We start from the raw sequence: 60,948 nt of genomic DNA on the forward strand, positions 1-60,948 counted from the left end.
GCCATAAATGGTTGTTTGAAGAGTGATTTTCAAAGGAAGACCTGGATAAAGCTGCTTACATATTGGGCATCAAGATCTATAGAGATAGATCAAGACGCCTAATGATACTTTCAAAGAACGCACACCTTGACATGATTTTGAAGGAGTTCAAAATAGATCAGTCAAAGAAGGGATTCTTACCTGAGTTGTAAGGTGTGAAGTTGAGTAAGACTCAAAGCTTGACCACGGCAGAAGAAAGAGGAAGGACGAAGGTCGTCCCCTATGCTTTTGTCATAGGCTCTATACGGTATGCCATGCTGAGTACCACACCTGATTTGTGCCTTGCCACATGTCTTGAAAGAGGGTACAAAGGTGATCCAGGAGTGGATAACTGGACAGTGGTCAAAATTATCCTTAGAGGAATAAGGAAATATTTCTCGGTTATGGAGGTGATAAAGAGTTCGATGGTAAGAGTTACGTCGATGCAAGCTTTAACACCTATCCGGATGACTATGAGTAGAAAAACCGGATATGTATAATGGAGCAACCATTTGGAATAGCTCCAAGTGGAACGTGGTAGCAGCATCTACGATATGACATAAAGTTTTGCGAAGTACATGCGGATCTGATTGTTGTAGACCCATTGACTATAACATCTCTCACAAGCATAACATGATCAAACCCAGAACTCATTGAGTGTTAATCACATGGTAATGTGAACTAGATTATTGACTCTAGTAAACTCTTTGGGTGTTAGTCACATGGGGATGTGACCTTGAGTGTTAATCACATAGCGATGTGAACTGGATTATTGACTCTAGTGCAAGTGGGAGACTGTTGGAAATATTTCCTAGAGACAATAATAAATTAGTTATTATTATTATATTTCCTTGTTCATGATAAACGTTTATTATCCATGCTAGAATTGTATTGATAGGAAACTCAGATACATGTGTGGATACATAGACAACACCATGTCCCTAGTAAGTCTCTAGTTGACTAGCTCGTTGATCAATAGATGGTTACGGTTTCCTGAACATGGACATTGGATGTCGTTGATAACGGGATCACATCATTAGGAGAATGATGTGATGGACAAGACCCAATCCTAAGCCTAGCACAAGATCGTGTAGTTCGTATGCTAAAGCTTTTCTAATGTCAAGTATCATTTCCTTAGACCATGAGATTGTGCAACTCCCGGATACCGTAGGAATGCTTTGGGTGTACCAAACGTCACAACATAACTGGGTGGCTATAAAGGTGCACTACGGGTATCTCCGAAAGTGTCCGTTGGGTTGGCACGAATCGAGACAGGGATTTCTCACTCCGTGTAACGGAGAGGTATCTCTGGGCCCACTCGGTAGGACATCATCATAATGTGCACAATGTGACCAAGGAGTTGATCACGGAATGATGTGTTACAGAACGAGTAAAGAGACTTGCTGGTAACGAGATTGAACAAGGTATCGGGATACCGACGATCGAATCTCGGGCAAGTATCATACCAGTAGACAAAGGGAATTGTATACGGGATTGATTGAATCCTTGACATCATGGTTCATCCGATGAGGGGGAGCCAACATGGGTATCCAGATCCCGCTGTTGGTTATTGACCAGAGAGATGTCTCGGTCATGTCTGCATGATTCCCGAGCCTGTAGGGTCTACACACTTAAGGTTCGATGACGCTAGGGTTATAGGGAAGGTATGTACGCGGTTACCGAATGTTGTTCGGAGTCCCGGATGAGATCCCGGACATCACGAGGAGTTCCGGATTGGTCCGGAGGTGAAGATTGATATATTGAACGAAGGGTTTTGGAGTCCGGAAGTGTTCCGGAGGTACCGGGTGATGACCAGCATGACCGAAAGGTATTTCGGGAGCCCAGGCAAGTGTTGGGGGGCTTCATGGGCCAAGGGAAGGGGGCAAACCAGCCCACTAAGGGGCTGTGCCCCCCCCCCTCACCTATTCCCACGTGACCAGGGGTTTTGGGCGCCCCATCTAGGGTTCCCACCACCTGGCTTGGGGGCCAAGTCACCCAAGGGGGAGATCCCATCTGCCCTGCCCTGGCCGCCGCCCCCCTAGGGGAAACCCTAGGGCGCCTCCCCTCCCCTTTGCCCCTATATATAGTGGAGGTTTTGGGGCTGCCCAACACACGAGTCTCTCTCTCCCAAGGTGCATCCCTAGCTACCTCTCTCCCTCCTCGTCTCTCGTAGTGCTTGGCGAAGCCCTGCTGGAGTACCGCGCTCCTCCACCACCACCACGCCGTCGTGCTGCTGCTGGATGGAGTCTTCCCAACCTCTCCCTCTCTCCTTGCTGGATCAAGGCATGGGAGACGTCACCGGTCTTCACGTGTGTTGAACGCGGAGGCGCCGTTGTTTGGCACTTAGATCGGAATCGACCGCGAACGGAATCGCCACAAGTACGACTACCTCATCTACGTTCTTGCAACGCTTCCTCTTAGATATCTACAAGGGTATGTAGATGCACTCCCCTTCCCCTCGTTGCTATGTTACTCCATAGATTGATCTTGGTGATGCGTAGAAAATTTTAAATTTCTTCTACGATCCCCAACACGGGTGTGATAAGCTCAACGTTCATCTACAATGGGTGCAAGCCAGTTTTGCACACGCAGAAATACTCGGCTTAAACTTGACGAGCCTAGCACATGCAGATATGGCCTCGAAACACTGGAGACTGAAAGGTCGAGCGTGAATCATATAGAACATATGATCAACATAGTGATGTTCACCATTAAAAACTACATCTCACATGATGATCGGATATGGTTTAGTTGATATGGATCACGTATCACTTAGATGATTAGAGGGATGTCTATCTAAGTGGGAGTTCTTAAGTAATATGATTAATTGAACTTTAATTTATCATGAACCTAGTCCTGGTAGTATTAGCATATCTATGTTGTAGATCAATAGCTCGCGTTTAGCTCCCCTATTTTATTTTTGATATGTTCCTAGAGAAAACTAAGTTGAAAGATGTTAGTAGCAATAATGAGGATTGGATCCGTGATCTGAGGATTATCCTCATTGCTGCATAGTATAATTATGTCCTTGATGCACCGCTAGGTGACAGACCGATTGTAGGAGCAAATGCAGACGTTATGAACGTTTGGCAAGCTCGATATGCGACTACTTGATAGTTTAGTGCACCATGCTTTACGGCTTAGAATTGGGGCTTCAAAGACGTTTTTGAAATGCCACGGAGCATATGATATGTTCCAAGAGTTGAAATTAGTATTCCAGACTCATGCTCATGTCGAAAGGTATGAGACCTTTGACAAGTACTTTGCCTACAAGATGGAGGAGAATAGCTCAGCTAATGAGCATCTGCTCAGAATTTCTGAGTACTACAATCACTTGAATCAAGTGGGAGTTAATCTTCCAGATAAGATAGTGATTGACAGAGTTCTCTAGTCACTATCACCAAGTTACTAGAACTTCGTGATGAACTATAATATGCAAGGCATAACAGAAACGATTCCCAAGCTCTTCGTGATGCTGAAATCAACGAAGGTAGAAATCAAGAAAAACATCAAGTGTTGATGGTGGACAAGACCACTAGTTTCAAGAAAAAGGGCAAAGGGAAGTAGGGGAACTTCAAGAAGAACGGCAAGCAAGTTGCTGCTCAAGTGAAGAAGCCCATGTCTGGACCTAAGCCTGAGACTAAGTGCTTCTACTGCAAAGGGACTGGTCACTGGAAGCGGAACTACCCCAAGTATTTGGCGGATAAGAAGGATGGCATAGTGAACAAAAGTATATTGGATATACATGTTATTGATGTGTACTTTACTAGTGTTTATAGCAACCCCTCGGTATTTGATACTAGTTCAGTTGCTAAGAGTAGTAACTTGAAACGGGAGTTGCAGAATGAACAGAGACTAGTTAAGGGTGAAGTGACGATGTGTGTTGGAAGTGGTTCCAAGAATGATATGATCATCATCGCACACTCCCTATACTTTTGGGATTAGTGTTGAACCTAAATAAATGTTATTTGGTGTTTGCGTTGAGCATGAATATGATTTGATCATGTTTATTGGAATACAGTTATTCATTTAAGTTATAGAATAATTGTTGTTCTGTTTACATGAATAAAACCTTCTATGGTTATACTCATATTGAAGCCAAAAAGATGAAAAGTTAATAATGATAGTGCAACTTATTTGTGGCACTACCATTTAGGTCATATTGATGTAAAGCGCATGAAGAAACTCCATGCTGATGGGCTTTTGGAATCACTTGATTATGAATCACTTGATGCATGCGAACCATGCTTCATGGGCAAGATGACTAAGACTCCGTTCTCCAGAACAATGGAGTGAGCAATAGATTTTTTGGAAATCATACATACTGATGTATGTGGTCCGATAAATATTGAGGCTCACGGCAGGTATCGTTATCTTCTCACCTTCACAGATGATTTGAGCAGAAATGGGTATATCTGCTTGATGAAACATAAGTCTGAAACATTTGAAAAGTTCATATAATTTCAGAGTGAAGTGGAAAATCATTGTAACAAGAAAATAAAGTTTCTACGATCTGCCCGCGGAGACGAATATTTGAGTTACGAGTTTGGTATTCAATTAAAAAATGTGGAATAGTTTCACAAAATCATGCCACCTGGAACACCACAGCATAATGGTGTGTCTGAACATCGTAACCGTACTTTATTAGATATGGTGCAATCTATGATGTCTCTTACCGATTTACCACTATCGTTTTGGGATTATGCATTAGAGACAGCTGCATTCATGTTAAATAGGGCACCATGAACTGTGGTTTGGCAAGAAACCAAAGGTGTTGTGTCTTAAAGTTTGGGGTTGCGATGCTTATGTGAAAAAGTTTCATCCTGATAAGCTCAAACCCAAATCAGAGAAATGTGTCTTCATAGGATACCCAAAGGAGACAGTTGGGTACACCTTCTATCACAGGTCCGAAAGCAAGACATTCGTTGCTAAGAATAGATCCTTTCTAGAGAAGGAATTTCTCTCGAAAGAAGTGAGTGAGAGGAAAATAGAACTTGATGAGGTAACTGTACCTGCTCCCTTATTAGAAAGTAGTTCATCACAGAAATTTGTTCATGTGACTCCTACACCAACTAGTGAGGAAGCTAATGATGATGATCATGTAACTTTAGATCAAGTTACTACCGAACCTCGTAGGTAAACCAGAGTGAGATCCGCAGTAGAGTGGTATGGTAATCCTATTCTGGAGGTCATGTTACTTGACCATGATGAACCTACGAACTATGAGGAAGCGATGATGAGCCCAGATTCCGCAAAATGGCTTAAGGCCATGAAATCTGAGATGGGATCCATGTATGAGACCAAAGTGTGGACTTTGGTTGACTTGCCCGATGATCGGCAAGCCACAGAAAATAAATGGATCTTCAAGAGGAAGACGGACGCTGATAGTAGTGTTACTATCTACAAAGCTAGACTTGTCGAAAAAAGTTTTTTTTACAAAGTTCAAGGTGTTGACTACGATGAGATTTTCTCACTCGTAGCGATGCTTAAGTCTGTCTGAATCATGTTAGCAAATTGCCACATTTTATGAAATCTGGCAAATGGATATCGAAACTACATTCCTTAATGGATTTCTTAAAGAAGAGTTGTATATGATGCAACCAGAAGGTTTTGTCGATCCTAAAAGTGCTAACAAAATGTGCAAGCTCCAGCGATCCATCTATGGACTGGTGCAAGCATCTCGGAGTTGGAATATACGCTTTGATGAGTTGATCAAAGCATATAGTTTTATACAGACTTGCGGTGAAGCCTTTATTTACAAGAAAGTGAGTGGGAGCACTACAGCATTTCTGGTAAATATATGTGAATGACCTATTGTTGATCGAAAATAATGTAGAATTTTCTGGAAAGCATAAAGGAGTTTTTCAAAGAAAGACCTCGGTGAAGCTGCTTACATATTGAGCATCAAGATCTATAGAGATAGATCAAGACGCTTGATAAGTTTTTTCAATTAGTACATACCTTGACAAGATTTTGCCTGTGTTAAAAATAGAACAGTCAAAGAAAGAGTTCTTGCCTGTGTTACAAGGTGTGAAATTGAGTAAGACTCAAAGCCCGACCACGGCAGAAGATAGAAAGAGAATGAAAGTCATTCCGTATGCCTCAGCCATAGGTTCTATAAAGTATGTCATGTTGTGTACCAGATCTATTGTATACCCTAAACTGAGTTTGGCAAGGGAGTACAATAGTGATCTAGGAGTAGATCACTGAACAACGGTCAAAATTATCCTTAGTGGAATAAAGATATGTTTCTCGGTTATGGAGGTGACAAAAAGTTCGTCGTAAAGGGTTACGTCGATGCAAGTTTTGACACTGATCTAGATGACTCTAAGTCTCAATCTGAATACATATTGAAAGTGGGAGCAATTAGCTAAAGTAGCTCCGTGCAGAGCATTGTAGACATAGAAATTTGCAAAATACATACGGATCTGAATGTGGCAGACCCGTTGACTAAATTTCTCTCACAAGAAAAACATAGTACTCTTTGGGTGTTAATCACATAAGCGATGTGAACTAGATTATTGTATCTAGTAAACCCTTTGGGTGTTGGTTACATGACGATGTGAACTATGGGTGTTAATCACATGGTGATGTGAACTATCGATGTTAAATCAGATGGCGATGTGATCTCGATTATTGTCTCTAGTGCAAGTGGGAGACTGAAGGAAATATGCCCTAGAGGCAATAATAAAGTTATTATTTATTTCCTTATTTCATGATAAATGTTTATTCATGCTACAATTGTATTAACCGGAAACTTAGTACATGTGTGAATACATAGACAAACAGAGTGTCACTAGTATGCCTCTACTTGACTAGCTCGTTGAATCAAAGATGGTTAAGTTTCCTAGCCATAGACATGAGTTGTCATTTGATTAACGGGTTCACATCACTAGAAAATGATGTGATTCACTTGACCCATTCCGCTAGCTTAGCACTTAATCTTTAGTATGTTGCTATTGCTTTCTTCATGGCTTATACATGTTCCTATGACTATGAGATCATGCAACTCTCGAATACCGGAGGAACACTTTGTCTGCTACCAAATGTCACAACGTAACTGGGTGATTATAAAGGTGCTCTACAAGTGTCTCCGATGGTACTTGTTGAGTTGGCATAGATCGAGATTAGATTTGTCACTCCGATTGTCAGAGAGGTATCTTTCGACCCTCTCGGTAATGCACATCACTATAAGACTTGCAAGCAATGTGACTAATGAGTTAGTTGCGGGATGATGCGTTACGGAACGAGTAAAGAGACTTGCCGGTAACGAGATTGAACTAGGTATTGAGATACCGACGATCGAATCTCGGGCAAGTAACATACCGATGACAAGGGGAACAACGTATGTTGTTATGCGGTTTGACCGATAAAGATCTTCGTAGAATATGTAGGAACCAATATGAGCATCCAGGTTCCGCTATTGGTTATTGACCGGAGACGTGTCTCGGTCATGTCTACATAGTTCTCGAACCCTTAGGGTCCGGACGCTTAACGTTCGGTGACGATCGGTATTATGAGTTTATGTGTTTTGATGAACCGAAGGTAGTTCGGAGTCCCGGATGAGATCGGGGACATGACGACGAGTCTTGAAATGGTCGATACATAAAGATTGATATTTTGGACGACAATATTCGGACATCGGAAAGGTTCCGAGTGGTTCGGGTATTTATCGGAGTACCAGAGAGTTACGGGAATTCGTCGGGGAGTATATGGGCCTTATTGGGCTTTAAGGGAAAGAGAGAAGGGAGGCTGCGCGCCCCCCCAAGGCCTAGTCCGAATTGGACTAGGGGGAGGGGCGGCGCCCCCTCCTTCCTTCTCTTCTCTTTTCCCTTTCCTTCTCTCCTACTCCTACTACATATCTAGGACTCCTACTCCCGATGGGAGTAGGACTCCTCTAGGGCACGTCATAGCTAGGCCGGCCCTCCCCCCTCCTCCACTCCTTTTTATACGTGGCCAGGGGGCACCCCATAGACAACAATTGATCATTGATCTTTTAGCCGTGTGCGGTGCACCCCTCCACCATAATCCACCTCGGTCATATCGTAGCGGTGCTTAGGCGAAGCCTTGCGTCGGTAGCATCATCATCATCGTCATCACGTCGTCGTGCTGACGGAACTCTCTCTCGAAGCTCTACTGGATCGGAGTTCGTGGGACGTCATCGAGTTGAACGTGTGCTGAACTCGGAGGTGCCGTACGTTCGGTACTTTGATCGGTCGGATCGTGAAGACGTACGACTACATCAACCGCGTTGTTCTAACGCTTCCGCTTTCGGTCTACGAGGGTACGTGGATACACTCTTCCCTCTCGTTGCTATGCATCACCATGATCTTGCGTGTTCGTAGGAATTTTTTTGAAATTACTACGTTCCCCAACAAGCCGAGCCCCGACCGGCGCCCTAGCCACTCGAATTGGGACTAATGCTCACATTAGTTTCGGTTCGTAATGCAACCAGGACTAATGTGTAGATCGAGCTTGGACCAAAGCCCTGTTTTCTATTAGTGATGGCGACCAATGACTAGTGAGGAGGGTCGATGAGGCGATCGACCGGGCCAATGCGGTGGGAGGAGGAAGACGAGCAGGATCGATTCGATCGCCAAGGCGTTGAATGGGATGTGCACTGTTGGCTCTACATTTGTATTGATGTATATGTTTCATGAGCGAGTGCAACGTGTCCTGGCAATATGCTCCCTTTTAGATTTATCTTGCGTTCGTAAGAGGAATATTTTGTCAAGTGGTGTGAACTTTGTCTTGTGAAAGTATTGTACATTTGGTAAAATGTTCAAGCAGAATAGACAATTACCTGCAAATAATCATTACATTTAAACATTATACTGTCAGTGTATATGAATATGTGCTTTTGAGTAAATGGCTATTTAAGGTACTAACTGGGACCGAGTGTGGCAGTGTACCAGCATTTCTTTAACATCTCTTGATATATAAGGTATACCCACCTCCGTATGTGGCATACCAGTTGCATAGACGTACACAGCCGATCCATCCGCCTGTCACACCCTTGCAATATTTTGAACATTTTTCAAATCCATAAATTGTTTAGATCCAGAAACATTTTCAAAATATGCCAACAATTTTTCAAGTTCATGAGCATTTTTTTAATCTATGAACATTTTCCAAATATGTGAAAAAAAAACTCGTATTCCTTTTATCGTAAACTCTTGAATTTAACAAAAAAAATGACTATCATGTCAAAAAAATCTATAAAAAATAGCAAAAGTCATTCTCCTCATGAACCTATAGCTAATGGTTCTTTTTACTAGCAAACGAGCAAGCGATAGAATGGTGAATGGGCTAGCGAGTGAAGTAGCCGAGGGGAGCAAACGCGCTAATGGGCCATGGCTCACCGTGCCTTCCTCACAAGCGATGTAGTTCTTCACGACGCCCGAAGCGCCAGATAGGAGCTCCTGTGATCCTGTCCTTATCTTTCATGAATTCTCTTTTCATGGGCCCAGGATTACTGGGTCTTCGCGAGAAGGTTGGACGCATGTAATGGGAGGGCGACTAACTAGGGGTATAAATTGATGGAGCCCTTCAAAGGTCTTTTTTGGTGTGCTGAGAGCATGTCACTTGACATGCTCTCAGCCACCGCCACATTTCAAACCTATTAACATATCTAGTTTCAAAGATCTTGACGCGGGGATACAACGATGAAAACAGTTCAGAATTTGGATGCAGGGTTCAAAAGATAAAATGTTTTGACAAACGAATGTATGGCATGGTGTGGGCAAGCTGGGCTGGGCTGGTCTGGTCTAATGATTCGGGTCCCTCAGCAAATAGAGGCGTGTGACACTTATTATGTTCGGCTTACTCGCTCTAAACTGCAATCAGTATTCATTCATGTTTTTTCTCTTAATATAAAAGAAAAAATCATGTTTTTTTACATATTACACACTGGAGCTTCCTTTTCCTTACCAATGCCCCTCCTTACCAAAATTAAGTATTCGGTGCTTAAGGCGAGCGAGTGAAGTACGGCCGGCCCAAAACCACTTTCGTGTGGAAATATGCTTTTGTAAGTTTATACAAGCTTTCTGTTGGGGGTTTTCTGGTTCAGTGTCTGTTTTTAATTTTTTTTGAATTCATGCAACATTTGTGGACATTTTAAAATATTTTGAACACTTTTCAAACCTGTATTTTTTTTAGATCATAGACATTCTCAATATATGCCGGCACCTTTTCAAGTTCATGAGCATTTTTTAAATTTGTGAACAAACTCATAATCTTTTTAAAATTCGTAAACTCTTTTGAATGTAACAAAAATTAAGCTATCATGGCAAACAAAAAATCATAAGTCATTTTCTTCAGGAACCTGTAGCTACTAGTTCTTTTTACTAGCCAACGAGCAAGCAATAGAACAAGAAAACGAGCTAGGGAGAGAAGCAACTGAGGGGAGCAAGCACGCTAATGCATCGTGGCTCACCGTGCCTTCCGCGCAAGCCATGTAGATCTTCGCGACACCCAAAGTGCAAATAGGAGCTGTTGTCCTTATCTTTCACGAATTCCCTTTTCATGGGCCCAGGATTACCGGGCCATCTCGAGAAGGTTGAATGCATTTAATGGGATAACTTACTAGGGGTACTAGTAGAGTGCCCCGCGCGTTGCCACGGGCCTTAAAAAAGTTGAGAACGTTTTTTTGTCAATATTATTATCAGTATTCGATGTTGGGTTATTCATTACATTACTATGCCTTCCTATTTATTGCAGGTTGGTTGTTACTGATTGCATTTCAAATTTTACATGCATAGAAAAGATAGCCAATAACATAAAAAATATTGAGATCCACTTCACTTACAATGTAATTTGGTAACATATAGGATCAGATCTAATGCACAAAACACAATAACATAGAACTCTTTATTGTGCATTACAAATGATAGGTGGCACTTGGATGCCCTTCTATGCTTAAGATTAATCATCTCATGAAAGCATGTCTATTGTTATTATCCATTAATTAAATATGACACATATTGGATTTCGTTCCCTTATTCCAAGATTCTACAATCAGAATTCCCTAGCAAATTTTTACACATGAAATTAGGCACTTGAAACCGTACAGATTACTACATGTACCTCCTACCATTTAGAAACCATGGAAACACAAAATATTTCAACACTTTCCCATCTACTATTCATAGCTTGGACAAGCCCCATCTACTTTTCTTGGCTCAAAAGGACTGAGGCCCCTCCAACTGCACTCAACTTCTAGGATATCTCTTCTTTGAAAGCCATGAAAACAATCATTCGGTAAGATCATTTGTGATTATAAATGGCATTTATAATTACTTGATATTATCATATACAGTATCTAAATAGTAAAATTTATAAATGCAATACATTAAAAGAACTAATGCTACTGGTATCCATAGCTAGAATACATAAATACAAATAATTAGAGGCATGAAACTCTAACATTAGATAGACCCATGTAAATTGCATACATGTAACCCTTATAAACTTGGCGTCTAATTTTTTTTGCAGTAGGCTTTTAACCTATTCAACAAGTCAAACACTCGGAATGAAATTATGTCTTGAGTCTCGCTTCACCTATTCAGCAAGCTACCATCGACCTTATTGCAGTCCATATGAAGAAGAGACGAACATCATATTCTGCTGAAAAACAACAATGTGAAGTTTATGGATATCATTGCCATTAATGTCACTAAATTTATTGATCCATAAAAACCATGAGTAAGTGCAAAAGAAAACGAATTTGGGTTGAGGGGAATAAGGAAGGATCAAACGAAAGAATGAATGGATCACGCACATACTGTTCATAAGTTCTTCTCTGGATGGAAATGGAACCCAATACATGCTGCTGCAGCATCCTTCTTGTCCGCTCCGAGGAACCCCATTTGACCATTTCCTCCGGTACCGCCCACGACATCTTCTATAACATGTCCTCTTCCACCACTGACATCTTCTCCGCCATCTCATTCACGAAGCCCTGTCCACCATGTTTCACTTCATATTACATTACTCTCATGTATCACACATATTACAACTCAACCATGCATATAAGTGAAATATAGGAATGGATCTCTAGTACAACAATATATGCACACTTTTTCCAGAGTGACTTCTATGCTTGCTACTACTATCTTCTACACATAGACCAAGGTACTCTAAAGTGAATAAGTGATATTTCCAGATTAAAAGTTTGGCGTTGCTAATTTCAGTATCTACATAAAACAAACTTTAATAGAAAAACATCAAGTCTGTTTAGATATCTCTACCTAATATTAAAAGGATGATTGTTTCTAAAAGACATGCATGGCCATTGCTAAATATGGCTTTACTAGGTATTACTACCATTCTAGCATCTGTCTAGGATAATTATTACAAAGTCCAAACTACCATGGACAAGGAGTTATAGCACTGTCTCAAGATTCTAACTTCTGCCCCTGTCGCAAGATTCCGCCATACTGTTTTACCTATGTTTATTCAGATTGCATATTCAAAAAATAACTATACCAGTGAGCCTCATAGGTTAAACCGAGCTTGCACACGCACGCAGAAAATCAACCTAACTTCTCCCTTCTAACCCCGAACTGTCAATAAGAAGCACAGCTACAATGGTTAGTTGAATGTTTGTGTGTTGCCAATGGACTAACGGAAAATAGTGATTAAACAATCGTTTAAATTCAGAAATGTCGATCATGTTGACATATGGTTTGCATTCATATAGAGACAAACTAATATTCTCTCCTCTCCTCCTTGACAGCTGTCATGTCGCCTTAACCACCATCTCAAGCAACAAGGCCTAATTGGGGCTTTATATACGGATGAAATAACCACTTTGGGTGCTCCAGTAATGAAATAACCAGCAATTAAAATATAAACCTAACATCCCTAGGACAGTCTTCTGAAATATAAAAATCGAAGACCAAGTAAACTTTGCAGCAGTCACTACTTATTACACGTTTATATAAAAATCGATTGACTATCAATATTCATCAAACAAATAAATCTGATATATCATACGACAAATGACCTACTAAGTACAAGTTTCTAAAAGGGAGATGTATGAAGTGGTTAGACTCTCCAGGAACCTTAGAAACTTGAAGGCACATATTACCATATCCAAATTTCGAGCTAGTTGTCTAAGAAATTAAGTAGACAATGTAAGAAGATAGAGAAAATGTTATACCACACCAAAAGCTACATGCAGCATAGTGCAACAATGTTTGGAATAATTTGGCTTGATGCATACTTGAGATCTAGCCGGTGTACTCTAATTAGAACAAGCAGAAAAAAGGGATCAGCACAAGGTCCATTAACAAAAAACAGTTAGCAGAGAAACAACTCGGTGAATCATTAACTTACAATCTTGCTTTTTGAATGTGCAACCCATAACCAGAGAAGCCTCTCGGCATTTGAGGGCTTGGGTATTCTCACAACATAGAGCAACTATAGCTGCGCCTCACTCCAAAAGGGGCCATCTTCACTACAAATAGAGCAATAAGTATCTCACTCCAGTTGATGAGTTAGTCTCTTTAATTACACCCTTGTATGTGGTAGTGTTGTTACTCTGCAACTAATAAAGTCTCTCTACGTGAACTATTTTTTTGCCTGGTATCCAAACAAAGCATTTTTATTTCGCCACTGTATTGGGCTACTATTCACTCATAGGATTCTGCGATAGGATGCCTTATTCTTCATTTTATTATTGCTCGCTAGATTATTTTTAGTTCAATAGTTGTCATACGACAAACCATTAAATTTGAAGAAACCCGGGTAAGTCTAATCGACATCAACTCTATATTGCTTCTACTAATAAAAAGCACTCTATCTCTATGTACTCCCGAATAGTTGTTTTCTTGTAAACAATTCAACAACACACAAGGATCTTTTCCTAAAACATCACCTAATGACAAAAGGATGCATTCAGAGAACTATAATTTATTCGATCATCATCATGCTTGTGCAAAGAACACTATGCTTGCACATAATAAGCATAAAGAAAATCATAGTCATCCACACTCCCAAGAGTAAGCAGGTAGTACATTAGTGCAAACAATTTACTAATCATAAAATAGCTAGATTGGCCAAGAATACCAACATAGGAGCCATGCTTTAGGTAGAGCAAATAATTTCTCCAGAGAGTAGCAAGAGTGCAAAAATGAAGCACATGAACAATTTCAAAATGCATTAGAATCTGCAAAGGGAGAAGGATGCGACCTAAATAGTCAGATCATATTGCAGAAGCAAAAACTTTGGACGAAGAGTGGACATGTAGTTACTCATGATTCAAATATATCTATATTTATGTGAAACATAATGCCTACAATAACTAAGTAGATGGACAACCGCTACACACAATTCAGATTTATTCTAGTGCCTGATAAATGTCAGGGCCACGCCATGCAGAAACCCGAAGGATATTAATCCAAACCAGCTCTTTCATGGAATCCCCTACCCAGACAAAGCTCCAACACACACGTGAAAATGCCTATATATAAGTAGGGGTTCACGCACCTGTACCCTTGAGCCTGTGTGTCTTCCATGACCTTGGCTCAATAAATTGATATAAAATAATGCCTTGATATCCAATCTTGAGTATCAAAATATTTTATTTGTGAAAGAGGAAAAAGGTATTGTCTACCTCCCAGCTGGCTGCCCAATTGGATGAGCATGTGTGTTGCAAAAAGTGAGTTCGTATTGGCATTCCTTGGAGAACCCAATCTGCTTGATACTCATCAGGCCTGAAACTATTATGCCAAAAAAAAAGCAAGTATGAGATTTAGGATTCAGAGTACAGATCTTTAGAAACATAACTTTCTTTCACAAAAAAAGCTACCTGAACCAAGTTTGATGCCTACTAAAAAAAGTAGTATGTTAAATACATGCATCCAGTGAAACTTATATGAAGATAAATGAAGCAACATGATGATAGAAATCGGAGATGGTACCAATTGATCTGCTGGTTGTCATATGTAGACACTAGTAGAAAACAGGGCTATGGTCCAGGCCGGCTCAGCCCATTAGTCCCGGTTCAGTGTAGAACCGGGACCAATGTGGGCATTGGTCCCGGTTCGTGAGCCTAGGGGGCCGGCCGGGCCACGTGGGCCATTGGTCCCGGTTCGTCTGGACCTTTTGGTCCCGGTTGGTGGGACGAACCGGGACCAATGGGCCTCGCTCCTGGCCCACCACCATTGGTCCCGGTTGGTGGCTTGAACCGGGACCAAAGGCTCCCCTTTAGTCCCGGTTCATGCCACCAACCGGGACCAATGAGGTGCCTATATATACCCCCTCGCATAAGAGCAGAGCACACTGCTCTATTTTTTTCTGGCCGAGGGGGAGAGGGCTTGGTGGTGCTCTAGCTCACCTCCTATGCACACAAGGTGTTCGATGGAATGCCTGAGCCACACTACTTAAGCTTTCTCCTCTCGAAGCTCGACCTCCAAGCTCCATTTTCCTCGAGATTTGTCTATATTTAGCGGTCCGTCATGCCCCGTCCCCGTCTTCAGCGCCGTCGATCACCCGCGCCGATCTCATCACCGACACCACCGTGGTGAGCCTCTTGTTCTTATCTTCTTTCTGAAAGGAAAAATATTCTTACTTGTATGTTTAGATAGATACGTGTATCATTTTTTTTACATTTATTATTGCATCTTATATAGTGCGATGGTTTTGGTATCCGCCCCCGTCGGCCCTCGTCCTGTCTATGATTCGGATTTGGTATGTATATTATCTTTATAACTATTGGTTCATTTATTGTTTATGAAAATTATGCCGACCAACGTGACATAGATTTTATTTATCTAGGATGTATGTCAATCGGAAATGCCAACCGACCCTATTGTCGAGAGGTTAAATTTAGTTGAAGAAGAAAACAATTTATTGAAGGAAAAAATAAAAAAAATTGAGGAGGAGAAGATGATATTGGAGTTGCATGTTGCGGATATCGTCGATGATCACAAGATCAAGATGGATGCAATGCGCTTGAAGATTAGAAAGATTAGAAAATATGCCATTCATACCGAGGCTTGGTATCATTATGCCGTTGGATCAATTGTTACCTTGGTTGCGATTATGATCGCATTTGTTTTTGCATTGAAATGTTTTACATAGTTTCAATGTATGGTTTAATTAATTAGATGCTCTGGAGAGCTATATGTTGTTAGATGAGAACTATGTATGCACTTTGGTTTTAATGTGATGATGAACTTCTATTAATTTGGACACTTAATTATATATAATGCACGTAGATGAACCGGCAATGGATGTACGGTGACAGACACACCCGCGAGTACATTAAGGGCGTGCATGAGTTTCTCGATGCGACTGAGGCAAACAAGCAGAATGGTTTTATGTGTTGTCCATGCACTGAATGTGGGAATACGAGGTCTTACTCTAACCGGAAAATCCTTCACTCCCACCTGCTTTACAAGGGTTTCATGCCACACTATAATGTTTGGATGAGGCACGGAGAAATAGGGGTTATGATGGAAGACGGCGAAGAAGAAGAGTACGATGACAACTATGTGCCCCCTGAATACGGTGATGCTGCAACGGGGGGAGCTGGTGAAGATCAAGAGGAACCAGATGATGTGCCCAATGTTGACGGCGAGCCCCTCAGGAAGAGGGTTCCTGCGAAGGTGATGTGGTATGCTCCTATAATACCACGGTTGAAACGTCTGTTCAGAAACGAAGAGCATGCCAAGTTGATGCGATGGCACAGTGAGAACCGAAAGAAAGATGGGAAGTTGAGAGCACCCGCTGACGGGTCGCAGTGGAGAAAAATCGAGAGAAAGTACTGGGATGAGTTTGCAAAGGACCCAAGGAATGTATGGTTTGCTTTAAGCGCGGATGGCATTAATCCTTTCGGGGAGCAGAGCAGCAATCACAGCACCTGGCCCGTGACTCTATGTATGTATAACCTTCCTCCTTGGATGTGCATGAAGCGGAAGTTCATTATGATGCCAGTTCTCATCCAAGGCCCTAAGCAACCCGGCAATGAAATTGATGTGTACCTAAGGCCATTAGTTGAAGAACTTTTACAGCTGTGAATGGAAACGGTGTACGTACGTGGGATGAGCGCAGACAGGAGGAATTTAACCTTAAGGCGTTGCTGTTCGTGACCATCAACGATTGGCCCGCTCTCAGTAACCTTTCAGGACAGACAAACAAAGGATACCACGCATGCACGCACTATTTAGATGATACTGAAAGTATATACCTGGACAAATGCAGGAAGAATGTGTACCTGGGCCATCGTCGATTTCTTCCGACGAACCATCAATGTCGAAAGAAAGGCAAGCATTTCAAAGGCGAGGCAGATCACCGGAAGAAGCCCGCCATGCGCACCGGTGATCACGTGCTTGCTATGGTCAATGATTTACACTACGTAATCTTTGGAAAGGATCCCGGTGGACTAGCTGTTCCGAATGACACTGAGGGACACGCACCCATGTGGAAGAAGAAATCTATATTTTGGGACCTACCCTACTGGAAAGACCTAGAGGTCCGCTCCTCAATCAACGTGATGCACGTGACGAAGAACCTTTGCGTGAACCTGCTAGGCTTCTTGGGCGTGTATGGGAAGACAATAGATACACCTGAGGCACGAGAGGACCTGCAACGTTTGCACGAAAAAGACGGCATGCCTCCGAAGCAGTATAAAGGTCCTGCCAGCTACGCTCTTACGAAAGAAGAGAAAGAAATCTTCTTTGAATGCCTGCTCAGTATGAAGGTCACGACTGGCTTCTCGTCGAATATAAAGGGAATAATAAATATGCCAGAGAAAAAGTTTCAGAACCTGAAGTCTCATGACTGCCACGTGATTATGACGCAACTGCTTCCGGTTGCATTGAGGGGGCTTCTACCGGAAAACGTCCGATTAGCCATTGTGAAGCTATGTGCATTCCTCAATGCAATCTCTCATAAGGTGATCGATCCAGAAATCGTACCAAGGCTAAGGAGTGATGTGGCGCATTGTCTTGTCAGCTTCGAGCTGGTGTTCCCACCATCCTTCTTCAATATCATGACGCACATCCTAGTTCATCTAGTCGATGAGATTGTCATCCTGGGGCCCGTATTTCTACACAATATGTTCCCCTTTGAGAGGTTCATGGGAGTCCTAAAGAAATATGTCCGTAACCGCGCTAGGCCAGAAGGAAGCATCTCCATGGGCCATCAAACAGAGGATGTTATCGGGTTTTGTGTTGACTTCATTCCTGGCCTTAACAAGATAGGTCTCCCTAAATCGCGGTATGAGGGGAGACTGACTGGAAAAGGCACTCTTGGAAGAGACTCAATAATATGCGGGGACAGATATTTTTGGTCTCAAGCACACTACACAGTTCTACAGAACTCTACGTTGGTGACCCCGTATGTCGATGAACACAAGAACAGTCTGCGCTCCAAACACCCGAAGCAGTGCGACGACTGGATTACATGTGAACACATCAGGACTTTCAGCAGTTGGTTGGAAACACGTCTCAGAGGTGACAACACTGTTTGTGATGAGTTGTACTTGTTGTCCAGGGGACCATCTTTGACTGTATTGACTTACAAAGGATACGAGATAAATGGGAATACATTTTACACGATCGCCCAAGATCAAAAAAGCACCAACCAAAACAGCGGTGTCCGCTTTGATGCATTAACCGAGAACGGAAAGGACACATATTATGGTTACATACTGGACATATGGGAACTTGACTACGGACCTGATTTTAAGGTCCCTTTGTTTAAGTGCAAATGGGTCAATCTGTTAGGCGGCGGGGTACAGGTAGACCCACAGTACGGAATGACAACAGTGGATCTGAAAAATCTTGGGTACACTGACGAACCGTTCATCCTAGCCAATGATGTGGCACAGGTTATCTATGTGAAGGACATGTCTACCAAACCGAGAAAAAGAAAAGATAAGGAAGCGAATACATCATACGATGAGCCAAAGCGCCACATAGTTCTTTCAGGAAAAAGGGGCATCCTGGGAGTGGACGGCAAGACAGACATGTCTGAAGATTATGAAAAGTTTCATGAAATTCCTCCCTTCAATGTCAAGGCTGACCCAAGCATCCTGATAAACAATGAAGATTATCCATGGTTACGGCGCAATAAGCAAATGACACAAGCGAAGAAAAAGTGAATACTTTCTCCCGCAACTATTATGATGATACCATGCCAAATTTGTAACAGACGAACATGCTACCATTGTCCGTTTTGTACATGCGCATGCTATGTGGGTGAAATTATGATACCATCCCAACTTTCAACTTTTTCAGAGTTCATTTGAAATGCTTTCATGTCTTATGGTTTGAAACTTTGATACTTCGAAAGTGATTGTCCATTTTGTACACGAAGTGCATCAAGTTTTTGTCGTAACCCTCTCTACTTTCTGGAATATGCTATGTGGGTGAAATGATGATACCATGCCAACTTTCAACCTTTTCAGAGTTCATTTTGAAATGCTTTCCAATTTCAGAGTCATTTAGCTCAAAGAATGAATTAATAGCAAACAGAATAAACTACAAAACTTTTATGAAAATAAAAACAATCAATTAAAATATTATGTTATGATCAACTAAAATAAAACTATAATATTCTTCAATAGCAAAAAGAATATAATTTTTGTGACCTAAAATCAAACTATAAGTATTTAATTGTAAGTATAAATAAAAAATAAATAGCAAAGAAGAAAAAAATTCTAATTTTATAGTAAAGTTATTCATAAACTAGTGATTCACACAAATTTTTAAAAATTCAAATTTAAACTATTTAAAATTTAAAACTAATGGCACTAACAGAAAGTTTATAATTTTTGTGACCTAAAAGCAAAAAGAAATCACTAAAAAACTGTAAGTATTTAGTTTTAAGTAGAAATAAAAAAATAAAAAACCAAAAAAATATAGAAATAAAAAAGAAAAAACCAAAAAAAATGCCTCCTACTGGGCCTCCACGGCCTGAATACGACTAGAAACCCTACATGGGCCAGGATTCAGGCCCGCAGAAGGCCCAATAGGCCCACAGGCAGTAGCAAGTTTAGGCCCGAAAGCCTGCATTAGAGAGGAGCTCGAATGGGTGGGCACACCAACGCTTATAAACCAGTGCCGGCGCCCTTCAACTAGCGATGTGGGACTAAACTTTTGGGCTCGGGGCAGCAAAGGCCATTGGTCCCGGTTGGTGGCACCAACCGGGACTAAAGGGGGCATTGGTCCCGGTTCGTGGCACCAACCGTGACCAATGCCCCCCTTTAGTCCCGGTTGGTTCCACCAACCGGGACCAAAGGCCGCCGCTTCCCGCCCTTTGGGCTGCTGAAAATTGGCCTTTGGTCCCGGTTCGTGGCACCAACCGGGACTAAAGGGGGCATTAGTCCCGGTTTGTGCCACCAACCGGGACCAATGCTCCGTCTATATAAGCCACACTTGTGAAAAATTTGGTTCAGTTTCTTCGATCCCGCCCCGACGTCGCCGCCAGGCTGCCCCTCTACTCGCCTCGCCGTCGCCGCCGTTGCCCCTGCCCCTCCCCCGAGCGCGCCCTGCCTCGCCGTCGTAGCCGGCCGCCCGTCCACCGCCCCCGAGCACCCCCTGCGCCGCCGAGCCCATCCGCCGCCCCGAGCACCCCCTGCGCCCCCGAGCCCGTCCGCCGCCGCCGAGCGCGCCCCACCCTCGCCCTCGCCCTCGCCGACCCCGAGCCTGTCCTCGTCGCCGTCGCCCCCGACGCCGGCCGCCCGCGTCTCCTCCCCGATCCCTCCGGGAGAGGTAGCAACCGCCCCATCCTCCCCTCTTCCTTCCTTCCCTGCTCCATAATTTGCAAAATATTGATATGATGTAGATGTATGTATGTATGTATGTATGAGTTGGGGAGAAAGTTTATAATTTTTGTTCATATATACTGTACATGTATGTATGATGAATTTTGATATTTTTTTGTTCATATATAATGTAGATGTATATGTATGTATGGAATGATATCGATGGATGTATTGATATATTTTTTTGTTCATATATACTGTACATGTATATGTATTCATGAGAGAGGCGAGGAAGAAGGGGAAGAAGAGGGAGAAGAAGAGGAGAGGAAGAAGAGGAAGTCTTCTCCTCTATTCTTTCCTCTCCGAAAAGAAGAGGAGAAATAAATAATAAGAAGAAAAAAGAAGAAAAAGAAGAGGAGAAGAAGAAAGGAATAGAGGAGAAGAAGAGAAAAATAGAATATATATTCTATTTTCTCTTTTCTCCTCTATTCCTTTCTTCTTCTCCTCTTTTTTTCTTCTTTTTTTTCTTCGACACGTGGGGGGGGTCGAGAACGCCGGACATTCATGAGAGAGGCGAGGAAGAAGGGGAAGAAGAGGGAGAAGAAGAGGAGAGGAAGAAGAGGAAGTCTTCTCCTCTATTCTTTCTTCTCTTCTTTTTTCTTCTTCTTCTTCCTCTTTATTTTATCGGGAACGAGGGTCGTCGAGAGGTCGAGGAGCGGTAGAGGAGAAACCCTAAATAGAAAGTATCGTCGGTGTGAGAAACATGTACCGTCGGTGTCGGGAACTACACCCACATCCCACAAGTGGCACGGGCTTCGACGCCCACGTCACTTGTGGGACGTGGATGTAGTGTCCGACACTGAAGGCCACATGTATCTCACACCCACGATACTTGCTAGCTATTTAGGGTTTCCTCTACCGAAAAGAAGAGGAGAAATAAATAAGAAGAAGAAAGAAGAAGAAAAAGAAGAGGAGAAGAAGAAAGGAATAGTGGAGAAGAAGAGAAAATAGAATATATTCTATTTTCTCTTCTTCTCCACTATTCCTTGGAGAAGAAGAGAAAATAGAATATATTCTATTTTCTCTTCTTCTCCACTATTCCTTTCTTCTTCTCCTCTTTTTTTTCTTCTTTTCTTCTTTTCTTCTTCTTCTTCTTATTATTATTATTATTATTAGCCAGAAGTAGAGAGAGGTTTCCTAGTGTCAAAGTATTGAAGAAATCCATGCCTTCATCATTAGCCGGAAGTAACCAGGTCATGTTGGTACGAAGTTCTGCAAAGTTGTTCTGGAATGGAGTCCCGGATAGCATAATCCGCCTTTTTGTACGAATTCAGCAAAGGCCTTCCAAATAGTGATATTCGGAAGGCTCTTGCTGAACTTTGTACCAAAAAGCGAATTATCCTATCTGGGACTCCGTTCCAGAACAACTTTGAAGAGCTTCATACCATCATGCACATGTTACTTTCGCCTAATGATGAAGAAATGGTTTTGTTTAATCCCTTGACACTAGGCAACCTCCCGGCCCCTCGGCGATCCTATCGAACATGAGAGGAAGAAGAGGATAAAAAAAGAAGAGGAAGAAGAAAAAAAAAGGAGAAGAAAGAATAGAGGAGATCTTCTCCTCTATTCTTTCTTCTCCTCTTTTTTTCTTCTTCTTCCTCTTTTTTTTATCGGGAACAAGGGTCGTCGAGGGACATAGATGTAGTGTCGTCGTTGTCGATATATACCCCCTCCCGATAGCTTACTATGATTAGGTAGCTAGTTCTACGTTTGGCACTAATATATCCATCTGTCATGTTTGCATAATAATTGCCATGTTGTAAATATTTGTAGAAACTATGGACACCGCCCTAGACGAAGCAACAAAAGAAGCGTTGTTGAGGGACATAATCGCAGAAGGAAGTGATGCCATCTCGTTGTTTCTCAACGAAACCAATGGTCTGGAAGGAGAGGGTGAACAAGCTGGCTACGGTGACCTAATGCCAGTGCAAGAAGAAGAACATGAGGACGGCTCCGGTGACCCAATGCCGGTGCAAGAAGGAGACCGTGATGACGGCTCCGGTGACCGAACCGAGTCCGGCCAGGTATATATATTAGTTAAGCCTATGCTGACTAGCTGATTGATGCATTCATTGTTTTGGTATGTACACATATTAATTAAGTCTTTGTTCTTTTTTCTAGCCCTCCGAATCGAGCACAACTTCGGTAAAGAGACGAGGCCCGAAGAAAAAGTTGAGCTCGGATGAAAAGTTTGAGATCATAGTAATCGCGCCCGACGGCCAACCTATTGAACCCCTCCGGACAAAGAGCGCATTTGTTGCTCAGTGCGGGGTTCTGGTTAGGGACAAGATCCCGATAAGCATCCAGCAATGGTTTAAGCCGGCTACAGAAGACCCTGAGGTGTCTTATGTCAATGATATGCAGAAAAATGATCTTTGGACTGAGCTGAAGTCAAATTTCACCCTACCGCCTGAGGATAATCCAGAGAACCCAGTTAAAGAGAAATTAATCAAGTCTTTTGCTCTGAAGAGGATGGCAGAACTATTCAGGAGGTGGAAGAAAGAGCTGAATAAGTTTGTCGAAAATAATGAGACACCAGAATTCAAGGGCAGATATGAGAAGATCAGAGATCACTGGCCCGCATTTGTGGCCCACAAGACATCAGAAAAGAGTAAGAAGATGTCGGCGACAAACAAGCAAAATGCTGCGAAGAAGAAGCTTCACCATCGCACGGGGTCAGGTGGCTACCTCGTAGCCCGGCCTAAGTGGTCCAAGACTGAGAATGATCTGGTTCATAAAGGGATCGAACCAGAGACAATTAACTGGCCAGACCGTTGCCGGACTTGGTTCTTCGGGGCTGGCGGAACACTGGACCCTGTAACAGGGAAGTGCATTTGTACGAACGATCAAATGGACATCCCAGTCAGTAAGCTTAAGCAGTATATCAAAGCAGCGCAGGAAGGGACGTTCTTTCCAGACAGAGAGAACGACGAGATCACAATGGCCCTCGGAAATCCTGAGCACCCTGGACGGACACGAGGCACGCCAGGCTCCATTCCGTGGAAGGTTGGGTTTCCGGACGCAGGCGGTTACAAATCCCATGAGAGGAGGAAAAAAGTGCAGCAGACCCAAATACAGGCGCTGCAAGCAAGGGTAGACGCGATAGAGGAACGAGAAGCAAATCGCAGCAAACGTACTGCTGAAGCCTCCCCGAAGCTAGCCCGCCATCTCAGCGCAGAAGCAGCGTGGCTTCCACCGAGCTGCTTCAGCTGGAGCATGCCTTGACGGCTCCTGCCAGCTATCCCGTGGATGCTATAACGGAGTCTCAAAATTGCCACCTTATGACGCAATGGATGAATTTGAAGGTCAAGGCGGCTGTTGGCTCTGTTTATCCTACTGAACCCGGCGCAACTTTTCATTGCCGGCCGATTCCAGAAGGATATGCTAGGGTGATGGTGGATGAGATAACGGAGGGATTTGAGGACCTCCAGCTTGACCACCCTACCGGTGAAGGGGAGACTCGGCTGGGGTCTGCTCTGAAGACTCCATGCCTATGGCGGAAGGAGCTCATCAACCTTCCGAACTGGACGCCACCGCCTCCTCCTCCTCCTCCGGCGAGTCAGGGCACTCCGCCTCCACCGCCTCCTCCTCCGGCGAGTGACGATCAGGGCCCTCGGCCGGCTCCTTCTCCGGCGCGTGGCGGCACTCCGCCTCCTTCTCCGCCTGCGCCGACGCGCCCGAGCAGCCAGCCTCCTCCTTCTCCACCTTGTCAGCAAGGACGGAAGAGACCTGCCGCCGCTCTAGCTGCTCCGGAGCGTCGTAGTCCTTCTCCTCCGCCTTTTAAGCAAGTAAAGAAGACAACCGCTCCGTCTGCTCGGTCGGCGTCTAGCAGTACAACCAGAGGCGGGAGGACATACAGATTCGGTCCTTCTCTGAAGACTCCAGAGAAGTTACCATATGAGAGGACCCTGGAGGAGAACGCCGAGATCGCGTGAGAAGAAGTGAGGAACTTCTTTGAAGGGGTGAAAGCAAAGAAACATCCACCTCCGGAGGAGAAGGTAGATCGGGTGAAAGTGAAGCGCACTCTGGCTGCCCTGACAAAACCACCGAAGTCTGATCCGCCGAAAGGAAACTATGACCGCATTATTGAAAAGGAATTTGCCAGAGCGGAGCGGTCGGGAAGTACTGTCAGTGATCAAAGGCTGAAAGAACGACGAGCTGGGAAACAAATTGCCCAGCTCGGCGAACAAGCGAAGCAATCGTGCCCCCCGCTCAAGGTGCCTAGCCACAACGTCGCTAATGATCCGAGGATGGTGCCCGGTTATAGCAATCTTGCAGATTACCTGCCCGACAAAGTACATTATGAACCCATGGACGTGCAGATACAAAGATACGAGTACGGGAAGCCTCTCGTCAAAGATGAAAGATCTCTATCAACGATGATGCGAAGATTGCATGATTGGTACTTGAAAATCTGCAGAGACTCTGGGGGAGGAGTACTTTGTATGTGAAAGTTAAAAAGGAGCATGACCTCGTTGGAATTGATCTGTTGCCTGTTCCATTTGAGGAGTTCTATCAGTTTTTCAATCAATTGGCCCTCGATAAAACAACGGTCGCCTGCTACTGTCTGTAAGTAGTACTACTTCTGTCATTAAGTTTCTCTATATAGCTTAGCTCTTTCATTGCATGTATTTATAATCATCCTCACTATATTATGCAGATTGAAGATCGCCAAATTGAAGAAAAGACAAGTCGGTGATATTGGGTTCATTAACACATATCTCATAGATGCAACTCAGGTTAAACTTCATGCCGCAGCTACCGAGACCAACTTGCTACGATCGTTCGTAATAAATCAAAACAAAGATATAATACTCTTTCCTTACAACTTCAGGTGAGTGTTACTGTCTTGTGCGTATTCGATTTCCCTTATATATTAGTCAAGGTTATAGTAATGTAATTCATGAGTTATGCATGTGTGTGCAGTTTCCACTATATTCTCCTAGAGATTAAGCTTGAGCAGGGAGTAGTAACCGTCTTGGACTCTAAACGAAAAGATCCCAAGGAGTATGCGGACATGACTGAAATCCTCAAGAAGTAAGTTAAATCGATCATTATCCACCATATCAGCAACTTTGTTCATTTCCTGATATCAAGTAATTGTTTTCTTTGTCCGGCAGGGTTTGGAGAAAATTCACCAAAACAGTTCCGGGACTGCCGAAGGAGCTGGAATTTAGACACCCGAAAGTAAGTACTATAGTAGCATGTTCCGCGCATCTCCTAGTGATTCAAGCGCTAGTTTCATCAATACCATTTAGCATTCTTGCTTATCAGTTTGATTGACCTCTATTTCTTGTAAAGTGGTTGTGGCAGGAACAAGGGAATGATTTCTGTGGATACTACATCTGCGAGTCCATCCGCCACACGACCTGTGAGCGGGGCGGGTACTCTAACGAACAATATGAAGTACGTAAATAACAACATTCACAATTTTATTTTATTACCATCATTTGTGTTGAGTTTCATTCATTCATATATATATGTATTGACCCCCTTCTTCAAATTAGATGTTTCGGAAGCGGGATGAACTCCTAGCACCAGCTCGCATGCGAGCAATTCAAGAGGAATTGGCGGCATTCTTTCTTGACCACGTGATCCCTGAAGACGGAGAATTCTATGTGGACCCTGAGTCCGTATGATTATATTTGTAAGAGATAATTATTGTATATATGTAGCCGGTAGTGTCAGATAGATATACGAGAACTTGTTGTTCGACCAATCTCTCAGAAAAGGAGAGGTGGTCGATATCACTTCTCTCTGTATGCATATATGTTCATGACGATCTTCTGTTTCCTTCGTTTGCTTACTAGCTAGCTAGCGTGTCTAGTCCTCTCTATACGTATGTATAGTACGTAGCGTCGACCAAGCACGGACATAACGGAGGACACTTCTCTCTATTAATTATAGCTAGCTAACACAATATATGAAACACCTAAATTAACCCCCCAAAACCCCCAACCCCCCCCCCCTTTCAAAAAAAACAAAAACCCCAGCCACAGAAATGCTGACGCGTGGATGCCTATTGGTCCCGGTTGGTGCTACCAACCGGGACCAAAGGGTCTCCTGACTGGGCTCTGCGCACTGCCCACGTGGAGGGCCTTAGTCCCGGTTCTGGATTGAACCGGGACTAAAGGGGGGAGGTATTAGTACCGACACTTTAGTCCCGGTTCCGGAATCAGGACTAAAGGCCCTTACGAACCGGGACTATAGGCCCTTTTTCTACCAGTGAGAGTTCGTACCTAAAGAAGCACGAACCATGTGGACTTGAGGTCCTCGTCGGTTTGTACAAATACTCATATCGTCAATCCATGCAGCTGTACCACTCATATAACAACATGTGGAATTTAGATCCCGTCAAAAAAACATGTGGAATTTAGATGGGCGGAAGAACATCAGTAGATACAAGGTGCTTGCAATAGAGAACCACGGACGGTTGCAGTCGAGGTAGAGGCCTCCTGGTCGATGACAAGCTGCTGGATGAGCTCGAGCACCCACCTTCTGTCGGGCTGCTGCTGCGCCGCCGAGGTGTCGGCTCTATGGCGGCTCCCCCGGCCGGATCTGGCCACAGCGACGATCTGAGTGCAAGGCTTGTGATGTGCAACAAAATGGAACTGATGGCAACCATCTCCATTACAATTTCCGTTTATATCCTACTGTAAACACAAGAGCTAGGATGAAAATAATAATTTAAACCAATCATGCATAAAGATCACTAATCTGATGGTAAATTTGAGATAGCCTAGATGTTGTCGTCAATGTTATAAACCACAGATCATTAGGAATCAACACTAACCATGGAAAATTTGGTAGTCACTGCATGCTGTATACCTAAACTCTCTGCTATGGAGCATTAACATCTGCTTCCAGGCTCCAGCTGCTGGCCCATGGGATCTTCCATATGAACCGCCAGCTCAGGCTTGGCAATATTAATCTGATGCTACGCCATAGAAACCTAAAACACCAACACCATAATGCAATTTTAAGAAGGCTGTCATTTGCCTGAACAAAAAATCCACAGGAACTCTGAATATATAGTAGTACCTGCGGACAATAAACTAAGTTAACTGTAAATCAGGAAGTTTTAAAATAATATTGTTTGAATAGTGGATATAAGCACACAACCAATTGCTGTAGGTCAAATATATATAATGTGAAGACTGACTTAAATCAACGCACACATGAGACTTGACTGGAGCGCAGAGGCGCCCATAGGCCAGGTCATAACCAAAAACTCATCTCGAGTTTGAGCTCTTTATTGAGAATCAGACAAAGAAACATAGAAAATTTAAGAGAAGAGCAAAAATTTACTGGGTGGATAGACTGCCGATCCAGCCGGAGAGGAAGCTATCAGGCACCATGGTCCCAGTTGCGGAAGGCCTCGATGGCAAATAAGAACCCCAGCCGGCAGGGCGGTGCTGACCAATGGCAAGACGGAGACGTCAACGTGCTCCACGCGCAGCCCCGGGACAGACTACTCGAACACCTCCGCCGCTGGTCAACGACAGGTCAGCTGCGTTGGTGCATGCATGAGCGAAGAGAAGAAGGTTCAGATCAGAGAACGTACTGGCGTAGAGGATGCCTTGCGGAGAGAGCCCCTCCTCGAGATGCTCAAGCCATACCATACTGCATCCCGCGCAGCCACCGTTGACCACCGAACCACATCGTCCCACTTCGACCCGCTTTGGTAATTATACTCCAGTTCAAAGCAATAGTTGGTTGCTTTCCAGTTAAATTATACTCCCTGCTTGGCAAACTGAAACTATGATTATCCTAAATCATACTTCAAGAGTTGCTGCAGATCAACAGCTGCTCTGAGTACAAGAACTCTCCCCCTATCTGCAAGATCAGCAGTACAAACAATACATTTTTTGAGTATATTTTCAAAGTACTTCAAGCAGGATAATTGAAGTTACTGAAATTTTACTAAAACTGTGCCTACGACTACATCTCCTACTCATAATCTGTACCCATACACATACAAATAAACTGAACCCTACTCCTAATCTGTACCCAAGCAGTACTCCAAATTTAAAGGGAGGAGACAGGGGAAGCTCACCATGCAATGGAGATGCTAGCGAAGAGGAGCACCGTCGAGCAGGGTGTCCTCGAGCAGATGTTCGTCGTCGAGCATCACCTGTTCGCCTCCCGGTCCTGGGTGTAGTAGGTTTAGGCGGGGACGCCGGCGTGGGCGCGCGCGAAGGGCTTGGCGCTGGTTGGGTCGCGCACGGCCTTGTGGAGCCGCGGCCACCGTCGGTTGCGTGATCGGAGAAGACGCTGCGGGAGGCGAGCAGGCGATGGACGGGCCCGGGTGGCTGAGCAGGAGCAGCGCGTTGACGCCGCCCGCCCACACCGCGGTTGTCGCTCGATCTGCGACGAGGGGAGGGGAAGAGAGGGGGCCACGGCGGGAGGCGAAGTCGCCGGTTCTGGGAGGAGGTGGGGAGGGCTCTGGGGATGCGTCGGTGCGTGGGGGGCAGCCGCCGCCGAAGAGATCCAGATCGAGCGGGGTTAATTTTTGTAGGTTAACGATCATAGATTTTTTTAGGTCGATTTTCTGTCGCTGAACCGTAGTGTTTTACAACGGGCCAGTTGTAGCATGTCGTTTTTTTTGGTCGGTCTGGAGGGAGGAAGTGGGGGATCGCTGGGTAGCAGGAGGTGGGAGGAGGTACCAAAAAAACCCAAAAAAAATGGGACTAAAAAAACCTGGAAGCGAGACTACCAACTGCTCCCTTAGGAGTAGAGACAACTTGCAGGAGCCCCTTAAGGGTCACTTTTTGTGCGCTGCGAGCGCGCCACTTGACACGCTCTCAGCCACACCGTCACGTGAGTATCTCAACTTATACAAATTTGGGGAATGATAATATACCCACATTACTTTTTTTCCGTTTTCATGCGGTATTAATTCGACATGCTTTTGTCCTATAAAAATTATCTGAACAAGATAGTTTGAAGCAAACACATTTTCCCTTTCCATGTGGTATTAATTCGTCCTGTTTTCCTCCTATAAAAATAGTCTGAACAAGATAATTTGAAGCAATTGCAATTTTATTTTCCACCATCATAAGGACAAACATTCCACACACCAAATGGAACAAGTGTATTTCAGACATCGATGACATACTTATAACTAATAACATGATTAATTCAGTCTATCATGCTAGTTATCGAAAAAGGCTTTCGCCCCGCTTTATAATTAATAAAGCAAACCACCACAACCACAAAGTATTCAAGAGTGTACCACAGACACACACACACAGTCACACAACATAGAGTACAATAGGGTTCTGCTGAGGGCACAGCTCAAACAAGCCCTGAAAACGAAAAAAAAAAAGGCGTAGACACCGCGGCTAAGAAGCTAATCCGGGTCAGGTGGTGGAGGAGGAGGCAGCGGAGCCAAGCGGAGAGCCATCGCGTGAAGGTCGGCAATGATGGTGTTGATGGCTTCCTGGTCATGGAAGCGGCTAAGCGGCCGCCAGAGCTGCAAATAACCACACATTTTGAATACTGCGTCAGTGGCCCGTCGAAGAGGCATACGCTGAATGACAAGCTTATTACGCACGGTCCAGAGCGTCCAGGCGCGGACCCCAATGAGCAGCCACCTAATGTGGCAGCCTGACGGGGGAGAGGCCTGGACCTCGGCGAGGAGGTCTGGGAAATTGGTGTGGCACCAACTAGCCCGGACCACCTCATGGAGGCAACTCCAGAGGAACTGGGTGGAAACACACGAGAAGAAGATGTGATTCGAGGTTTCCTCCATCCCACATAGGGGACACATCCCATCGCCCGGGCCATTCCGTTTTAACACCTCAACGCCGGAGGGAAGCCGGCCGCGGATCCATTGTCACATGAAGATCCTGATCTTGAGGGGCACACAGATCGCCCAGATCATCTCAAGGGCCGCCGGTCCAGGGGAGGGGGCGATGGCCTGGTATAGGGACTTCATGGAGAACCGACCCGAGGGCTCGAGGCGCCAGGATAGACGGTCGTGAGGCTACGACAAATCAGGCTCGTGCAGGGCAATGGCCTCCAAGAGCTCATGCCAGGAGGTGGTTTCCGGGGGCCCAAATGGCCGCCGGAACGCGAGACGCCCTAAGTCAATAAGGGCCGACTCGACGGATATCCTAGGCTCCACCGCAATGGAGAACATATCCGGGAACCTGGCGGCAAAGGGGGAGTCCCCAGCCCACCGGTCGAACCAAAACAAGGTGGAGGTCCGAGAGCCAACCGAAATGGAGGTCCCGATGCGGAGAACCGGGAGAAGCTGGATGACATTATCGACATGCATGCAATGTGATCTACTCTGCAGAAGATGATGCCGAAACAGACTAGAAAAAGTTGTTAAACAGCAGCTGACAATGCTGGTGCTTCAGGTCAATTAATTGAACAAACAGGTCACAACCTAACATTAAGTAGCTGCAAGTACAAGCATATAAAGCAGAGAAACGTGGCTCTCCTCTCGGGTGGCCGTCTCAGGCGGCAGCTTCCCACAACGATGGCGATGGCTACTTTGTGGAAGTGGAGCACTACAAACAACACAATACTATAAGGCCACAAGTAATCAAACCATAAATCTCAATCACACCGAGTCTGATGTAACTTAGCCGCTAGTTCAGGCATAGCAGAGAAACAGGGAGAATAGAAGCAGAGCACTGCAGGAGGTTGTTCTAAAAAATAAACATAAGAAAAACACTAGTAACTAAATCCTTGAGAAGAAGAGCACTGCTGCTTATATCTCACACGTAAATCATCGGCTGAAGCCGGATTGTGAATGCAGCAAACCGTCACTCACGGAAGCCGGACTCTGAACCTAGCACGGAGTTCGCTTGTCCAGAAGTGTAACCAAACTTAAATAACATGATTGATTTCAGACATTGATTGATGACAAACTAATTGATAACATGATCAATTCAAAATTAGCAAAGGGAATATTAATCTAGCCTGGTCATGCAAGGTCGTGCAGCAGCTTCAACGCACATCATGTGCCAAGCTAAGCTAGCCAATGCACATGCATGAGAGCATGCTGAAATAGAAGTACTAGCATACATAGCACTGTATCGATAAAGGGCATACATAGCACTGAGACATGATCTAAAATGAATGTTCTAGGTTGAAAAAGAAGAAAACGACTAACTAAATTCGTACTTGAGAAGTTAATTCCGCAAACCCAAGCATGTGTATACAGAGAGACAAGTCCTGTAATAGCTTGTACGCTTCATGGGCATATGATTGAGATTTGCCTACTATAAGAGTAGGAGCATACATAACTTAATTAGGACATGCACTTAGAAGAGCAGCATGGTTAAAGAACCAATCAAATTTGAAACCTCTCATATAACACTCACTTTTGCTGCTAGCTAAGGCAAGCCACGTGATCGAGTGCATATATGCCTGAATTATATATACTGTAGGTCTTGTTAGGATCTTTTTACACCAGGTACGCACGTTCATGAGCCGTTATCATTTCTTTATCATGTGAGTACAGAACAAAACTGCGTGACATAGTAGAGCTACTTGCATACAAGAGTGACCATATGGTTTAATGGAAAACATATCATGAATAGCTTTGTAGTTGGGCAACGACTGCATGACAAAGAGTAGACACAGTCCGACATAATCATGACCCATTCAGGTCTGACACTAGCACTAGTAGAAAACAGGGCTTTGGTCCAGGCCTGGCCAGCCCATTAGTCCTGGTTCAGTCACGGACCGGGACCCATGGGGGCATAGGTCCCGGGTCGTGAGCCCAGGGGGCCGGCCGGGCCTCATGTGGCATTGGTCCCGGTTCGTCTGGCCCCTTTGGTCCCGGTTTCAGACACGAACCAGGACCAATGGGCCTTGCTCCTGGCCCACAACCATTGGTCTCGGTTCGTGGCTGGAACCGGGACCAAAGGGGGGTCGGCCAGGCTCCGTTGCGTGGAAGGTTGGATTTCCCGGCGTAGGCGGTGACAAAACCCGGGAGAGGAGGAGGAAACTGGAGCAGAGCGAACTGTAGAAGTTGAATGCAAGAATACGAAAGCTAGAGGAACAAGTTGAGAGCCAGTGAGGTGCCGGAGCTACCTCGGAAGCTATCGTGCCATCTCAGCGGAGAAGCAGCGTGGCTTCCACCGAGCTCGTTCAGCAGCCTGACTTCACGGCTCCTAGCTACCCCGTGGATGCTATCACGGAGGCTCAATGTCGGTGTCAAAACCGGCGGATCTCGGGTAGGGGGTCCCGAACTGTGCGACTAGGCGGATGGTAACAGGAGACAAGGGACACAATATTTTTACCCAGGTTCGGGCCCTCTTGATGGAGGTAAAACCCTACGTCATGCTTGATTAATATTGATGATATGGGTAGTACAAGAGTAGATCTACCACGAGATCAAGGAGGCTAAACCCTAGAAGCTAGCCTATGGTATGATTGTTGTATGTTGGAGTTGTCCTACGGACTAAAACCCTCCGGTTTATATAGACACCGGAGAGGGTTAGCGTTACACAAAGTCGGTTACAATGGTAGGAGATCTAAATATCCGCATCGCCAAGCTTGCCTTCCACGCCAAGGAAAGTCCCATCCTGACATGGGACGAAGTCTTCAATCTTGTATCTTCATAGTCCAGGAGTCCGGTCAAAGGTCATAGTCCGGCTACCCGGACACCCCCCAATCCAGGACTCCCTCAGTAGCCCCTGAACCAGGCTTCAATGACGACAAGTCCGGCGCGCAGATTGTCTTCGGCATTGCAAGGCGGGTTCCTCCTCCAAGTTCTTCATAAAAGATTGTAAACACTAAGGATAGTGTCCGGCTCTGCAAAATAAGTTTCCACATATTGCCATAGAGAGAATAATATGAACACAAATCTAATCTGCTGACGTATCCCGCAGCGTGATATCACACCGCGGCCAAGCCTTTATCTGAATCGCTTTTACTTCCCCACCTCAGCGCGTTTTGCGAGGCGGTTTCCTTGGCACATCTTGTCAAAGCAGAGATCGTGTCCCCCATTTACGGGATTCTCATCAATACGGACGTGGGTAACCCAATCGTGCCCGTTAGCATGTGTTCTCGATTAAAGGCGAGTCCCAAACGGTTACGGGGAGGGCTCTTGGTATTCGACCTCTTATAAAGAGACCAAGGCCTTACTCCTTTCGTTCAATCTCAAACGAGTTCGCTCGTCGCCTCGAGTTCCAACACCCTAGGCTCTAGATTTCAGGCGCTTCGGACCTTCGACAATGTCCGGTTCCGACCTTCAAGGCCGATGGATGCCCTCCTCCGTCACGGAGGAGGACATGCTAAAGCTGAGAGAGGCTAAGTTCTTTGACCGGTGAAATTTCGCATAGGTTGCCTGCTCAAGGGCAGGCTATTCCTAGTCCCTTGCCCGGTGAGAGCGTGGTGTTCATGTCTCACTTCCTTCGGGGGTTAGGCTTCCCAATGGATCCCTTTGTGAGGGGGCTGATGTTCTATTATGGACTGGAATTTCACGACCTAGCTCCGGAGTCCATCCTCCATATTTCCTCATTCATCGTGGTGTGTGAAGCATTCCTCCATGTCACTCCTCACTTCGGATTATGGCTCAAGACCTTCAAAGTGAGCCGAAGATAATCGAGGGACGGCACGCGGAGTGCGGAGGTGCTGTTATAAGCAAGAATGCTGATGCTCCATGGCCCGAGGGCTCTTTTCAAGAGGAGCTTGGCTTATGGCAACGGGAGTGGTTCTATATCACCGCTCCCCGGGGCACCAAGTGGGTGGCGCCGCCTGCCTTTCGCTCGGGTCCCCCACCACAGCTAGCGTCATGGGCCAATAAAGGACTAGACTGGGGGCCATCTAAGGACGTGTCCTTGCTGTAGGGCCGCATCAGGGATCTCTTAGAAAGAGACCTCAGCTTGGTCAAGGTGACACAAGTCATACTGATCCGCTGAACCCTGCCCGGCAAACGTCGCTCCCTTCGTCTGTGGGAGTTTAATCCGGAGGGACCACGAGCTCTCCAGCATTTCATGGGCGCTACGCCCGTGGAGATGTATAAACTGTTCTTCGGATCACAAGCAATGTTTCCGGATTTGACCGAGGACGCAGGACTGAGCTGCAACCGCCCGGATACTCAAGTAAGTAGTCTTATGCCTGGACTAGCCATCCGTATTATTTGTCATAAACTTGCCCCTAAAAGAGCTGTCCTTTTAAACAGGAGTGGATAGCGAAAGCGAAGCTGATCAGGTGTCCGGCTCCCCTCCCCGAGACCATGCCGGATCCCGTGCTGGTCAGGATGTTGAAGATTGTGCCTTTGGAGAAAAACAAGGGAGGGGACAAGGAGACTACGGCCTCCTCAAAGGAGGCTGTTCCGAAGGGAGGAACCGACAATTCCTCTCCTAAGGGAAAGAAGAGGGTCGCCTCTGACGACTTGGAGACCATGGCCTCAAAGCGGGGGAAGAAATCCTCATCAGAGGGTCCTGCGCCGGGGGGTACCTCGGCCGAATTATGCCCTCAAGGGGATTAGCCCTCCAGCGAGCCGTAAGTAGAGAAAGATTTTCTTCTTGAAAGACGGGAGAAATCCTTGCTTTATATCTGAGAAAAGTAACAGAAAATTTACCTTGTAGTTCGGATCTCAACCCTTCTCAGCAGAGCTCGTCTTCGAGGGACCTTCTTCCGGAGATGATGGAGAGTGGAACACCTCCCCCTGCCGTGCCGCCTAGCGAGGCGGGCGACCCTGAGGTGTCGTCGCGGAGGGTTTCTCCGAATCCGGCAGGGGCGGAAGGTAGCCATGTGGCCCCCCAAGGTTCTCCGCGTCCGGCCTTCGAAAGAGGCCATAGGACGAGTCCAGCACCGTCCGGTGCTCGGTCGGAGGAGCTGAAGAATCTGCTAGGGCGAGCTTCTATCTCAGAGGAGCACCGTGCCTTGATGGGCACGGTGATTGACAAGATTTCTTCCGCGGAAAGCGGATTGCACGAGGCCGTCAGAAGTTTACTGACAGGTTTTGAGGTACGTGAAATAATGTACACTTTTTGGACAGCTGCGCATAAATAAGATGTGCCTTGTGTAGATAGTAGCCCCTGAGACTCTGTGCGTTGTCAAAAGTGACGGCATGCAGAGGATCATAATCCCGGGTCTAAAATGTCGCCTTTGTATATAGGCGGCGAAGTGTCCGGAATCCAGCCGGACTGATGAATTTGCCGAGCTAAAGCGGCAACTTAACGTGGCAGATGCCGACATCGCGCTCGTCAATGAGCGGCTTGACGAAGCACAAGGTACGTAATTCCTTGGGCGGCACCTGGTAAGAGGAGCTTTGCGCCAGTATCTTACAATGTGTGCTTGACGCAGATGGTGCGGCTGCTGTGGAGAGTCTTCGGGCAGAACTTGTCTGAGCTAAGGAACAAGCCAGAAAGAGTGATGCGGTTGCCGAGAAGGCCCTTGAAGAGCTGAGAGCCGAACAGGCTGCTCACTGCCGAAGCAAGAAAGATATGGCCGAAATGGCCATGAAGCTAAAAAGCGCTACTGACCGTTGCAAGCTTCTTGAAAAAGAAGACCGGGCGAAGCGGACGGACTTGGAGAAGGTCGTTGCTGATGCCAAGGATGCTCGCTCTGCGATGAGAGCTGCGAAGGAGGAGCTGCGTTAGGTCGGAGAAATCACGGCTGGAAAACCCTATATGCTGCGGAGGAAGTTTTGTGATCCTAAGCATGCTACGTTGGACCGACTGTGGAGTACGGCGGACACACATCTGGATTTGGCGGCAAGTGCCGCTGATGCGACTGAACACTTTCGAGATCAGAAAGATTGCGAAGTGGAGAAACTCTTCTGGCCGCAGTTCCACAATCCAAAGCGTCCACTATCAGTGGCCGATCATCTGGCCGAGTGGGCCGAGCTGAGTAGGTTGTCCGGACTCGCCATGATGTGTGTCATGAGTCATTTGTGGCCGGAGAGATCGGAGCCGAAGAGTTATTTCAGCTTGGTGCAGCAATTCCTTGGTGCGGTGCCGCGTATCAATGCAATGAAGAGGTCAGCATGTATAGAGGGTGTGTGGATGGCTCTTGCCCGTGTCAAGACATACTTGGCAGAAATGGAGACCACCGCTGTCGCATCCCAAGATTCGAACAGAAACCGAGTACCTGCCGAGCACTATTTTCAGGAAGTATGCCAGGCGCTCGTGTAATAGAGACGCGGTGCTCGAAAGATGCTATCTTCGAATAGCGTATGCAATTTGTAAAACGTTATTTTTATAAATTATAGGAACTTTTTATACTTGTGCCTGCAAGTATTTTAACACCTCCTGTGCGGACGTTTATATAAAATCTGAAAGATGGCAGTCGTCGGCTTCAGCCCTCGTGCACATAATGCCGGGGTGTTCGCAGAAGGCGCTTTTTCACACTTAATCCAACGTCTTGGTCCTACAAAGGAGGTGATAGCGCAGCGAACTAGGCAATCGGACTATAATGATTTATCACTTTCACTTAGCCATAGGAGCTTGACAGTGGGGCTACTTAGATAGCCCCTGGTGGCGACTGCGCTCGCCCGAATTCGGGGCGCGTATGTGCCTGGCCGGGAAACGGCCCTTCGTTAAAGCGGAGGAATCCTATAGATTTCGGTAGGTCATCGAGTGGCTGACCAATCTCACGCTATATCATGACAGTCAGTTTTCGGCTTTCTCTACTGAGGTGCTCGCCTGGCCAAACCGGGGCACAATCGCAGTAGTTCTCCTGGTGCTACCTTAGCCGATAGAGCGGAACATAAGGCAGCCGAACACAGGAGCCGGGCAACCCAACATTTGACCAAAGACATGATTTGGAGCTGATGCATATAAGGCCAAAACTCGCGACGCCGAACACTCCCTAAGGCATTCGGTGAGTGCGGGCGAGACAATCGCCCTTTGTTAAAAGCCCCTAGTGTCTAGGTACACGCAAAAATTCTGACGTGGCCACATGCCAAGACGCCAGCCTCCTCCTTGGTTATAGAGAAAACCAGGGGATGTATATCAACAAGAGACAGTAAAAAAGGTTTACGCAGGGTCTTAATCTGAAAAGAATCCTTGGAACGGGTCCCTACTGCACGTCTGTGCCTGTGTCTCCGTTGTGCGGTATCCTGGACGGGCGCAGCATGATGTTCATCTGTAAAAGAGAGGAACTAAGTTGAAAAAATGGTCGTGCTGAACAGAAGTTATATTAAATAAACAAAGTATAAAGTAAGATATGCAAAACTGAGCTTTATTGTCTCTTATGTTTACACGTGCGGAGCCCCTAGAACAGGGGTGTACGGCTATTAAGCCTTTATCAATGATAGTGTATGCCGGACTCGTCTAGCCGTGTCCGTGGTCTTAAGGACCTGTTCAGATATCCTGGCTAGTGAAGCTATTTTATCGTGGGGCTGTTAAAGCGGTCGCACAATCATCCGCTCGGGGGAGGCGCACTCAGTGCTTTCCCTTCAAAGAGATGATGCCTCGTGGACCGGGCATCTTAAGCGTAAGAGATGCATAATGCGGTATTGCATTAAAGCGAGTGAAAGCTTCGCGTCCCAGCAGTGCTTGATAGCGACTTGAGAATGGGACGATGTGGAAAGTCAGCCTTTCGCAGCGGAAGTTATCGGTAGAGCCGAATATAACTTCGAGCCGGAGAAAACCCATACAGTGGGTGTCCAGACCTGGCGTTACCCCTTGAAAGGAGGTTTTGCTGTGGCGAATTCTTGCTGGGTCTATCCCCATGTGGCGGATTGTATCCTGATATATCAGGTTTAGACCGCTGCCGCCATTCATCAGGACATTTGTAAATTGGAGTCCGCCAATTATTGGATCAAGTACCAAGGCAGTCCAGCCTGCATTCCTGATACTTCTTGAATAATCCAGATGATCGAAGATTATTGGTTTTGACAACCAGTGGCGAGACTCTGTTCGGATAGGCCGTATAGCGCGTACCTTTATGGGCGCCGTATGTTTTGTTATGTGAAGTAAGTTTACTATTTTTACTTCTTGTGGAAAATTCTTTAGTTTCCTGGTACTCTGCTTTTGGGGTTCGTCATCGTCTTCACTTGGTGTGTCGAGCCCCTTGTGTTCGGCGTTGAGTCTGCCGGATTGTTTGAAGACCCAACAATCTCTGTGGGTATGGTTAGCAGGCTTCCCAGTGGTACTGTGTATTTGACATATCCTGTCCAGGATTTTGTTTAGGTTGGATGGGTCGTCCCTGTTATCCTGGGTGGGCGGCTTTTTCTGATTTTGTAGCGAGCCTTTAAATCCGGCATTAACTGCCGTGCTCTTCGGACTATTTTCCTTAGTCCGGCGACGGTCCTTATTGCGTCGCGGTTTTCCGTTTCCATCCCTAGTCTCGGATGTACTTGGGTCGCTGGTGCTACGTCTTGCCAACCAACTGTCCTCTCCTGCGCAAAAGCGGGTCATGAGGCTTGTTAGTGCGGCCATTGTTCTCGGCTTTTCTTGGCCGAGGTGTCTGGCGAGCCATTCGTCTCGGACATTATGCCTAAAAGCTGCTAAGGCTTCGCCGTCCGGACAGTCGACTATATGATTCTTTTTAGTAAGAAATTTATTCTAGAACTGCCGAGCTGACTCTCCGGGCTGTTGGGTTATGTGACTGAGATCGTCTGCATCCAGAGGGCGAACATAGGTCCCTTGAAAATTTGCTCGGAAAGCGTCCTCGAGCTCTTCCCAACTTCCAATTGTGTTTTCAGGAAGGCTTTTAAGCCAATGCCGGGCTGGCCCTTTAAGCTTGAGGGCTAAATATTTGATGACGTGGAAATCGTCTCCTCTGGCCATATGTATGTGGAGGATATAATCCTCGATCCAGACTCCAGGGTCTGTTGTTCCGTCGTATGCCTCTATGTTTATGGGTTTGAATCCCGCTAGAAATTCGTAATCCAGGACCTCATCGGTGAAACATAGGGGGTGTGCGGCACCCCTGTATTTGGGTGTGCCGGATTCAGATATTGATTTTGTTGCATTGCTTATGAGAGCTTGATTTCTTGGCCCATAAATAGACCTGGCTGGGCCATCTTTTTGATGCGAATCCTTGAGTGGGTCGCATGCCGGCTTGAGTGCGGCGCCGCTTGCCGCTTTATGCTGGCCATGGGGTCATCTATCCGACCGGGTGGCTTTCTTACTTTTTGAATGCGAGGGCTCTAAGGCCTCTTCGTCGAATTCAGGCAGTAGCTTTCGCTTCGGGTAGCTTTTAGTGTGGCGACTGCCGTCGTATTTGTCTGCGGTATTGATTACTTTGCTCCATCTGATTCTGAGTGCATCTTCCGCAGTTTTGAGCTTCCGCTTCTGCTTTTTTAGGTTGCATGCGGTTGCAACGAGCCTTTTGTGGAGGTTCTTCTGCTCCATGGGATTATCCGGAGTAAGGTTGTCCAGAATGTCGTTTTCGCCGGGGGCGGGTTGTTTGGTTTCTTTATCCGAGTTGCCCTGTTCGGACGGTTGCTCTAGGGCATGCTCGTCGTCTACCGGCTCATCCTGCTCTATGGCTGGGTTTGAATCGAGGCGGGGCTTGAGGCGGCGTTTACGTCGCCGCTTTGATTGTTTTTCGAGAGATCGATCCCTCGTTGCCTCCCCGTGCTCCTCGTTGTTGCTTCCTTTAGGTGTATCCGCCATGTACACATCATGAGATGAGGTGGCTGTCCAATGCCCTATAGGCGTTGGTTCATGTTCGTCTCCTGCATCATCGTCCATACCGTCGATGTCTTCGGAGTCGAAGTTGAGCACGTCATTTAAATTATCGACAGTGGCTACCAAATGGGTGGTGGGTGGGATTTGAATTTCTTCATCGTCCGTATCCCAACCTTGTTGACCGTAGTCCGACCAGAGCTCTCCTGACAAAGAGAGAGACTTTAGTGACTGCAGGATATCGCCAAAGGGCGAGTGCTGAAAGGTGTCCTCAGTGGTGAACTCCATGATCGGCGCCCAATCGGATTCGATCGGCAGGGGCGCGGGGGGCTCGGAGCCCGGAGAGGAGTCCGGCCCCTCGGAGTCATGGGTCTTGTAGAGTGCGGGGCTGGTATTCGGCTCGATCGCCTTTGGAATCACAGCCCCCGAGGCGGCGTCCAACCGCTCGTCCTCGATTGGAGCAACCAGCTCCGAATTAGGAGTCGGGACCGATGCGTGTACGGCTTCCAGTGTGCTGTTCGGCGGCAGAGCTAGATCATGCCCATCGAGACAGTGCAGCGCGTTCGGTTGTGGCTCAAATCCGTCGAAGATCAAGTCCCCGCGGATGTCAGCCGTGTAGCTTAAGCTTCCAAACCTGACCTGATGGCCAGGTGCGTAGCTTTCGATCTGCTCAAGGTGGCCAAGCGAATTGGCCCGCAGTGCGAAGCCGCCGAAGACGAAGATCTGTCCGGGGAGAAAAGTCTTACCCTGGACTGCATCGTTGTCGATGATCGAAGGAGCCATCGGGCCTAAAAGCGACGACACAGAGGAACCCTCAATGAAAGCACCAATGTCGGTGTCAAAACCGGCGGATCTCGGGTAGGGGGTCCCGAACTGTGCGTCCAGGCGGATGGTAACAGGAAACAAGGGACACAATGTTTTTACCCAGGTTCGGGCCCTCTTGATGGAGGTAAAACCCTACGTCCTGCTTGATTAATATTGATGATATGGGTAGTACAAGAGTAGATCTACCACGAGATCAAGGAGGCTAAACCCTAGAAGCTAGCCTATGGTATGATTGTTGTATGTTGGAGTTGTCCTACGGGCTAAAACCCTCCGGTTTATATAGACACCGGAGAGGGTTAGGGTTACACAAAGTCGGTTACAATGGTAGGAGATCTAAATATCCGCATCGCCAAGCCTGCCTTCCACGCCAAGGAAAGTCCCATCCTGACACGGGACGAAGTCTTCAGTCTTGTATCTTCATAGTCCAGGAGTCCGGCCAAAGGTCATAGTCCGGCTACCCGGATACCCCCCAATCCAGGACTCCCTCACTCAACATTGCTAGCTTATGACGCAATGGCAGAACCTCAAAGTCAAGGTGGCTGTCGGCTCTGTTGCACCTCCTGAACCCGATGCAACTTTTCACTACCGTCTGATTCCACAAGGCTATGTTGTTGTGATGGTGGATGAAGTAACGGAGGGATTTGAGGAGCTCGAGTTTGACCACCCTACAGGTGAAGGGGAGACTCAGCTGGGTCTTGCTCTGAAGACTCCATGTCTATTGCAGAAGGAGCACATCAGGCTTCCGAACTGGATGCCTCCGCCTCCTCCACCTCCTCCTCCGGCGAGTCAGGGCACTCCGCCTCCTCCTCCCCCGTCGAGTGATCAGGGCACTCCGACTCCTTCTCCGGCTACTCCGGCGCGTGAGGGCGGCACTCCGCCTCCTTCTCCGGCTGCTCCGGCGCGTCCGAGCAGCCCGCCTCCTTCTCCGCCTCGTCAGCAACGGCGGCAGACACCGCCACTCCGACTGCTCCGGCACGTCGGAGCAGTCCGCCTCCTTCTACTACTCGTCAGCAGCAACGGAAGAGAGACGCCGCCACTCTGGCGTCTAGCAGTACAGCCAGAGGCGGGAAGCAATACAAATTCGGTCCATCTCTCAAGCCTCTAGAGAAGTTACCATACGAGATGACCGTGGAGGAAAACGTGAAGATCTGTGAAGCCCCAAGTGAGGGACTTCTTTGAAACGTGAAGATTTATGAAACATCCACCTCCGGTGGAGAAGATAGATCCGCTGAAAGCAAAGCACGGTATCAACACCCTGAAGCGACCACCACTGCCTTCGTCGGATGACAACCATGTCCGCTGTCTTAAAAAGACATTGGAAGATGCGCGCCGGTCGGGAACTACTTCAAGTGACAAAAGGTTAGCAAAACGAAGAAGTGGGAAAAAAATTCCCCAACTCGTAGAACAGGAGAACCAATCATGCCCCCAGCTCAAGATGTCTAGCAATATCATCGAAAATCTGCCGCGGATGCTGCCCGGTACTAATCCTGGTGATTACCTGACTGACGATGTACATTTTGATACAATGGAGATGGACGAATTCAGATACCAGTACGGGAAGCCTCTCGTGAAAGATGGAAGTCCTCCTTTGACAACGATGGCGCGAAGATTCCATCAATGGTACATGCAAACATGCAGCGAGTCTGAGAAGGATGCTTTGACGATGAGAATTAAAGAGGACCACGACTTCATTGGACAAGAACTGTTAACTGTTGATTTTGACGAGTTTTTCCAGTTCTACAATCAAAAGGCCCTCGACAAATCACTCGTGGCTTGCTACTGTCTGTAAGTACTACTTTATGTAATTAAGTCTCTATATATAGCTCAGCTCTTTCATTGCATGTATATATAATTATCCTCACTATATTATGCAGATTGAAGATCGTCGAATGGAGAAAAGCACAAATCTATGATATTGGGGTCATTAACCCAAATGTCATACATGAATGAACGGTTAAACATAATGTCTCAAAAACCAAGGACAACTTGCTACAATCGTTGCTCAAAAATCAAAGCAACGATAAAATACTATTTCCTTGCAACTTCAAGTGAGTGTTACTGTCTTGTGCACATTCGGTTTCCCTTTATGCATGTTGTGTAGGTTCCACTTTATTCTCCTAAAGATTAAGCTTGAGCGGGGAGAAGTAACCGTCTTAGACTCCAGACGAAAAGATCCCGAGGAGTATGCGGACATGACTCGAATGCTCAAGGAGTAAGTTCAATCGATCATTATCGCACTATATCGGCAACTTTGTTCATTTTCTGATATCAAGTAATTATTTTCTTTGTCTGGCGGGGTTTGGAAACAGTTCACCATAATTTCTCCGGGACTGCCGACCGAGCTGCGATTTAAACACCTGAAAGTATGTACTACTACCTAGTTCCGCGCATCTCCCATTGATTCTAGCTAGTTTCATCAATACCATTTAGTATGCTTGCTTATCAGTTTGATTGACCTCTATTTCTCGTAAAGTGCTTGTGGCAGGAAGCCGGGAATGATTTCTGTGGATACTACATTTGCGAGTTTATCTACAACACGACGGCCTCTAATAAGCGGGGCTACTCTGAAAAACAATATGAAGTGCGTAAGCAAACATATTCATAATTTTATTTTATTACCATCATTTGTGTTGAGTTTCATTTATACACATGTATTGACACTCTTCTTCAATTTAGATCTGGCAGATGCGGGATGAACTCCTACCACATGATCGCATAAAAGCAATTCAAGAGGAAATTGTGGGATTCTTTCTTGACCACGTCATCAATAAAGCCAAAGAATACCATGTGGCATTTGACTTCAGATGTTAGGGATTGTAAGAGATCTTATATTGTATATATGTAGCTAGTAGCGTCGGATGGATATACAAAAACTTGTTGTTCGATCAATCTCTCGGAGAAGGAGGAGGTCGATCACTTCTCTCTGTATATGTTCATGACGATCTTGTGTACTTAATGGTTTCCTTCATTTGCTTACTAGCTAACGTTTCGCTAGTTCTCTCTATACGTATAGTACGTAGCGTCGACAAAGCACGGAGATAAGAGAGGTCACTTCTCTCCATTAGCTAGCTAACACAATACATGAACCCCCTAAATTAACCCTCCAAAACCCCCAACCCCCCCCCCCCCTAAAAAAACAAAAAACCCAGCCCCTGAGCTGCTGACGCGTGGATGCTTTTTGGTCCCGGTTGGGCCCTCCTGCCTGGGCTGGCCGCAGCGGCCACGTGGAGCCCCACCTGTCCCGATTCGTAAGCGAACCGGGACTAAAGGTCATGGGCTTTAGTCCCGACTCTTTAGTCCCGGTTCCAGAACCGGGACAAATGGGCCTCTGGAACTGAGACAAATGGGCCTTTTTCTACTAGTATAGACAGGCAAATGCTAAATAAGTGTATCAGGCATATACATGGCACAACACATGAACCAAAATGACGTGTTTGCTGGGAATAGTAGTACCAGGCATATACATGGCACAAAATGCAACAAGATCTAAAATGACTATTTTGTCGTATAAAAGAAAAACAAATAATACAAGTAACTAAATTTGTACGTTTGATCTAATTAACAGATTCTACCCAGGCATGCATGCGTGTATAGAGACAAGAAGTCATAGATACCAACAGAATAGGAGGTGCACAAACAGGATACAGTCTAGCGTAAACTAGCTAGTACAGCTACTGGTACACAGACAGATAGCAGAGAAACAGAAATTTCAGGGGAATGGCATTACTAATACTCAAAAGCAGTGGACTGACTGACTTGACTAGAGGAGACTGTAAAGAAACATACTATGAAATACACAGGTAAATCAACTGAAGCAGCACCAAAAGCAATCAAAGGACACAAAATCTTACTACTACATAATAATACTACTCAACATCCATTGCTTCTTCATCGGTGCACACTGTACAATCTCGGCCTGCTCCTGCAACTTGGGTCCTCCCTCGTAAGTGGCCAGCAAGTTATTCAGATACCTACAACACTATGCTGCAGCGAAACTCAACACTAAACTGCTACTGACCCTGTTGCACAGCCACCTAAAGTGCCAACAGAAAACCAAATCCAGAGCAGACCGTCTCGGCCGGCCTGGGTCTTGGGATATGATTTGACAACGTTCGTCAGGCTGCAGGTGGGTCGTCTTTACCTGGGATGTGATTCCACGATGCTCAACTCGACGACAAGCAGTCACCCTACACTGCACGCTCCAACAATTCTCAACGGAGAGCGGCTGCAGTACAGTACAGTTGAAGAAGCAACCACAAGCCATTCCACGAGCAGAGCACAGAGCAGAGTAGCAGCCATCGGGGAGGCCTGCTGTCAAAAATAAATAAATTCATGACAACCTTCCACAGGGCTCCAAATTGCAGAGTACCACAAAGTTTCTCAACAAGTTGAAGCTGCACTAATTCCTCCTAGCCCGGCCAAACCAAACGACCACCTGAAACAGGCAGACGCCTCTGCTCAAAATGGTGTACTTTCGCTGGACAGGCGAGCTCCCAAATCTGCCGCCAAGTTCCTGAGATCCATCTACAGGTGCCGTTCACATTGTTGACCATGTCCTCTGACAAATAAATAGCCTCGTTCGCATTGTTGACCATGTACTCTGACAATTAAATAGCTTCTCAAGTCAGATACAAAATAACACGAGATCAGCAAACTGTTAAATGCATTCGAGCTACGATTCGTTACTCATGGTACATACCTGGGAACAGGTTCGCCTTGAGGACCCTGCACCTGCAAGGAGGCATCATCGTTTTGCAAGGAATATATGTGGAGCGTTCACAGACTCTGAAACGAATAAGATTCCATTGGCAAAACAGCTCATGAAAGAGATCGCCATTCAAATCAAATCTATAACAGCACATCAAAACACTAACAGGCGACTACATAAATAGCTAGTCATTGTTACTGACATACAGTTTGTAAAAGCTGCAGCAGAGATTATCCCTACTGTTTCCCTTCGAAAAGAAGAAGAAACCTTGTGCCATCGCACTGTATTCTTGTAAAACTTTGCTTGGACAGCAGCAAAACATTCAAAAACTTGAGCATTTTTTCCCAACTTGTCTTAATCTGGAGAAATACAAGTAGATAAAATCGCAGTATGAAAGGTATCTGAAGAATTTAACGATCAATGTCTAACGACACTTAAACTGGATAGCCCAGTCAAATGTGAGTATACATCTCAACTTCCACTAAACAAGACGAAAAGAGTTTACAAACATGAAGGTGTGTTTCCCAACTTGTAAATAAACTTGAGAAGTACTCCTACTGCACAAGTATCAGACGTGAGATGAGATGAGTATCCCAGCTTCCACAGGAAATGTTTAAGAGGATAAGTTAATCCACATTACAAGTATCTGAACAAGATAAAGGTCAAAGTGCAACAAAGCCGATAACAATCATGACATAACCTGGTACATGCATTATTTGAAGCAAACATAACAGAATCATGCCCTTTCTATGTGGCTTTCCTCCTGCCCTGTTTTCCTCGGCAACACTTATTCTCCTATATGAATTGCAGGAGGATCCTGCCTGCGGTCGGACTCCTACATGAATAACCCTCAATCACGCAAGGCCTCCCACTGCTCACAGACTAGCCTTGGTATTTCCTTCCATGTCTTTGGTTTAAGTGCCATGACTGCACATATCACAAATGATGTCAGATTAACAAACTTGTACAAGCTACTCTAACATGAAAATTTATACAACACTACATCAAAGTAATGGAGAACAAACTTGTACAGACGTGTTGACTCTGGTACAAGGGATTTGATGGGTGACTGCATTTGTTGGTTAAACGTTGCAAAGATAGAATGACATGCATACCTTCATAACGGGCGTCTAGTTCTTTCTCGTTGATGCTGCCCAGTTGCTGCTGCAGGCATCTAGGGAGCTTCTTTATTGCAGGACAGTGTGTAATTGCAAGGTGTTGGAGAGACCCGTATGCTTGCTGCTCATTCGGCAAGGATGCCAAGGTACTGCAGCTAACAAGAAAAAGGGTTTCCAACGATGAGGGGTGCTCTCCTGACAGAATCTCCAGTGATGTCAACCCACTGTTGTCCTGAATGTTCAGTTTCTTGAGGGACGTGGGCAGACAGAGAATCCACCCCAACATGCCATCACAAGACAATATGTGTAGATATTCGAGACAAGGAGGAAGTGAATGCTCTCTTGCTGCTGCTGCTGCTGTTGACGGCTCTGCTAAATCTTTTGGTTTCTGGAGCACATCCAGCTGGCATGATAGGACTTGAATACTACTGCAGTCATCAATAATTATGCTCTTTAAGGATGGTGGAAGATTTAGAACCGCTGGTAAACTTTCACATCCATCTAACGACAGATATTCTAGGCATGGACAGAAGTGATTCATGGGTGAGGATGACAACTCTGATACAGCTGCAGGCAAGATTTCCTCACTGCAAGACTCTTCAACTAACTCCAACATGCCCTGCTGCTTGTGGAATATGGACTTAAGCTTACGGCACCCAGTAATATTCATTCTCTTGAGAGATGCCGGGTAGTTGAACATTTCTACCAAACTTGCACAATCCTCTAACACAAGAGACTCCAGACCTGGCAGGTGTTGACTCCTTCCGGATGCTGATGGCTCAAGAGGAGTGTGTGCATATCCAGTCAGATTTTCACAATTTCTAATCACTAATGTTCTCAAGGATACCAAGCTTTGGAACACTTTCTCTGGCCACTGGACGAGCATATCGCATCTATCAATTTCAAACTCTTCAAGGTGTACAAAATAGTCCCATGGCTCCAGTGAACCTGCTCCAAAGAATGACTTGCAGTGTCTTAACTGCATAACTGTTAGAGGGGATTTCTGGTTCCATTTCTCCTTGCAGCCCACCGGTAAAACTGAAGTGCACTCAGCCTCTGATGTTGTCTCTGTGCATTCTAGATTCAGTATCAGATTGGTCAATGAAGACAAATATTTGTCTACAAAATGGAAGATCTCTTGCTTGCCATCTTCAATTTTTAACACATTGAGTTTTGGTGCTTCGGGTAAATGTATAAGCTTTGGGCATTTCTCAACTGACAATGTCTCAAGCTGAGGAAACAATATATGTTCTCCTTCAGCAGCAGCATCCCATCTCTGAAAACTCTCCAAGTTTTCCAATGCAAGTACCTTTAGAGCAGGAAATGCTGACGCTATCAATCTATAATCTCCAGTAATTGGTTCTCCAAGCAATGGTGCTCCAGGTAATGCTACCAGCTGTCCACAATGCCGAATAAACAACTGCTCAAGCAGAGGAAATATTATCTGTTCTTCTTGCCTCTTATTTATTTCCCCCCATCTCTCAAAATACAATAGATGCTCTAGTGTAAGCACCTTCAGTTTAGGAAAAGTTAAGGATGTACCACATCTGAACAAAAAATGCAATCTTTCACAATGAAAAAGATGGATCTCAACCATGTTTCGCAACATCCCAATGCACCTTCCTCCATAGGAATATATCCGCAGAACCTGCAGCTCATCGTGATATTCGAAACATTCTCTGAGATCCACGTTGCTATCACAAACAGAAGTCCATCTTAATGTCAATTCTCTGAGATCCTTCTTGTTTCTGAGGTTTGCCACTTTTGCCTCTGGTTCCTTAACATTCTCTAACTGACATAGCTCTAGCCGACCACCGAGGTTTAAATGCTGCAGCTCTGCAACATCACTACAATCAGGTCCAGTAACTGCTGCTACAAAACATGTAAGCGTCTGTAGCTTCGTGAGTTTTCCGAGTTCTGGAGGCATGCTCTTCAACTCCGGACAGCCATGAGTGTAGAGGTGACGGAGTGAAGTCATATATTTCATTTGCCGTGGAAGTCGATCAAGAAAACAACAATTGGAAAGGTCCAACATTTGCAAGTTATAAAGAATACTTATGTCTTCAGGCAGTGCTTTGATAAAACTTCCTGAGAGATCAAGGTACCTCAGGTAACGCAGATACTTTCGCTGCGGTAGAAATGATTCTCTCCCTGTATGGAGCTTCAAGGCATGCAAAGAGTTGTGTTTTGATAGATGCTGCAATGAGTGTCCCATAAAACTATCGCATATGATTGTTCGGATAGCAGGGAATTTTTTCTCCACAAATTCATTTGAAATACCTTCTGTTTCTTCATGTGACAAACATATACCATCTGTTTCTTCACGCGCCAAAAATAAATGCCGAGCAGTATCAGGAAAGACTGGAAAGTCTGTAAGACACTTGATTTGACTTGGTTCCTCAGTTGCAATATCAGATTGCTTTTCCATAACAGATAATGCGATGTCAAGCAGAAGATCATGGATTTTACATGTAGTTCTGGAATAATACTCGCAGTCTGTTTTATCTTCCTCTATGTCCAGAAAGAATGACCTTGAGGCAAGCTCATTAAAAATATGTTTTCCAGCGGTTTCAAGAGTATATTCCTTGTATTCTGGGATAAAGCCATTTGCAATCCATAGTTGGATCAGCTTCTCCACATCAATCCTGTAACCCCTGGGAAATACAGCACAAAAAGCAAAGCACTGCTTCATGTATGATGGCAATTCTTTGTAGCTAATCATTAGTATTGGCAAAATTCCAGATTCTTCTGTGCATATGTGGCTTCTAGCTGATATAGCCTTCCATTCTTCCACGCTGGTCTTGGTACGAAGTAGAGAGCCCAGTGCAGTTGCAGCTAAAGGAGAACCATTACATCTCCTCACAATCACACCAACCATGTTCAGTAGCTCAGGAGGCTTTTCATGCTGTGAACTGAATGCTCTAGCCTCGATAATTTCCTTTATGAAGCAATCCTCCAAACGACTGAGATTGAAGGCTCTATCTGCATCCATAATTTCAGCAACTTGTTTATCACGAGTTGTTGTCAACACTGCACTACCCATGCCACCATGCTGAAGACAGACCTTCAACCTTTCCCACTTGTGGAATTCCCTGTTGTTCCAGACATCATCCAATACAAGGAAATACCTCTGCCCGCTGACCAATTTTCGAAGCCTATCCAGTGGTGGTTTGTCTATATCATCATTTTTCTTGGGAGAAGCTTCAACTATACTCTTAGCCAGGGAGTTCACATCAAAGGTATCAGAGACACACACCCAGATCAACAACTGGAAATGCTTCTGAATTTCAGGTTCATTGTATATGACCTGCGCTAATGTGGTTTTGCCAAGGCCCCCCATTCCAACGATGGAAACTACTGCAAGGTCTGCATTGCTAGCTTCACCAAGTAGTGCATCAACAATATTCTTCTTATCTCTGTCCCTGGATCTGCTGGCAAGTGCTTGTGGGTCGATGATGCCCGCCTCCACTGCTTGAACAATAGCTTCTGCCTGAATTGCTTGGACACCGGCAGTGTCTGCCTCAACCCAAAGTCATGCATCTCTGCAATGAGGACATTGATCTCCTGCAGAATCATGCAGAGCTTGCGGCCCATTTTGTAGCGGAACAGAATACGGTTGTGAGTAGGGAAGAGTCTTATTACATCGAAGCCACGCTTGGTGCAGTGCCCCTTCTTTTTGGCTTGACGGCGGAGTGCTTCGTACTTGAATTCATCGAAGACTTGATTTGCCTCGTAGGCCACTGTCTTGAGTTCCCGGAGCCAGGCTTTGACCCCTTCTCTGTGACCTGAAGCCTGCTCCTCGGCGTCATTGATGACGTCAAGTATGGCCGGAAGCCTGCGCTTCAGAATCCTGTGCTGCTTCTCCATTCCCTCCATCACGTTGTACTGATCCAGGAGGGAGCTGGACGCCTTGTTCATCAGCATGGACACCAATGGCCGGATCACCATGGTGGCCACCATCTCCGCCATTGGAACGCTTGGAAAAACTCAACACAGGTGCACTGCAGAAATTAATGAAGAAGAGAATGGTGTGAACAAGACGTGTATAGGTAGAGCTTGGGATCTGTTCTTGAACAAATTACAAGTCAAAGTCCAATCTTGCAGCCATAGTTACCTTCACGAGCTTGCCCCTGATCAGCACCCAGGACCAGACGCAGCAGCAGCAGCGAGGAAGACGTGGTCCTCACAGGCACGTCAGCGCCAGCTACAGCATTGTAACGGCGGCAGCAGCAGCAGCAGATTCAGAGCCTTGTCGGTGCCGGCGAGGCGGCGCAGAACCAGGAGGCGACTCCGGTGAAGTTATGGCGGCCAGCACCGAACGGATGCGTGGGCGGGGCTGTAGGCAGGCTCTAGTCAGGAGTTTGGAGATCTTTGTGAGATGTTGAAGCTTTTGGATGCCTGAGTTGAGAAGAGAAATGCTGTGAGCGGGATGAGTATAGTGCTTGAGCTCTCCAATATAGAACGGTCGTATGTAGCCTGAGATCTGTTCTCGATCAAATCACAGCAAAAATATTGAATTTTGCCATTAGCAATGCAGGCTTTAATAAAGTAATCAAAATGGCCACACCGAGGTGCCGACAGGCATTTGAGACAGCGTGCACTGCCATTACAAAACGCCCACTTGCAGGCAGCAAGATAATTTGTTTCAGATACTACATTTGGTGCATCATGTGAGCAGTGACATGCTTGTCACCCAATACAAGGGGGGTTAAAGTGATTCGTTTTTCATCTTCGTCAGTCATGACACGGGGTTCATGGCCTTGACATTTACAAGCGTGCTACCAATGCCTTGCCATCAGCATCAGCACCCAGTTGGTGGCACTTATTCACAGGTTGTGCTGTGAATCCATTGCATCATTTGTTCCCTCTTAGGAGTAGCATCAACGCTGCATCCGCTTGGATTCAGCGTATTTGCAATTGAATCCAACGCCCCAATTCTTTTCTTCTTTTTTGTTTACTCTAAAATGTATTGAAATGTATTTTAGCCGAATGTTTACGGTATACAATGGTCGTATACAGCCTCAGATCTGTTCTCGGGCCAATCGCAAGAACAATATTTAACCTGGCCACTGGCGATGCAGGCACCGACAGCCATCTGAGACGGCACGCACCGGCAATACAAAAACGTCCACTTGCAGGCAGGCACGAAGATAATTTAGTTTCAGATACTACGTTTGATTCATCACGTGAGCAGTCACATGCTTGTCACCCAATACAAGGAAGAAAGTGTTTAATTTTCAGTTTTATGAGTCATGACATTGGTTTTGTGCATTATTACAAGCGTGCTACCAATGACATGCCATAAACATCAGCATCAGCATAAGAACCCAGTTGGTCGCACCTATTCACAAGCTGTGCTCTAAATCTACTGCGCCATTGGTTTCTCTTAATTATCATCAAGGCTCTCCATCCGCTTGGGTTACGTAACTATATTCTTTCTCTTTTTTTCACTCTGAAGTGTATCGAAAATATTTTAACTGAATGTTTACAATCTATCTACAACGGTTGTATACGGCCTGAGATCTGTTCTCGAGCCAATAGTAACGAGAACAATGTTTAATCTTGCCATTAGCGATGCAGGCTCTAATGCACAGACAGTCGTGTGAGACGGCGTGCAGTGGCATTACAAAACCTCCACTTGAAGGCAGGCAGGCAGGCAGGCAGGAGGATAATTTTGTTTCAGATACTCCGTTTGATGCATCAGGCGAGCAGTCACATGCTTGTCACCCAATACAAGGAAAAAAGTGATTAATTTTTCAGTCTCGTCAGTCAAGGCATTTGTCTAACATACTTGCAAGTTGATCCCATCCCACCTATTATCAAGCTGTGCTGCCTGTAAATCTATTGAGCCATTTGCAAGTTTCGTTTTGAGCTACGAACCAAATGTAACAGAGGGTGCATCAAGTTTCATTTTACAGACTAGCTAGAAATAGAGGATGCAGAAACAGATTTGAACGAGTGGGTACCTACATATTCGAACGGAGGCCGGGATGGGGTCTTGGAGGCCGACGCCGCCGCGCTGGGCCTGCTGACGGCGGAGGTCGCCGCTGCCATGGACGGAAGGAGGGACGGACGGACGGACGGCGAGCAGCGGTGATGGTGAGGTGGGAGACTCGTTGCGCCACTTCCAGCAGCCGCAGCACGAGGCGGTCCGCCCGGCCGGTCTTGGAGGAAGGGCGGCCGGCCAGCCAGCCTCGGTGACATCGGCGGCGAAGAGGAGATTTTTTTTTTTTTTGAGAAGGGCGGCGAAGAGACCGGCAGAGTGTGGCTGGGCTGGGCTTATGATTCGGGGGGCTCAGCAAGCTTATTACGTTGGGCTTAGGGCTTATTATTCTGTTTCGTCAATGGCAAGAAATTAGAGGAATTAGTTCTAAAAAAAAGTACTTTCAAAAAAAAGTTCTCAAAAAAAAGAAGAGGAATTCAGACCGTCCCCTGTTATTCGACAGGGTGATCCAATATCCCCATATTTTATTTGATTGCAGTAGAGAGCCTTTTATGCCTCCTAATATCTATACATGAGGCATCTAGCAGAGGGCCACACCCGGCTAACGCCACGCCACACCATAAACCGCTCCACATCTTCCTCCCTTGCATTACATCCACCATTATTACAGGCTGCAAAGCTCTGTGGGAAAGCCTTTCACCGGTGATGAAGCACGAGGTGGCCAGCCTTGCAAATGCCTAGCAGAGCCGTCATGCCACGTGAATCGAGGCCGACATGCCGGCCAGCTCACCCAAGGTCTCCGACGACGGCAATGACCCCACGACGGAGACGGGATACGACAACACTACGCCGGAGCCCGCGCCTTTCCATGCCAGCTTTGCATGCACTAGTGCAAAATTGGGATGTAGTCCCAATTCGTAAGGCCCTTTAGTGCCGGTTCTGGAACCGGCACTAAAGGGTGGGGACTAAAGCCCCCCCCCCCCTTTAGTCCTGATTCAACACGAATCGGGACCAAAGTCCCATCACGTGGCATGAGCCCGAGGCGGGGGGCTGAGGGCCTTTAGTCTCAGTAGGTCACACAAACCGAGATTAAAGGGTTTAGGGGTTTAGGGGTTTTTAGTTTAATTTTTCTTTTAATTTTGTGTTTTTCATTTAATTCTTTTTTATTTCAGACATTTTTAGGCTAGTACATACTGTACATGTTATGCATATATATAAAAATAGAATTTCTCATAGAACCGATCATATATATATATATCATCGAATTTCTCGCACGATCATTCACACACACACATATATTTGTATATATATACAATTTCTCCTACAATTTGCAGATCGATCATTATATGAAGGCATTACAGCAGTAGCGCGTAATCGAATTCTCCTTTGAGATCTATGACCTGGTCGAGCAAAAATCCTGCTATTTCCTCTTGAATTGCTAGTACACGAACCGTTGGTAAGAGCTCATCCCACATCTCCATCAATTTTAAAGCAGGAGATCAATATAATTGAATGTATTAGTTGTGTATATATATTAAATCATGATATATAAAAAGAATTGTGAATAGTGTCCTGTCAAATGTATCCAAAGTTGTCTATCATTTTTGGATCTTTCGGACGTCATCATGTGAATGTTTTCGCAAACGTAGTATGCACATAAATTAGTCCCCGAGGCCTGTCTCATGGTCTTTATGAGAATAGAATTCAATCAGATAATAATTAATCAAGCATGATAATGATATTGAAACTAGAAAAGAGATGGTAGCTAGCTAGTACTAGCTATTTAGTCAATTACCTTGGGTCGCGCCCATGTCAGTTTTTTCTTTCATTGGCCTTCAACCTGTTTGATGAACTTTTCCCAAGCCCTGCCCGCCGGCAAACCCAAGAGCGGCCGGCCAGCCTCGATGACATCGGCGGCAAAGAGGAGATTTTTTTTTTCGAGAAGGGCGGCGAAGAGGAGATACACACCGGCAGAGTGTGGCTGGGCTGGGCTTATGATTCGGTGGCCTCAACAAATAGATCCCGTGACACACCATTACCTTGGGCTTAGGGCTTATTATTCTGTTTTGTTCAATAGCAAGAAATTAGAGGAATTAATTCTAAAAAAAGAGGAATTCAGATCGTCGCGTGTTATTCGACAGGGTGATCCAATATCTTCATATTTTTTCTTGGTTGCAGCAGAGGGCCTTTTGTGCCTCCTAATATCTATACATGAGTAGGGCCACATCCGGCTAACTCCATACCACATCACAAACCACTCCACATCTTCCTTCCTTGCATCACATTCATCCTGACTGCAGACTGCAAAGCTCTGCGGGAGAACCTTTCGCCGGTGATGAAGCATGAGGTGGCCGGCCTTGCCAACGCCTAGCACAGCCGTCATGCCACGCGAATCGAGGCTGACATGCCGGCTAGCTCACCCGAGGTCTCCGACAACAGGTAACGACCCCACGATGGAGACGGGCTCTGACAACACTACACCGGAGCCCGCGCCTTTCCATGCCAGCTTCACCATGGAGCAGGCGTTCAACACCGCCATGGTGGAGGAGCAGCTTGCGTCGGTGCCTATGACTGCGTTCCAGCATCACCAGCTGGCGGAGGGCCACATAGACGACGAGCGGGCGAGCGATGAGGCGTGGCGGCCATGGCCGTGGCAAACACCAACTTCGTCGTGGAGCAACATGCGATCTACGAGGCCCTCAGCGCTCAAGCCGCCGCTTGACAAGAATAGGCGACCGTGGAGGCGCAACTGCAGGCGATCGCGAACGACATGGCCGCTAACTACGCGTCCTATGCGCCACCGTCGAACTTTTGGGCGGGCCTGTGGCACAACGACAATATCGGCGCCTCCATTTTCATCGTGGACCTCAAGTCCACCAGTGAAAGGCAAGGTGCAGACTCCTTCGAGGATGAGTAGGGCACGTGAGGCGGCTGGGCCCGGTGTCCCATGTGGGTCGGTCCATCTTCACTGTTATACTCTTCCTCGCCGGCCACTGCATTTTCACTTCACGAGTCTTATCGGCGGCGCTCACGGAGACATCGGCGATGGAGAACACGGTCCTAGGAAGGGAAAAGCATGGGCTTCGATGCCCAACTCCGTCATAGTGTAGGTTTTAGGTCCACTCCCCTTTTTTAGAAAATTGTCCAGATTGTAATGAATGTCGTCCGGTCTGTATGAATATCATTCACATTACATGTATTTCATCCGGTCTGTTGAAAAAGCATACGAAATGTATGCGCGTAACATTGGATGACAGTCTTCGACATCATTGTGTGCGGACTGGTCCCCTGTCCATAGTCGGATGCTGGAGCAAATTTGCGGGTGCGAGGGAGATGCCCTTACTCGTTCTAAACTCAAATCTACATTCATGCATGCTTTTTTCCTTTGCCAAAAAAAAATCATCATGTTTTTCTTTCTTTAAAACGAGCTCTACATTCATTCATGATCTCTTTCGTTCTGCAGTGTACAACTCGGACGAGTTATCGGGACCGGTGAATAGCGGTGATCGTTCATCGGGCTTTGCTGCAGCGCCTTGCCTGTCTCAAGGAGCGGGCGGAGTTTGAGACAGGCAAGGCAAGGCGCTGCAAACGAAGAATAAGTCAATTTGTTGCTTTTCCCGACCGATGCCCCTCCTTACCAAATGATAGTGTTCTTATATATAGCACACACTGGAGCGAGCGAGTGAAGTACACGGGGTGGCCCAAAACCACCTTGTGTGGAAACATGTTTTTGAACGTTTCTATAAGCTTTCTGTCAGGTTTTTCCCAGCACAAAGTTTTTCGTTTTTGTTTTTTTCTTTCTTTTAATTTTTCATCATTTAAAAAAAGCATGAACAGTTTTTGAATTTTTCCAATTGATTTAACATTTTTTTTAAATACGTAATTTTTTAGATCCATACATATTTTCCAAATATACCAACATTTTCTCAAGTTCATGAGTATTTTTTAAGTTGACGAACATTTTTCAAATTTGTGAAGAACTCCATAATCTTTTTAAAATTCATAAACTCTTTTGAATGTAACAAAAATTAATCTATCATGTCGAAAAAATCTACTCCTTCCGTTCCTAAATATAAATCTTTTTAGAGATTCGAATACTTACTACACACGAACCAATATGAGTGAATATGCTCTCTAAAATGCGTCTATATACATCCATACGTAGTTCATATTAAAAATCTCTAAAATTTCTTATATTTAGAAACGGATGGAGCATAAAAAATGAGAAGTCATTATCTTCATGACAATGTAGCTACTGGTTCTTTTTACTAGCCAACGAGCAAGCAATAGAACGCCAACGAGTTAGCGAGAGAAGCAACCGAGGGGAGCAAGCACGCTAATAGGCCGTGGCCTGTTGTGCCTTCCGCGTAAGCGATGTAGATATTTGCAATGCCCAAAGTGCCATATAGGAGCTCCTGTCCTTATTTTTGATGAACTAGATGATACCCCGCGCGCTGCTGCAGGGATTGGTTGTAATATGTTTGATGAAATTTATTTGAAAATTCAAATAGATATAGCATAATGTATTTGATTATTATCATATAGTTTGAAATATATATAGACCATAATTAGTACCTAGAAGAATAGTAGGTTCGAACCACAAATAATAATCTGCTTTGAAGTTTACAAGTTGGCGTAAACCATGAGCCTTTAGTTTTCCTCCAATATTTTCCTCCAATATTTTAAATAAATTGAAGCCGGATAAACAAATTTAAATTCATATCCTAGTCACCTTCACATCCTAAAGTATATATATAGGGGACTTCTATGTATCTCATCTCTAGCTCTTGGGCCCTTCGTCGTCGTCCGTATCCCAGTCCTCCTCATTCCCATATACTGGGATCTCAATTATCATCGTTGCCACGAGATAAAGGAGACAAACATGACACAATCATTGCTCCAATCGGTTTCCACAAAGTTTTTGATTTAGACTCGATGATGTGTTTGTGTCTCACGAGGGCGTTTTCTTTGCTGTGTCTTTTAGCGTTTGTACTCGGCTTACACTGCTAGAAGCCGAGTGGCCGATAAGTTACACTCGACTTATATAGAACACCGCTTAGGATCTGTAGAAGCGAGAAAGGTATGTGACACAGTCATCTTTTGATTGCTTCACTGGCACATAATCACAAGGAAGCTTAAATTTATTGGTTGGTGTAAATTGAATGTGTAGTCAGTAGGAGATGTGGTTGGTGATGTTCATGTCCTGCCTTGTCATTACCTTTTGCATTGATTTTTTAAAATGCAAAACATCATATTGGGGGTGGGGCTATGTGTTAGTCTGAGGGGGCCACTGCCCCCTCCCCCAACTTTGAACCAAGTGGTGAAGATTTTTTATATGGTAGGGCTTATATGAGAATTTTTGTAGCTTCCCTCCCCCACCAAGCAGATGTCATCTAGCTCCGACGATGTCATTAGGCCAACTCCACCGTGCGACCCTATCTTGTCCGGCCCCGTCCGTTTGGGGTAAAACGGACAAACGAGGTGGCCCAGCGCGCGGGAGCAAACGGACCAAACGGACTTTTGTTCGTTTTGTGTCCGCTTTCGACCCATCCGCGGCCCAAATTTGCGCCGCCTTTGGGGTGAAACGGACACCACACGGACGCGCGGGTCGTCTGCGCGTGTCCTCCCCTGGCCCGCCCGTCGGTGGCACAGGGCGGGCCTTTTTCTATCCGCCTCCTCCCTCCCTCTAGCCGCACCCTCTCCACTCTTCCCCACTCTTTCCCTCGCCGCCGCCGCCGCCACCGCGGCCATTGCAGCCGTGCAGTTCGGACGCGAGCTCGCCCAGCCCCTTCCCCTCGGCGCCGCCGAGCTACCCAACCACGGCCACCTGGTGTGCGCACCCGCCGGCCAGATTTGGGGCGGATCCGGTCGGTCTTGAGCTCCACCGACTGTGGGAGGCCGGGCCACGCCATGGACTGGCCGGGCACCTCGCCGGAAGGCCCTGGCAGGGCCGCAAGGCCACATGCAGGCAGTGGTTCCTCCTTTAGCCGCTCGGATCAGCACCGTCGGTGGTCCACCGGCAGATACACGAATGGCGGTCGGCCGGGCTCGGTGCTTGCCCAAAAGCTCACCGGCGCACCGTTGCCACTCATTAAGTGTGACCACTGCCCAAGGATGGTCGTGCGCTGCGTGTCTACAATGCCGGAATATCCCGGATGGGTGTTCATCAAGTGCTTAAACGACGGGGTATGCGCTTTTTTTAGCTTCGGTCTGTGCTCTAGATTTGACTAATTGTGCTAACTTCAAATTTTATTGTGTAGAATGGATGCAAGTTTTGGTATTGGGAAGAAGAGTACATCGATATATCGATAGAGCAAAATTTAGTACATGTTCGTGCACTTTTAGCTAGCATACTGGCTGTAAATGAGAAAAGTGCACTTGTTGCTAGATTAGAGGCTAGACACGAGACTAGGTCTGAGGAAGCAACATCTACTTCTGGCTTGAAGAAGAAAGGAGGATGCCAGATCGAGCCTCCTCCACAGATCAGCAATGAGTGCATCGAGAAGGCCCTAACCCAACTCAAGAGGGCAGTTATGGAAGTTGGCTATCTTCTAAAATGTATTCTTGTTGTTTTTATTTTCTTTGGCCTTATTTTACTAGTCAAAATATGATGATGTATTGTCATGTACCAAAAATGAATGATAAAAAAAGTTAAGAACTTGCAAAGAAAAATGCACGCGGACAGGATGCGGCCGGGATGCGGCCGCGCGCTGGGCGCACAGCCACCGCATCCCAGGACACGCCCGGACACGATCCCAAATCCCTACCGAAACGGACAAAATCCGAACAAAACGGATGTCCGTTTGGGGTCGCGCGGTGGAGTTGGCCTTACTATTTGAATAGTTTTTTTTTCAAAAAGGAGGATTATCCCAAATCTTCTTACCATACGTCAACGATCTCTCCTCCAAATCCCATTGCTTCCACTGATAGTTGCGAAAATGTGAAAGGAAATGATTTACCCATAAGCTTTTACACTCCACTCCTTCAATTGGGCACCACAAGCGCCCCACTGAATGCGCCAACATCCATCAGGGTATGCCGGCTTCTTCGAGAGCACACACCTTCCCCACTTCCTTTGGAACAGCTCTCTCAAAACATTTCATGCTACCACTAGAATGTTTTTTCTTGTCATCTTTCTCCACTCATCCACCTACATTATTGAACAACCAAAACTAAAACTCTAGGTTGGGTGGTTTTCAATTGTGATCCCTAGTGCTCACGGAATACAAGAGGTGGAAGGTGCCTACACAAGAACCAGATCTAGGAATAGAAATAATTTTGGCACCTACTACTATACTGGATGGAACTAATCTCGATGAAAGGAGCTAAAAGATGCGAAAATCCAATTCGGTGTCCAGGCTCATCTGCAACCGGTCAGAAAAAAAAATCAAAATAAATGCTAAAAAACTTTTAAAAAATCCAATTTTTTTTGTGTGATAGACAATTGTATGCGTGAGGTTCTCTCCAAATTTCAACTTATTTGGACTTCTGAGCAGCTCTCAGCAACAAAAAAAAACAAATCGGATCACAATAGTGTGTGAACAATAAACTTTTTTACAGACCCTGAATTTGTCTTTTTTGTTAAGAGTTGCTCAGATGTCCAAATGAGTTAAAATTTGGAGCGCACCTCATACATAAACTTATCTACCACACAAAAAAATTGGAATTTTGAATGTTTTTAGTATTTGATTTTTTTCGTCAGGGAGGGGGGTGCTGATGAGTCGGGAGCAGAAACGCCACACTCCTAAAAGATGTACTTAGATAGATGCGCTAAACTTACTACATGCCATTTTGGATAATATATATCCTTGAATTCTGCCTTGAGTTCTTCTTGTTGCAATCGAAATACTAGTATATTCAGGTGGGGATGGTCTCCCCTCTACCGTTAAAAAAAAGCACCTTTTGCCTTTTGCAAATATCAAGTGGTTATATCGTGGCAACTAATTAATATAGCATGCAAATTAAGCTCCTTTCAATCATACATTTAGACTGCCGAATTGTGTTGT

General features: G+C 45.7%; 2 long non-coding RNA genes and 1 pseudogene across 4 annotated transcripts; all 3 read right to left on the reverse strand.

Moving 5' to 3' along the window:
* Positions 1 to 11,590: 11,590 nt before the first annotated feature.
* LOC123063902 (uncharacterized) lies at positions 11,591 to 14,963 on the reverse strand. 2 transcript variants are annotated; one of them, XR_006430642.1, is made up of 4 exons: positions 14,509 to 14,963; positions 13,357 to 13,472; positions 13,181 to 13,264; positions 11,591 to 11,977 (listed from the first exon to the last, which is right to left on the reverse strand). It is a non-coding gene; the product is annotated as an uncharacterized lncRNA (long non-coding RNA). The 2 variants fall into 2 exon arrangements; XR_006430640.1 differs by lacking the exon at positions 14,509 to 14,963 and having other exon boundaries at positions 13,357 to 14,498.
* Positions 14,964 to 27,071: 12,108 nt separating this feature from the next.
* Positions 27,072 to 29,250, reverse strand: LOC123064062 (uncharacterized). 2 transcript variants are annotated; one of them, XR_006430645.1, is made up of 5 exons: positions 28,851 to 29,250; positions 28,103 to 28,630; positions 27,588 to 27,746; positions 27,226 to 27,447; positions 27,072 to 27,108 (listed from the first exon to the last, which is right to left on the reverse strand). It is a non-coding gene; the product is annotated as an uncharacterized lncRNA (long non-coding RNA). The 2 variants fall into 2 exon arrangements; XR_006430644.1 differs by lacking the exon at positions 27,072 to 27,108 and having other exon boundaries at positions 27,123 to 27,447.
* Positions 29,251 to 46,413: 17,163 nt separating this feature from the next.
* Positions 46,414 to 53,282, reverse strand: LOC123184773 (putative disease resistance protein RGA3; annotated as a pseudogene).
* Between the last annotated feature and the right edge of the window lie 7,666 nt (positions 53,283 to 60,948).

This window comes from Triticum aestivum, chromosome 1A, assembly GCF_018294505.1.
Source record: "Triticum aestivum cultivar Chinese Spring chromosome 1A, IWGSC CS RefSeq v2.1, whole genome shotgun sequence".
NCBI lineage: Eukaryota > Viridiplantae > Streptophyta > Magnoliopsida > Poales > Poaceae > Triticum > Triticum aestivum.